Source organism: Apium graveolens, chromosome 11 (genome assembly GCF_009905375.1).
Source record: "Apium graveolens cultivar Ventura chromosome 11, ASM990537v1, whole genome shotgun sequence".
NCBI classification, from domain to species: Eukaryota; Viridiplantae; Streptophyta; class Magnoliopsida; order Apiales; family Apiaceae; genus Apium; species Apium graveolens.
The window spans coordinates 180,230,986-180,303,074 of record NC_133657.1 but is presented as its reverse complement, the minus strand read 5'-3'; the positions used below and the strand labels follow the sequence as shown (position 1 = coordinate 180,303,074).

The 72,089-nt window shown below is 33.6% G+C and overlaps 3 protein-coding genes across 3 annotated transcripts; 2 read left to right on the top strand and 1 right to left on the bottom strand.

Moving 5' to 3' along the window:
• Positions 1–53,260: 53,260 nt before the first annotated feature.
• On the bottom strand, positions 53,261–55,137 carry LOC141696209 (uncharacterized). Its single transcript, XM_074500384.1, has 6 exons — positions 54,809–55,137; positions 54,542–54,715; positions 53,820–53,927; positions 53,639–53,708; positions 53,455–53,553; positions 53,261–53,356 (listed from the first exon to the last, which is right to left on the bottom strand). The coding sequence occupies exons 1-6, from the start codon at positions 55,135–55,137 to the stop codon at positions 53,261–53,263; spliced, it is 876 nt and encodes a 291-aa protein (XP_074356485.1).
• Positions 55,138–56,118: 981 nt separating this feature from the next.
• On the top strand, positions 56,119–57,857 carry LOC141696208 (transcriptional activator hap3-like). The gene is made up of 2 exons (XM_074500383.1): positions 56,119–56,224; positions 57,544–57,857. Exons 1-2 carry the CDS (start codon positions 56,119–56,121, stop codon positions 57,855–57,857), a joined length of 420 nt encoding a protein of 139 aa, XP_074356484.1.
• A 25-nt stretch (positions 57,858–57,882) lies between these two features.
• Positions 57,883–70,179, top strand: LOC141696207 (transcriptional activator hap3-like). Its single transcript, XM_074500382.1, has 2 exons — positions 57,883–57,952; positions 69,866–70,179. Exons 1-2 carry the CDS (start codon positions 57,883–57,885, stop codon positions 70,177–70,179), a joined length of 384 nt encoding a protein of 127 aa, XP_074356483.1.
• Positions 70,180–72,089: the final 1,910 nt, after the last annotated feature.

Sequence of the window (72,089 nt, the reverse complement as noted above, 5' to 3'; positions counted from 1 at the left end):
AATTTATGCAATAACCCCCATATTTATATGTAAGATTTAAAACCATAAATAACATTAAGTTTCGTCTTAATTGGACTTCTTAGGGTATTTAGGTATATTACTATCCTAACCATAAATTAATATAAATATTAATCCTAAGATATATTAATTGGGTCTTAACTTAGGGTTTCTCTTCCAAGTTCACCTAAATTACAAAATCAATCTCAATAGTGATCAATCTTTGAGAAGCATTAAATACAAATCAATATAAATAACTAAAATCACCACAAAAACAGGGAAAAAAGAATACAAATTATATATTAACAAGAGAATTTATTAAAGGCCTAGAGAGAAAATTAGTTCATAATCTCAAAAGAAACCAATACACATAAACATAATGGAAAAGTAACGAGAAAATATGAAAACTGTAGATGCAGCAATTTCCTCTTCTTTAAGCTTTTTCCCTCTTGAGCGTAACCTCCTTTTTATTCTCTTGGAACTTAATCCCTAATAATAATATCTGATGTATCTATATGTGTCTAATTAATCTATTTTAATATTTTAAGGAAAATACAAATAAGTTTCCCCAACTGATTATGTTTTTCCCAGTAAAATTCGTAGTTCACTTTTTTTCAGAAATTCGGGCCCGCTCCAGATAGATATTGCTCTCTGGACCACCTTAGAATGATAGAGAATCTCGTTATCTTCACGTGGGCTGTTGAATCATCTAATTTGGGCTTCTGGAACTCAAGATATGCCCCAAACAGTGTAGCATGTGTGTGTAGTCATTGAGAAAGAATTTATCAACAAGGCCACATTAGTAATCTAAGCATCAAGATTAGGGATGACATTACATAAATGATAGACCAAAATCCGCCTTGATATCGATAGAGACACAAAGTTATATATATATTAAGGGTTTATAGATAAAATCCAAAAATAACACAGGCATGACTCGATTAAGTTGTCGTATGTCCCAAAGTGACTATTTATTATAAGTTTATAACGCATTAACGGAAAAAACACAATCTGAAACCCCGAAACTTAAATTTAAAAAAAAACTAGTGTGGGAGGGGGTAAAAGGGTTTGGTTACCTGAGTGAGCTTAGCGTTGAGGAGGCCTTGAGTATAAGCACTATCAGCAGGTGATTTACTCCTAATAACCAGGACCTGATCTTTATACCACAACAACAATATACTATCATCATTCTGTATAATCACTCTCCTCTCTCATTTAGGTAATGCAGCCAACGGAACCACCAGAATCCAATTCTTACCATCATCACTCACACTTGAACAACCCGAATCCTCACTCACAGACACATATCTTCGTGCAACAAAAATAAATACATAATCAGTACAATTACGAGTCACTTCACAAATAATTAAATTAAACTTATATTATAAAAGCACCTCATTGTAATTTAAAGTGTTGGTAATCGGAGCCTCATTGGGAGTAATATAATCTGGAGTGCTGCATTCGAGTAACAAACAACATCAATTCTACAATTGAAGCTCATACAATCAAATCAAACAATCAAAAGCACCTGGACTAATCAAACTTACCAGAACAAATCCTGGCTGGGAACAAAGACTCTCTCATTCTTCTTATTACCAACATCAAACTAAAATCTACACTCGACAACAAGGGACGATCCGATTCAGTTTTAATCAAATATTCACTAATCAGACCTTTTATGATTCAAACTATCTTTTTCACAAGAATGGACCGTATTCAGACTAGAACTCTAGTAATCCTGAATATTAAGTAAATTATCTGGATGAACCAACTCAAACTCTCAATCTAAAGTTAATAATCCCGCTAAAATGTATTCTTGTCAATCGACCTAATCCCAAAGCTAATCGAGTTAATTACCTGCAGATTGAGACTACCTTCAAAAACAAACTTGATGTTGTAATCGTACTTTCTTCCCATTTAAACTAGGATTTGAATTCAAACTATCTTCTCAACTCTTAAAATCCAGAACTAATTGAACTTGATATTGGTCTCGTATATTTGGTGATAGATCGATGTTCGTTCAAACTATGGTTCATGTCGAGGGAGGTGTGATGGAGGTAGAAAGGTGGAGAGAGGAAAAGGTCTGTGGGGTGAGAGAAGAGGAATAATAGATAATAGAAAAAGGGGGAGAAATATTTGGGGGAAGGGGGTGAAATTTTGTCAAGGGCAAAAGAGAGGAATTATTCCTAGCTTGTCTTTTTTATTTTATTTTTAAAAATTTAACATTGACAATGATTTCTTAATAGCCGATGTAAATAACTGAAATGAACATCTGTAAGAAAACAACTGATGTGAAAGTTAGTATTTTAACATCAGTTTAAACACAACTGATGCGAAAGTTATTTTTTATTTTTAAAAAAAAACTATAAGACAACGTTTATTTAAAAATAAGATGTAAAAATATATATTTAGCATCAGTTCGAAAATAACCGATATAAAAGCTATTTCTTACATCGGTTATATTTCCATCTGATGATAAAAGGGTGATGTCTATTGACCCTTTTCTAGTAATGTTTCGTGAATAATGTATAATGTAATATAATCATTTTAACCACATATTATAGATTAAACTAGAGGCATGTAATGTGTCTTCCTCATCATAATTTAATCCAGGTTTTCTTGATCAATAAGTAGACTATCACATCAAATCAATATTTGAGCGTGGTTACGCATTTTATAGTCTAGGTTACAGAAGAGGCCAATAATATCACTTCTAAAATTAGGAGGCTTAAATCATTTCTAGATCATTCATATTTCTCATACGATTCATAATATACCTGAAATACACTTCAATCATTACACGGTCAAACGTAATTTTAATATAATCAAAGTACATTAATTCTCATATAAAAATATAATGATTTCAAATCTATGGACCAGAGAAACTGTTCAGGAAGAAGCTATGAGGACTTAAGTTACCAGACAAGATTATTAATTTTCTTCAGCGTTCATGTCGTCGAGTTCTTTATACTGCTGACGCCTCAGAAAAAAATGTGTAAACAACAGTCCAATGTTTTCATGATTCCAGCTATATATGGAGGATGATATACATGTATTATTTGAAATTTTTTTTTAGGAACGTGTGGGCTAGGTTAGGGTTAGTACATACAGTGTAGGTATTACCAAATGATATTATACACCCTTTTAAAAAAGAGTGTTTTGGAGTGGCAGTGGGGTGCAAAATGACATGGTGGGTGTGGTGTGCTCGAACATAAGGAATAGACGAAATAACTAGATCTGTATTAATACTTGTAGCTTTGGAATTCAGTCAAGGTCGGCTAGTATGGTTGCAGAATGTAATCGGCTAAGGTCTACTAGTATGGTTGCAGAATGGAACGGGCTAGAGGAAATGGCTAAGCAATCTGCATAAAAGAAAGCATGTAGTAGAATGTGGTGTAAAATATGGTGCAAGCTACCTGATGGGTGGGTAAAAATTAATACTGATGTGGCGTGCCAAATGAGGACTGGACAGATGGGGTGGGTTTTATTATTCGGAACGGTTGGGATGCTTTATTCAATCTCGTAGCACGGTGATTTAGGATAGAGTGTAATCTAGAAAAGTTGAAATAATAGGTTTTGGTGTGGCAATATCATGGACTAAGATGTGGAGGACGAACAGTTACATATTGAGTGTGATGCAAAAGGATGGTGGATGTGATTAATGTAGAGGGAGGGAAGTCTTATTTTGATAGGGTCATTAATGATTGTAAATATATTTTACAACGCTTAAACAAAGTTTTAGTTGTGTTTGGTACTAAATGCCAATACTAGCACATTAGAGAAAGGTACTTATTGCATGTGGAGTGGTTAACTACTCTAGGTTCTATCATGCATAATGTGATGCAGTTTATATTAATGCAAGTATAATATTAAAAATGCATATTTCACGTTCATGTAAGATCTTCCCCTTGGTTTATCATATATTCGTGCAAATTTGTATACATTATATTTTATTCTAAATTTTTAGTTTTGTTAATATTGGAGAAAATAATGACGAACTTCACCAAACAATTGACCTCTTTTTTTTAAAAGAAAAAATTGAGCTCTTATTATTGTTATTGGCTTGTACTATTTAATATTTATCAAAGTATGTTAAAACTTGCTAAAACTTAGACTAAATTCTTTATGTTCATTTTACTTTGTATATCATATAAATATAATATTTTTGATTTCTAGAATGCCCACTAGACATTTAAAATGAAAAATTGACATGTCATCATTAATGATTAACAAAATAATGTACTAGTGACTGTGTTTATTTAATATTTTTGTTATTCAAATTTATGTTTTTATATCATATATTCAAAGAAAAATATTAATTCATTTTTATTTATTATGTGTACTTATACAAATAGTTGATTTTAACATATACGTGTGTGTGCCCCCCACTAGAATACCCCAAGAGTACTATTGATTCTAATAAACATATTTACAGTTAATTATATTTGACAAAACATAAAAAAAAAAATTGATTATAATGGTTAAAAATATTGTCTAAATTAATTATGTTTTTCCATAGAGTATTTTATTTAGTTACCATTTATTAATTTAGAATATAAGATATTTAATTTAAATATTTTTTTGTCTGTATAACACTTGTTCTTAAAATTGCACCTTATCATTAACCCCTTCACGTGTCAGTTTGCATGTACATGTGGTGTCAGTGTGCATGTACATGTGTGTGTCACATTATTATCAACGTGTCAAGCCTTTTCCAGGTTTATAAATAAAAGGCTAATTATTTCTCTTGAAAGAAATAAGGGGTTTTTTCCATTTTCTGAGTCTTGTGTCCAGAGTTGCCTTGAAATTCAGAGAGATGAAGAGAAAATTTCAAGAAAGAGATAGTTTTGATTATGGCGGGGAGATTAGTAGACAACAACCTAGAGATTCACGTCAATCATTTCTATCATCTCACTCTTTATCTAGCTAGATCATTTATTTATTTATCATTTTACAATTTTTGAGCTTGATGTGCTTTTATACAGTTAATATACTTTTATGTTATTTTTACCTATTGTGTACAACTATGTAAGCTAATATGAAAATTGGATCTTGTCAGGAAACTTGTTGCCGGCTGAATATGTGTTAAGCCAGATGAGCAGAATGGTGGCAAATGATCGAGGGATATCTGCTGGTGCAGTAATATCAATCCAGGAATGTGTGTCCAAATTTATCAGATTTATGACAACTCAAGCAAACACTAGGTGCATGGAGGAGAAGGGGACAACCATCACTGGTGAGGATGTGTTAATAGCAATGAACAATCATGGGTTCTACAGGTACATTGGCCCACTATTTCTCTATCTAAATCACTTTCGTGCATATGGAGGTAACGAGCATCCCCCGTTGAGGGGTGAGCTCCCTGAAATCTGAACCGGATTATGATATTCAAGGGGTGATGGCAGTGAGAGGTTTTGTAAGGGATGGTCACAGTGATGGACCTTCACGTAGTGCTGCTGGTTCGAATGGTAGTAGCCTACCATAAACAATTTTCCAAGTGCCAATAGGCTCAGGGCTTTGTTAAATCTAAAGAAGTTACATAATACATGTTTTCTTTATAAATTTTAAGTTTAAAAAGTAATAAACTATGTAACTATGACAATTAATTTCCTGTGTTGTCACATTTAACTACTTATTTTTCCTTCCTCAAACATAATACACTTGGTGCATGTAGAAAGTACACAGAGATGGAGAAAAAAGAATAAAAATGATTTTTTTGGTTGCAGCAAAAAATCTTGCAGCAATAAGTTCCTGCATTTGCAGCTGTTACTTGAATCAGATAATGACAAACAAGTTCCTAACACTGGTTACTTGGTGCATTTGCCGCTGTTACTTGAATGAGATTATAATAAAATGGTTGAAAAAACAAAACAAAAAAAAAGAACTCTGGGTTCTTTGGGAATATTATGATTAGAATGCTGGAAATGTTTTTAAAAATGTGTAGATCCTTAAGGACGAATTACAAGAGGTTTAACGAGACATGATGCTTGATTCTGAACTTCAAAAACAAGAAATCTCTACCTGCAAAGAGCTTGATGAAACCTTGATTATTGAGAAGTTGTTTGGGGCTCAGACTTCCAGAACTAGATGGCTCCATGAGGGAGATAGGAACACTTCTTTTTTCTTTAATCAATTTAAAGATCACTAGAACTCCTCCAAAATCTTTGCTATATATGAAAATAATGGTGACACGGTTACTGGTCATGATAGGTCAATTTCTTCCAAGAAAGCTTTGAAATGGAGTCTAATAATAATGATATTGAGTTATTGATCGTATTGATATTCACTTTGATTCCATTTTGGATCCCAGGAGTGTAACTCTCACTTCAGAAATGCAAAACAACTGTGGACTGGTTTGAAAGAAATGTGGAGGATTTTCTAGAGGAAAGCTCCTATTTGAATTCTTAGGGGTTCCAGTGATAGCTACCAGGTGACCTTCAAAAATTGTGCCCTTTTGATAGAAAATCAAGAAATTCTAAAACAGCATTTTATATGTGCTCATACTAAACAGCTATCTAAATGACTGAAATTCTAATCAAGAAATATAAGAAACAGACTAACTATTTCTTCGAGAGAAGGAACTACTTATTGGCTAGGTATACTATACTAGTTGTTGCAGGCTAAGTATACTAACTAAAAAAATAAGAAAATACATTCAGTCCGGGAGCACATAATAACATGGACTGCCAAGTTCATATCTTATGCGGGCCGAGGTCAGCTCATTGAAGCAGTAATTGTCTCCATTCTTAAATCTTTCTGGAATCAGCATTTTGTTCTTATCAGTCTCGGAAATAGTTATGGATAGATGGCATTTTCAAGTCGAACTGGGAAATGAAAACAACATTGGGTTGTAGCATGAACCATGGTATAATCACAAAATTAACTGGACCAACTTTTTGTGGCACAAACTTTGCATTCAAAGATATGTCTTCATTGAATAGATACCATGTCATGGAACTATGGAAGACTTCCCACTAAACTCGGACTCATTAAATTTAGATGTTTTGCATTGCTGGATGGGAAGGTAGTGATTATTTATTATGTTGCAATGCCCATAAGGTTGTTGTTTATGCTGGCTCCGTATATGAATATTCGTCTTAATAGCTGTAATCAACTGCTTTGTTATGTTGGACTGCATATTAAATCCGCATTCACAAGAGAATTACCTCTTCCGGCTCCTTAAGTGGTCATTTGTCAAATATGACATTGAAGAAATAGTAAGATCCATGATGGAGATTGCCTATCCACGGAAGCTCTGTTCAAGATCATCATGATTGATATCATTTGTAGGATAGCATTTTCATAATGGCTCAACAAATTATTATACGCGCAGTGATCACCTACAAACCACTTCTTAGCCTCCCATGACTTGCTACTGTAGTTTCATAGATATTTCATTATCATATAAATCTATTTTTTTCTCATATATCTTGATCACATGTTGTAATATCATTTAGTTCCTAATTTTCTTGAGGATTCTACATGTCATGTGCGTGCATATCAACATCTGTAAACTAGAGAAATGACTTTGATTGTAACATAGTCGACCTGTCGTTGGGACCTCTAGGGACAATGATGAGAATGGCACCTGATTTATGCACATAGCGGCATTGACGCAGTGAGACCTGCAGGGACACTTGTCCCTGCCAATTTAGAATAAATAGTTTGTTAGTGTGTTCCTACAAATTGCTTAGTACGTGAATGATAGTTCGAAAACTCTGTTGAATGATAAAGTATACAAGGCTGACATCCGACGCTATAAAAATTCAGATAAATGTGCTTTAATCTACACTTGTATCTGGGAAGAATGAGATAGTTATAAAAAGCAAATGAAGTGTTTCAAGGTCAATGTTGATTGCATCTATTGCCAAGGGAGATGGAGAGTGTAGTGTTGTTCAGTGTTAAGAGATAAAAATGCAATGAGTATTCAAGAACGATCCAAATATTTTCGCAGCTGGGACTTGAGTCTGTTGGTAGCAGAACTTAATGCCATTAAGAAGGCGCTTTTGATAATGGCTAGTGATCTTAAATCAGATTGTGCTAATGCTCTAGGCTTAACTAGTAAGTCTTACAACAGATGTAATGTCTATGATGGGTTAGTTCAAACTTTAGATTGTTGAACACTAATTTAGTACTTGTGAAATGGAGATATTTCGTAAATAATTATTTTTTCAATGAAATTCTTATTTTTCAAATTGAAAAAAAAATAGCACATGTACCAACAATTCAACACTTATCTAACAAAGACTACACCGGATTTTGTTTTAATCAAAAGCTTTATTTTTTGAATGTGTCTTAGGTTTGTATACTTGTATTATCCGAAGATTACAGGGTATAATAGGAAGTCATAACCATGATAAACCATAATTTTATTATTTAATTTGAAAATATAACTTGTAAAAAAAATTAAAAATTTAAACATCGATATCTGAGAATTAAAAAGAAACACTCCATCCTGTTCAACCTTACCTCCAAATTGAAAAATGTTTGGTATAGGGAATCCAATCCTCGCATTTATGCTCAATGTCACTCAAGCAATGACACTTAAACCAACTACCGGCACTCCGAGAATATCTTGATTCAAAATTTCTACTCGCCGGATGTAACAGTCCGCACTTACAGACTATTAATTATAAATCAAAATTAATACAAAATACAATTTATTAATTAAAAATCTATTATAAAGGCTACTATTACAAAGCGCAGCTAAAAGCGGAAATCCAAAATTCAATCTACTTCAATACTAAGGTCCTTCAACTCCAATACTATTCAACTCGAACTCTAGGGCGAAAGCTGAAGTTGTAAATAATGAGCTATACAACCCATCAAGAAACCAATCGATCCAACTAGTAGGCCAAGTAATACATCCACATATAACAAAATACAATAATATATAGGATACGATATACGAAACAAACTCTTTCGATACACTTTTTTATTCTTATTCTTATTCTTATTCTTATTTGATACACACAATAAACATATCACATAAACCACAATAATTCAAAATCAATAACCCATGTCACGACCACGACAACCCGGTGATAACAGTCCTAAATTTTCTGAAAACTGTCACTACAATCCGGTGACTGCGGTCCTAAGTTCTTATTCGATTTTTTTACAAATCATGGCACAAATCAGAGATCCAAAATTATTGTCGAGACTTACACAAATACAACAATACATATACAATAACACATAATACTTTCAACTATATCATCACTTAGCCCAAGTTTTGATAATTAAATATACACATATATCACATAATTTTGAAAACACTAGCAAGATCGATCGAAAACTTACCTCAAAACCTGACGAGATCTGAAATTAGTCTTTTTGACCCTCTATACGATGTTTTCTTGAAAAATACAAAATACGAAAGATGTAGAGAACGAAAAGATATTTCGAAAAGTCCAGAACCAATTAATTCTGACTAGCGATGAATTTTCTAAAAATTTTACAAGACTGCTGATTTTTGCTAAGAAGAGCCCTACGAATTTTATAAATAAAAATGAAGAATACAAATATGGTATATTTATAATGATAAAAACCCTATATCTTAACCCACAAGTTATACATATTAGAATCTGATCTAAATTTTGAATCATATTTTAATCAAATTTAATCCCTTTTGCCAATATCCTATTATTATTATTATTCTAAAAATTACGGGATATTACACTGAAAAAAGAGCTTCATGGCTTTGCAATATGTTAATATTTTTATTATTAATGTCGGAGATGTCATTTTGGATACTCGGGCTATAAAAGAATAGTAGCCAATCAATATAATTTAAAAATTATAAATTTTTACGCTTAGTATGGACCAATGAGTGTACTAGAAAAATCGATATTTAAATATGTCATTTTTATTTTTTCTTACTTACCGCCAACACATAATAGGCACCACGTATGTAGGTTAGCGGAGAGCATGGGTCGGTTCAGCTCGGTTTTCGTTTAAATCCGAAACCGTAACCATATATCACTGGTTTCTAAAATCGGAAACTGTAATCGCCGGTTCGGATTCGCTTTCGGTTTAAAAAGTCCCAATTCGATTATAATCGATTCGGTTTCAGTTACAAAACCGACAAATGTAAAAATAAAAATTAATATAAAAACAGGAAAATTGATGCGCGCAATCTTAAAATAATAATTAAGATTTTAATACAACGGTGAACTTAAATATGAAACTATGTTATTTAGGTGACAAGTAAAGCCACTTGTTAGGGCTCAATTCTTCTCAATCTTTAACAAGTTGATACTAGTTCCAAACCCAGGGGAAGGTCCCATAGAAGCCATGCATTGATAATGGATATGTCACGACAATGATGCTGATTTCACAGTATGAGGGTTTCATGGCTAAGTCAAAAGAAAGTATCATTGATGTGTTTGAAAGTTTTAATAAGCTAATAAATGACTTGCAGCTCCATGAAAAATACTATGAAGCTGAAGAAGTGAATCTGAAATTTTTTCTTACACTTCCTGATCATTTGGAACAGAAAATTTCAGCAATCAGAGAAGGAAGAGACTTGAGCAGAATAACTCTGGAAGTTCTGTATGGAATCTTAAAAACATATGAATTAGAAATGATTCAAAGAAAATCATTAAGAGCTGGTCAAGGGCATGTTGTAGATGGTTCAAGTGCTTTAATTGTCAATGAAAGCCAGACCTCTAATGATGAGTCAAGATCACAGACTCCAGTTGTCTCAACAAGTGAGCAAAGAACCAATTATTCACAGGAACAAGTCATTCTGGAATTGGAAGAAGATGAGTTCTACACCCTAGATGAACTTGATGAGCTTGATCAGTCAATGGCCTATTTGGCAAGAAAGTTCTCAAACATTAGAGTAAAGAACCCAAGATTCCTCAAGGGTAAAGGACAATCATCCAACAAAGACAGCAGCTGGAAAGATAAGGGAAGTACACATCTGATAGCAAAAATGGTTACAAAATTGGATTTATTGATAGATCAAAGATAAGGTTCTTCAATTTTGATGATCTAGGCCATTTTGCTACAGAATGTAGGAAACCCAAGAAAGCAAAGAAAGACAAAGCTTTTCTTGAACTAGAAGCAAAGTATGTAGCTCTTATGAAGAAACAACAAAGTAAAGCTTATATTGTAGAAGGAAAAATTTGGGATGATTCTGATAATGATGAAGATGAGGAACTTAGAAATTATGCACTAATGGCTTTGGAGCAAGGAGAGTCATCCTCATCAAAATTATAGGTACCAACTCTCACTACCATTTTTGAATTATTGTTGGTAGTGCCTGAAGTTGTAAATCTCTTCTTCAAGGTCACCATGAAGAAAAGTTGTCTTTACATCCATTTGATGGATGATAAGACCATGTACGAAAGCCAATGCAAGAAGCATTCTGATTGTTATCATTCGGGCAACAGGAGAGTGTGTATCAAAATAGTGAATGCGTTCTATTTTCCTAAATCCCTTAGAAAATAGCCAAGCCTTGTACTTATTTATTGAGCCATAAGAGTTTAGCTTCCTCTTAAAAATCCATTTACATCCAATAGTAGAACACCCAAGAGGGAGATCAACTAACTCTCATATTTCGTTAGAAACAGTTGAGTCAATTTTACTCTTCACAACGCCTTTCTAATGCCTTGACTCCGAATAATCCATGGCTTGACATAAAGTTAAAGGCTCATCCTCGACAATGTTAGTTACAAAATTACTTCCAAAGTTCTTGACTACCATTCCACGCTTCATCCTTCTAGTTTCCTCTACGTCATTACGAGTAGAGTTACTACCAGGATCCGCCCCCATATTTGCCATTTTTTTCACATGATCAGGAATAGAACTCGATATTTGAGTGGGATCATCCTCGGAATTACCCAAAGGTATACCAGTCTTCATATGGAACACTTCCGCCAATAAAGTTACATCACGAAACTCAACTATCGTACTTATTGTCGGTTTTACAACCTTAACGCAGGAGCACGTATCGCAACAAGTAGTATATAAATTTGTTCCTACAAAGACTATTAATAAGATGTTAAATACCAATTACTACTTTTCTTTCAATTCAAGTCAAATAAAAATTAAGTGAAGTTTACTAAATTATCACTAAATAATTAAACTAACACAAAAGCGAAGAATGAGAAAGAATTTATCAACAAAGCCACATTAGTAATCTAAGCATCAAGATTAGGGATGACATTACATAATTGATAGACCAAAATCCGCCTTGATATCGATAGAGATACAAAGTTATATATAGATTAAGGGTTTATAGATAAAACCCAAAAATAACACAGGCATGACTCGATTAAGTTGTCGTATGTCCCAAAGTGACTGTTTATTATAAGTTTATAACGCATTAACGGAAAAAACACAATCTGAAACCCCGAAACTTAAATTTAAAAAAAAACTAGTATGGGAGGGGGTAAAAGGGTTTGGTTACCTGAGTGAGCTTAGCGTTGAGGAGGCCTTGAGTATAAGCACTCTCAGCAGGTGATTTACTCCTAATAACCAGGACCTCATCTTTATACAACAACAACAATATACTCTCATCATTCTGTATAATCACTCTCCTCTCTCATTTAGGTAATGCAGCCAACGGAACCACCAGAATCCAATTCTTACCATCATCACTCACACTTGAACAACCTGAATCCTCACTCACAGACACATATCTTCCTGCAACAAAAATAAATACATAATCAGTACAATTACGAGTCATTTTACAAATAACTAAATTAAACTTATATTATAAAAGCACCTCATTGTAATTTAAAGTGTTGGTAATCGGAGCCTCATTAGGAGTAATATAATCCGGAGTGCTGCATTCGAGTAACAAACAACATCAATTCTACAATTGAAGCTCATACAATCAAATCAAACAATCAAAAGCACTTGGACTAATCAAACTTACCAGAACAAATCCTGGCTGGGAACAAAGACTCTCTCATTCTTCTTATTACCAACATCAAACTAAAATCCACACTCTGCAACAAGGGACGATCCGATTCAGTTTTAATCAAATATTCATTAATCAGACCTTTTATGATTCAAACTATCTTTTTCACAAGAATGGACCGTATTCAGACTAGAACTCTAGTAATCCTGAATATTAAGTAAATTATCTGGATGAACAAACTCAAACTCTCAATCTAAAGTTAATAATCCCGCTAAAATGTATTCTTGTCAATCGACCTAATCCCAAAGCTAATCGAGTTAATTACCTGCAGATTGATACTACCTTCAAAAACAAACTTGATGTTGTAATTGTACTTTCTTCCGATTCGAACTAGGATTTGAATTCAAACTATCTTCTCAACTCTTAAAATCCAGAACTAATTGAACTTGATATTGGTCTCGTATATTTGGTGATAGATCGATGTTCATTCAACCTATGGTTCATGTCGAGGGAGGTGTGATGGAGGTAGAAAGGTGGAGAGAGGAAAATGTTTGTGGGGTGAGAGAAGAGGAATAATAGATAATAGAAAAATAGGGAGAAATATTTGGGGGAAGGGGCTGAAATTTTGTCAAGGGCAAAAGAGGGGAATTATTCCCAGCTTGTCTTTTTTATTTTATTTTTAAAAATTTAACATTGACAATGATTTCTTAATAGCCGATGTAAATAACTGAAATGAACATCCGTAAGAAAACAACTGATGTGAAAGTTAGTATTTTAACATCAGTTTAAACACAACTGATGCAAAAGTTATTTTTTATTTTGAAAAAAGACTATAAGACAACGTTAATTTAAAAATAAGATGTAAAAATATATATTTAGCATCAGTTCGAAAATAACCGATATAAAAGCTATTTCTTACATCGGTTATATTTCCAACTGATGATAAAAGGGTGATGTCTATTGACCTTTTTCTAGTAATGTTTCGTGAATAATGTATAATGTAATATAATCATTTTAACCACATATTATAGATTAAACTAGAGGCATGTAATGTGTCATCATCATCATAATTTAATCCAGGTTTTCTTGATCAATAAGTAGACTATCACATCAAATCAATATTTGAGCGTGGTTACGCATTTTATAGTCTAGGTTACACAAGAGGCCAATAATATCACTTCTAAAATTAGGAGGCTTAAATCATTTCTAGATCATTCATATTTCTCATACGATTCATAATATACCCGAAATACACTTCTATCATTACTCAGTCAAAGGTAATTTTAATATAATCAAATTACATTAATTCTCGTATAAAAATATAATGATTTCAAATCTATGGACCAGAGAAACTATTCTAGAAGAAGCTATGAGGACTTAAGTTACCAGACAAGATTATTAATTTTCTTCAGCGTTCATGTCGTCGAGTTCTTTATACTGCTGACGCCCTGAGAAAAAAATGTGTAAACAACAGTCCAATGTTTTTATGATTCCAGCTATATATGGATGATGATATACATGTATTATTTGAATTTTTTTTTCCGAAAGTGTGGGCTAGGTTAGGATTAGTACATACGGTCCAGGTATTACCAAATAATTATGTGCACCGTATTAAAAAAGAGTGTTTTGGAGTGGCAGTGGGGTGCAAAATGGCATGGTGGGTATGGTGTGCTCAAACATAAGGAATAGACGAAATAACTAGATCTGTATTAATACTTGTAGCTTTGGAATTCAGTCAAGGTCGGCTAGTATGGTTGCAGAATGTAATCGGCTAAGGTCTACTAGTATGGTTGCAGAATGGAACGGGCTAGAGGAAATGGCTAAGCAATCTGCATAAAAGAAAGCATGTAGTAGAATGTGGTGTAAAATATGGTGCAAGCTACCTGATGGGTGGGTAAAAATTAATACTGATGTGGCATGCCAAATGAGGACTGGACAGATGGGGTGGGTTTTATTATTCGGAACGGTTGGGATGCTTTATTCAATCTCGTAGCACGGTGATTTAGGATAGAGTGTAATCTACAAAAGTTGAAATAATAGTTTTGGTGTGGCAATATCATGGACTAAGATGTGGAGGACCAAGAGTTACATATTGAGTGTGATGCAAAAGGATGGTGGATGTGATTAATGTAAAGGGAGGGAAGTCTTATTTTGATAGGGTCATTAATGATTGTAAATATATTTTACAACGCTTAAACAAAGTTTTAGTTGTGTTTGGTACTAAATGCCAATACTAGCACATTAGAGAAAGGTACTTATTGCATGTGGAGTGGTTAACTACTCTAGGTTCTATCATGCATAATGTGATGCAGTTTATATTAATGCAAGTATAATATTAAAAATGCATATTTCAAGTTCATGTAAGATCTTCCCCTTGGTTTATCATATATTCCTGCAAATTTGTATACATTATATTTTATTCAAAATTTTTAGTTTTGTTAATATTGGAGAAAATAATGACGAACTTCACCAAAAAATTGAGCTCTTTTTTTTAAAAGAAAAAATTGAGCTCTTATTATTGTTATTCGCTTGTACTATTTAATATTTATCAAAGTATGTTAAAACTTGCTAAAACTTAGACTAAATTCTTTATGTTCATTTTACTTTGTATATCATATAAATGTAATATTTTTGATTTCTAGAATGCCCACTAGACATTTAAAATGAAAAATTGACATGTCATCATTAATGATTAACAAAATAATGTACTAGTGACTGTGTTTATTTAATATTTTTGTTATTCAAATTTATGTTTTTATATCATATATTCAAAGAAAAATATTAATTCATTTTTATTTATTATGTGTACTTATACAAATAGTTGATTTTAACATATACGTGTGTGTGCCGCCCACTAGAATACCCCAAGAGTACTATTGATTCTAATAAACATATTTACAGTTAATTATATTTGACAAAACATAAAAAAAATTTGATTATAATGGTTAAAAATATTGTCTAAATTAATTATGTTTTTCCATAGAGTATTTTATTTAGTTACCATTTATTAATTTAGAATATAAGATATTTAATTTAAATATTTTTTGTCTGTATAACACTTGTTCTTAAAATTGCACCGTATCATTAACCCCTTCACGTGTCAGTTTGCATGTACATGTGGTGTCAGTGTGCATGTACATGTGTGTGTCACATTATTCTCAACGTGTCAAGCCTTTTCCAGGTTTATAAATAAAAGGCTAATTATTTCTCTTGAAAGAAATAAGGGGTTTTTTCCATTTTCTGAGTCTTGTGTCCAGAGTTGCCTTGAAATTCAGAGAGATGAAGAGAAAATTTCAAGAAAGAGATAGTTTTGATTATGGCGGGGAGATTAGTTGACAACAACCTAGAGATTCACGTCAATCATTTCTATCATCTCACTCTTTATCTAGCTAGATCATTTATTTATTTATCATTTTACAATTTTTGAGCTTGATGTGCTTTTATACAGTTAATATACTTTTATGTTATTTTTACCTATTGTGTACAACTATGTAAGCTAATATGAAAATTGGATCTTGTCAGGAAACTTGTTGCCGGCTGAATATGTGTTAAGCCAGATGAGCAGAATGGTGGCAAATGATCGAGGGATATCTGCTGGTGCAGTAATATCAATCCAGGAATGTGTGTCCAAATTTATCAGATTTATGACAACTCAAGCAAACACTAGGTGCATGGAGGAGAAGCGGACAACTATCACTGGTGAGGATGTGTTAATAGCAATGAACAATCATGGGTTCTACAGGTACATTGGCCCACTATTTCTCTATCTAAATCACTTTCGTGCATATGGAGGTGACGAGCATCCCCCGTTGAGGGGTGAGCTCCCTGAAATCTGAACCGGATTATGATATTCAAGGGGCGATGGCAGTGAGAGGTTTTGTAAGGGATGGTCACAGTGATGGTTCGAATGGTAGTAGCCTACCATAAACAATTTTCCAACTGCCAATAGGCTCAGGGCTTTGTTAAATCTAAAGAAGTTACATAATACATGGTTTCTTTATAAATTTTAAGTTTAAAAAGTAATAAACTATGTAACTATGACAATTAATTTCCTGTGTTTTCACATTTAACTACTTATTTTTCCTTCCTCAAACATAATACACTTGGTGCATGTAGAAAGTACACAGAGATGGAGAAAAAAGAATAAAAATGATTTTTTTGGTTGCAGCAAAAAATCTTGCAGTAATAATTTCCTGCATTTGCAGCTGTTACTTGAATCAGATAATGACAAACAAGTTCCTAACACTGGTTACTTGGTGCATTTGCCGCTGTTACTTGAATCAGATTATAATAAAATGGTTGAAAAAACAAAACAAAAAAAAAAGAACTCTGTGTTCTTTGGGAATATTATGATTAGAATGCTGGAAATGTTTTTAAAAATGTGTAGATCCTTAAGGACGAATTACAAGAGGTTCAACCAGACATGATGCTTGATTCTGAACTTCAAAAACAAGAAATCTCTACCTGCAAAGAGCTTGATGAAACCTTGATTATTGAGAAGTTGTTTGGGGCTCAGACTTCCAGAACTAGATGGCTCCATGAGGGAGATAGGAACACTTCTTTTTTCTTTAATCAATTTAAAGATCACTAGAACTCCTCCAAAATCTTTGCTATATATGAAAATAATGGTGACACGGTTACTGGTCATGATAGGTCAATTTCTTCCAAGAAAGCTTTGAAATGGAGTCTAATAATAATGATATTGAGTTATTGATCGTATTGATATTCACTTTGATTCCATTTTGGATCCCAGGAGTGTAACTCTCACTTCAGAAATGCAAAACAACTGTGGACTGGTTTGAAAGAAATGTGGAGGATTTTCTAGAGGAAAGCTCCTAGTTGAATTCTTAGGGGTTCCAGTGATAGCTACCAGGTGACCTTCAAAAATTGTGCCCTTTTGATAGAAAATCAAGAAATTCTAAAACAGCATTTTATATGTGCTCATACTAAACAGCTATCTAAATGACTGAAATTCTAATCAAGAAAGATAAGAAACAGACTAACTATTTCTTGGAGAGAAGGAACTACTTATTGGCTAGGTATACTATACTAGTTGTTGCAGGCTAAGTATACTAACTAAAAAAATAAAAAAATACATTCAGTCCGGGAGCAAATAATAACATGGACTACCAAGTTCATATCTTATGCGGGCCGAGGTCAGCTCATTGAAGCAGTAATTGTCTCCATTCATAAATCTTTCTGGAATCAGCATTTTGTTCTTATCAGTCTCGGAAAGAGTTATGGATAGATGGCATTTTCAAGTCAAACTGGGAAATGAAAACAACATTGGGTTGTAGCATGAATCATGGTATAATCACAAAATTATTTCTGATCAACTCGCTTCCTCTTCCATGGTCAGTTTGAGTATTGAAATTATCGCATGGAAAATGCCTCAAATGGATCCCGAACTACAACAATACTATGCCATTCCAAATGCACAAGGGGGGATGTGTATGTATGGGATTTGACTGAAATCAAAATGATTACAAAAACCAAGATTAGTTAGGAGAGCATACGATCAACTGGACCAACTTTTTGTGGCACAAACTTTGCATTCAAAGATATGTCTTCATTGAATAGATACCATGTCATGGAACTATGGAAGACTTCCCACTAAACTCGGACTCATTAAATTTAGATGTTCTGCATTGCTGGATGGGAAGGTAGTGATTATTTTTTATGTTGCAATGCCCATAAGGTTGTTGTTTATGCTGGCTCCGTATATGAATATTCGTCTTAATAGCTGTAATCAACTGCTTTGTTATGTTGGACTGCATATTAAATCAGCATCCACAAGAGAATTACCTCTTCCGGCTCCTTAAGTGGTCATTTGTCAAATATGACATTGAAGAAATAGTAAGATCCATGATGGAGATTGCCTATCCACGGAAGCTCTGTTCAAGATCATCATGATTGATATCATTTGTAGGATAGCATTTTCAAAATGGCTCAACAAATTATTATACGCGCAGTGATCACCTACAAACCACTTCTTAGCCTCCCATGACTTGCTACTGTAGTTTCGTAGATATTTCATTATCATATAAATCTATTTTTTTCTCATATATCTTGATCACATGTTGTAATATCATTTAGTTCCTAATTTTCTTGAGGATTCTACATGTCATGTGCGTGCATATCAACATCTGTAAACTAGAGAAATGACTTTGATTGTAACATAGTAGACCTGTCGTTGGGACCTCTAGGGACAATGATGAGAATGGCACCTGATTTATGCACATAGCGGCATTGACGCAGTGAGACCTGCAGGGACACTTGTCCCTGCCAATTTAGAATAAATAGTTTGTTAGTGTGTTCCTACAAATTGCTTAGTACGTGAATGATAGTTCGAAAACTCTGTTGAATGATAAAGTATACAAGGCTGACATCCGACGCTATAAAAATTCAGATAAATGTGCTTTAATCTACACTTGTATCTGGGAAGAATAAGATAGTTATAAAAAGCAAATGAAGTGTTTCAAGGTCAATGTTGATTGCATCTATTGCCAAGGGAGATGGAGAGTGCAGTGTTGTTCAGTGTTAAGAGATAAAAATGCAATGAGTATTCAAGAACGATCCAAATATTTTCGCAGCTGGGACTTGAGTCTGTTGGTAGCAGAACTTAATGCCATTAAGAAGGCACTTTTGATAATGGCTAGTGATCTTAAATCAGATTGTGCTAATGCTCTAGGCTTAACTAGTAAGTCTTACAACAGATGTAATGTCTATGATGGATTAGTTCAAACTTTAGATTGTTGAACACTTATTTAGTACTTGTGAAATGGAGATATTTCGTAAATAATTATTTTTTGAATGAAATTCTTATTTTTCAAATTGAAAAAAAAAATAGCACACGTACCAACAATTCAACACTTATCTAACAAAAACTATATCGGATTTTGTTTTAATCAAAAGCTTTATTTATTGAATGTGTCTTAGGTTTGTATACTTGTATTATCCGAAGATTAGAGGGTATAATAGGAAGTCATAACCATGATAAACCATAATTTTATTATTTAATTTGAAAATATAACTTGTAAAAAATTAAAAATTTAAACATCGATATCTGAGAATTAAAAAAAAAAACACTCTTTCCTGTTCAACCTTACCTCCAAATTGAAAAATGTTTGGTATAGGGAATCCAATCCTCGCATTTATGCTCAATGTCACTCAAGCAATGACACTTAAACCAACTACCGGCACTCTGAGAATATCTTGATTCAAAATTTCTACTCGCCGGATGTAACAGTCCGCACTTACAGACTATTAATTCTAAATCAAAATTAATACAAAATACAAATTATTAATTAAAAATCTATTATAAAGGCTACTATTACAAAGCGCAGCTAAAAGCGGAAATTCAAAATTCAATCTACTTCAATACTAAGGTCCTTCAACTCCAATACTATTCAACTCGAACTCTAGGGTGAAAGCTGAAGTTGTAAATAATGAGCTATACAACCCATCAAGAAACCAATCGATCCAACTAGTAGGCCAAGTAATACATCCACATATAACAAAATACAATAATATATAGGATACGATATACGAAACAAACTCTTTCGATACACTTTTTTATTCTTATTCTTATTCTTATTCTTATTCTTATTTGATACACACAATAAACATATCACATAAACCACAATAATTCAAAATCAATAACCCATGTCATGACCACGACAACCCGGTGATAACGGTCCTAAATTTTCTGAAAACTGTCACTACAATCCGGTGACTGCGGTCCTAAGTTCTTATTCGATTTTTTTACAAATCATGGCACAAATCAGAGATCCAAAATTATTATCGAGACTTACACAAATACAACAATACATATACAATAACACATAATACTTTCAAGTATATCATCACTTAGCCCAAGTTTTGATAATTAAATATACACATATATCACATAATTTTGAAAACACTAGCAAGATCGATCGAAAACTTACCTCAAAACCTGACGAGATCTGAAATTAGTCTTTTTGACCCTCTATACGATGTTTTCTTGAAAAATACAAAATACGAAAGATGTAGAGAACGAAAAGATATTTCGAAAAGTCCAGAACCAATTAATTCTGACTAGCGATGAATTTTCTAAAAATTTTACAAGACTGCTGATTTTTGCTAAGAAGAGCCCTACGAATTTTATAAATAAAAATGAAGAATACAAATATGATATATTTATAATGATAAAAACCCTATATCTTAACCCACAAGTTATACATATTAGAATCTGATCTAAATTTTGAATCATATTTTAATCAAATTTAATCCCTTTTTTCAATATCCTATTATTATTATTATTCTAAAAATTACGGAATATTACACTGAAAAAAGAGCTTCATGGCTTTGCAATATGTTAATATTTTTATTATTAATGTCGGAGATGTCATTTTGGATACTCGGGCTATAAAAGAATAGTAGCCAATCAATATAATTTAAAAATTATAAATTTTTACGCTTAGTATGGACCAATGAGTGTACTAGAAAAATCGATATTTAAATATGTCATTTTTATTTTTTCTTACTTACCGCCAACACATAATAGGCACCACGTATGTAGGTTAGCGGAGAGCATGGGTCGGTTCAGCTCGGTTTTCGTTTAAATCCGGAACCGTAACCATATATCACTGGTTTCTAAAATCGGAAACTGTAATCGCCGGTTCGGATTCGCTTTCGGTTTAAAAAGTCCCAATTCGATTATAATCGATTCGGTTTTAGTTACAAAACCGACAAATGTAAAAATAAAAATTAATATAAAAACAGGAAAATTGATGCGCGCAATCTTAAAATAATAATTAAGATTTTAATACAACGGTGAACTTAAATATGAAACTCTGTTATTTAGGTGCCAAGTAAAGCCACTTGTTAGGGCTCAATTCTTCTCAATCTTCAACAAGTTGATACTAGTTCCAAACCCAGGGGAAGGTCCCATAGAAGCCATGCATTGATAATGGATATGTCACGATAATGATGTTGATTTCACAGTATGAGGGTTTCATGGCTATGTCAAAAGAAAGTATCATTGATGTGTTTGAAAGTTTTAATAAGCTAATAAATGACTTGCAGCTCCATGAAAAATACTATGAAGCTGAAGAAGTGAATCTGAAATTTTTTCTTACACTTCCTGATCATTTGGAACAGAAAATTTCAGCAATCAGAGAAGGAAGAGACTTGAGCAGAATAACTCTGGAAGTTCTGTATGGAATCTTAAAAACATATGAATTAGAAATGATTCAAAGAAAATCATTAAGAGCTGGTCAAGGGCATGTTGTAGATGGTTCAAGGGCTTTAATTGTCAATGAAAGCCAGACCTCTAATGATGAGTCAAGATCACAGACTCCAGTTGTCTCAACAAGTGAGCAAAGAACCAATTATTCACAGGAACAAGTCATTCTGGAATTGGAAGAAGATGAGTTCTACACCCTAGATGAACTTGATGAGCTTGATCAATCAATGGCCTATTTGCCAAGAAAGTTCTCGAACATTAGAGTAAAGAACCCAAGATTCCTCAAGGGTAAAGGACAATCATCCAACAAAGACAGCAGCTAGAAAGATAAGGGAAGTACACATCTGATAGCAAAAATGGTTACAAAATTGGATTTATTGATAGATCAAAGATAAGGTTCTTCAATTTTGATGATCTAGGCCATTTTGCTACAGAATGTAGGAAACCCAAGAAAGCAAAGAAAGACAAAGCTTATCTTGAACTAGACGCAAAGTATGAAGCTCTTCTGAAGAAACAACAAAGTAAAGCTTATATTGTAGAAGGAAAAATTTGGGATGATTCTGATAATGATGAAGATGAGGAACTTAGAAATTATGCACTAATGACTTTGGAGCAAGGAGAGTCATCCTCATCAAAATCATAGGTACCAACTCTCACTACCATTTTTGAATTATTGTTGGTAGAGCCTGAAGTTGTAAATCTCTTCTTCAAGGTCACCATGAAGAAAAGTTGTCTTTACATCCATTTGATGGATGATAAGACCATGTACGAAAGCCAATGCAAGAAGCATTCTGATTGTTATCATTCGGGCAACAGGAGAGTGTGTATCAAAATAGTGAATGCGTTCTATTTGCCTAAATCCCTTAGAAAATAGCCAAGCCTTGTACTTATTTATTGAGCCATAAGAGTTTAGCTTCCTCTTAAAGATCCATTTACATCCAATAGTAGAAAACCCAAGAGGGAGATCAACTAACTCTCATATTTCGTTAGAAACAGTTGAGTCAATTTTACTCTTCACAACGCCTTTCTAATGCCTTGACTCTGAAAAATCCATGGCTTGACATAAAGTTAAAGGCTCATCCTCGACAATGTTAGTTACAAAATTACTTCCAAAGTTCTTGACTACCATTCCACGCTTCCTCCTTCTAGTTTCCTCTACTTCATTACGAGTAGAGTTACTACCAGGATCCGCCCCCATATTTGCCATTTTTTTCACATGATCAGGAATAGAACTCGATGTTTGAGTGGGATCATCCTCGGAATTACCCAAAGGTATACCAGTCTTCATATGGAACACTTCCTCCAATAAAGTTACATCACAAAACTCAACTATCGTACTTATTGTCGGTTTTACAACCTTAACGCAGGAGCACGTATCGCAACAAGTAGTATATAAATTTGTTCCTACAAAGACTATTAATAAGATGTTAAATACCAATTACTACTTTTCTTTCAATTCAAGTCAAATAAAAATTAAGTGAAGTTTACTAAATTATCACTAAATAATTAAACTAACACAAAAGCGAAGAATGAGAAAGAATTTATCAACAAAGCCACATTAGTAATCTAAGCATCAAGATTAGGGATGACATTACATAATTGATAGACCAAAATCCGCCTTGATATCGATAGAGATACAAAGTTATATATAGATTAAGGGTTTATAGATAAAACCCAAAAATAACACAGGCATGACTCGATTAAGTTGTCGTATGTCCCAAAGTGACTGTTTATTATAAGTTTATAACGCATTAACGGAAAAAACACAATCTGAAACCCCGAAACTTAAATTTAAAAGAAAAACTAGTATGGGAGGGGGTAAAAGGGTTTGGTTACCTGAGTGAGCTTAGCGTTGAGGAGGCCTTGAGTATAAGCACTCTCAGCAGGTGATTTACTCATAATAACCAGGACCTCATCTTTATACAACAACAACAATATACTCTCATCATTCTGTATAATCACTCTCCTCTCTCATTTAGGTAATGCAGCCAACGGACTCACCAGAATCCAATTCTTACCATCATCGCTCACACTTGAACAACCTGAATCCTCACTCACAGACACATATCTTCCTGCAACAAAAATAAATACATAATCAGTACAATTACGAGTCATTTTACAAATAACTAAATTAAACTTATATTATAAAAGCACCTCATTGTAATTTAAAGTGTTGGTAATCGGAGCCTCATTGGGAGTAATATAATCCGGAGTGCTGCATTCGAGTAACAAATAATATCAATTCTATAATTGAAGCTCATACAATCAAATCAAACAATCAAAAGCACTTGGACTAATCAAACTTACCAGAACAAATCCTGGCTGGGAACAAAGACTCTCTCATTCTTCTTATTACCAACATCAAACTAAAATCCACACTCGGCAACAAGGGACGATCCGATTCAGTTTTAATCAAATATTTATTAATCAGACCTTTTATGATTCAAACTATCTTTTTCACAAGAATGGACCGTATTCAGACTAGAACTCTAGTAATCCTGAATATTAAGTAAATTATCTGGATGAACAAACTCAAACTCTCAATCTAAAGTTAATAATCCCGCTAAAATGTATTCTTGTCAATCGACCTAATCCCAAAGCTAATCGAGTTAATTACCTGCAGATTGATACTACCTTCAAAAACAAACTTGATGTTGTAATTGTACTTTCTTCCGATTCGAACTAGGATTTGAATTCAAACTATCTTCTCAACTCTTAAAATCCAGAACTAATTGAACTTGATATTGGTCTCGTATATTTGGTGATAGATCGATGTTCATTCAAACTATGGTTCATGTCGAGGGAGGTGTGATGGAGGTAGAAAGGTGGAGAGAGGAAAAGGTATGTGGGGTGAGAGAAGAGGAATAATAGATAATAGAAAAATAGGGAGAAATATTTGGGGGAAGGGGCTGAAATTTTGTCAAGGGCAAAAGAGGGGAATTATTCCCAGCTTGTCTTTTTTATTTTATTTTTAAAAATTTAACATTGACAATGATTTCTTAATAGCCGATGTAAATAACTGAAATGAACATCCGTAAGAAAACAACTGATGTGAAAGTTAGTATTTTAACATCAGTTTAAACACAACTGATGCAAAAGTTATTTTTTATTTTGAAAAAAAGACTATAAGACAACGTTTATTTAAAAATAAGATGTAAAAATATATATTTAGCATCAGTTCGAAAATAACCGATATAAAAGCTATTTCTTACATCGGTTATATTTCCAAATGATGATAAAAGGGTGATGTCTATTGACCCTTTTCTAGTAATGTTTCATGAATAATGTATAATGTAATATAATCATTTTAACCACATATTATAGATTAAACTAGAGGCATGTAATGTGTCATCCTCATCATAATTTAATCCAGGTTTTCTTGATCAATAAGTAGACTATCACATCAAATTAATATTTGAGCGTGGTTACGCATTTTATAGTCTAGGTTACACAAGAGTCCAATAATATCACTTCTAAAATTAGGAGGCTTAAATCATTTCTAGATCATTCATATTTCTCATACGATTCATAATATACCCGAAATACACTTTTATCATTACTCGGTCAAAGGTAATTTTAATATAATCAAATTACATTAATTCTCGTATAAAAATATAATGATTTCAAATCTATGGACCAGAGAAACTATTCTGGAAGAAGCTATGATGACTTAAGTTACCAGACAAGATTATTAATTTTCTTCAGCGTTCATGTCGTCGAGTTCTTTATACTGCTGACGCCCTGAGAAAAAAATGTGTAAACAACAGTCCAATGTTTTCATGATTCCAGCTATATATGGAGGATGATATACATGTATTATTTGAATTTTTTTTTCCGAAAGTGTGGGCTAGGTTAGGGTTAGTACATACGGTCCAAGTATTACCAAATAATTTTGTGCACCCTATTAAAAAAGAGTGTTTTGGAGTGGCACTGGGGTGCAAAATGGCATGGTGGGTATGGTGAGCTCAAACATAAGGAATAGACGAAATAACTAGATCTGGAAATGTATTAATACTTGTAGCTTTGGAATTCAGTCAAGGTCGGCTAGTATGTTTGCAGAATGTAATCGGCTAAGGTCTACTAGTATGGTTGTAGAATGGAACTGGGCTAGAGGAAATGGCTAAGCAATCTGCATAAAAGAAAGCATGTAGTAGAATGTGGTGTAAAATATGGTACAAGCTACCTGATGGGTGGGTAAAAATTAATACTGATGCGGCATGTCAAATGAGGACTGGATAGATGGGGTGGGTTTTATTATTCGGAACGGTTGGGATGCTTTATTCGATCTCGTAGCACGGTGATTTAGGATAGAGTGTAATCTAGAAAAGTTGAAATAATAGGTTTTGGTGTGGCAATATCATGGACTAAGATGTGGAGGACGAACAGTTACAAATTGAGTGTGATGCAAAAGGATGGTGGATGTGATTAATGTAGAGGGAGGGAAGTCTTATTTTGATAGGGTCATTAATGATTGTAAAGATATTTTACAACACTTAAACAAAGTTTTAGTTGTGTTTGGTACTAAATGCCAATACTAGCACATTAGAGAAAGGTACTTATTGCATGTGGAGTGGTTAACTACTCTAGGTTCTATCATGCATATTTCAACTTCACGTAAGATCTTCCCCTTGGTTTATCATATATTCCTGCAAATTTGTATACATTGTATTTTATTCTAAATTTTTAGTTTTGTTAATATTGGAGAAAATAATGACGAACTTCACAAAAAATTGAGCTCTTTTTTTTAAAAGAAAAATTTGAGCTCTTATTATTGTTATTGGCTTGTACTATTTAATATTTATCAAAGTATGTTAAAACTTGCTAAAACTTAGACTAAATTCTTTATGTTCATTTTACTTTGTATATCATATACATGTAATATTTTTTATTTCTAGAATGCGCACTAGACATTTAAAATGAAAAATTGACATGTCATCATTAATGATTAACAAAATAATGTACTAGTGACTGTGTTTATTTAATATTTTTGTTATTCAAATTTATGTTTTTATATCATATATTCAAAGAAAAATATTAATTCATTTTTATTTATTATGTGTACTTATACAAATAGTTGATTTTAACATATATGTGTGTGTGCAGCCCACTAGAATACCCCAAGAGTACCATTGATTCTAATAAACATATTTAAAGTTAATTATATTTGACAAAACATAAAAAAAATTGATTATAATGGTTAAAAATATTGTCTAAATTAATTCTGTTTTTCCATAGAGTATTTGTTATTTAGTTACCATTTATTAATTTAGAATATAAGATATTTAATTTAAATATTTTTTTGTGTATAACACTTGTTCTTAAAATTTCACCTTATCATTATCATGTGCATATACATATCACCCGTTCACGTGTCAGTTTGCATGTACATGTGGTGTCAGTGTGCATGTACATGTGTGTGTCACATTATTATCAACGTGTCAAGCCTTTTCCAGGTTTATAAATAAAAGGCTAATTATTTCTCTTGAAAGAAATAAGGGGTTTTTTCCATTTTCTGAGTCTTGTGTCCAGAGTTGCCTTGAAATTCAGAGAGATGAACAGAAAATTTCAAGAAAGAGATAGTTTTGATTATGGCGGGGAGATTAGTAGACAATATGTGGCGCCCTCCAATTATAACCTGCTTATAATTTGGGGTCCACACACACACCTTAATTATAACCTGCTTATAATAATAATAAAGATAATAATAATTATATGCAGTGACCCTACTTATCCACCACCACGGACCGCGACAGGTTAAAGTATGCACACAAGCCAACACACTAATATATTACAAACCGTTCAAATCCCAACTATTTCAACTCACACTGAGTATCAAACATTATTACAAACTTTTACAAACATAAATTATCCCAAAAGAAGTCTACTAGTTCAGCTTTCTCAACCTGAACCCCTAGCTCTCGCGCTGGACTGGGGATCCTCTTTACCAACTGGTTCCTTTTTAACTGGAAATAATATAAACAACATCGCACAAATGAGCTAACTAGCTCAGCAAGTCACAATAACAAAACTGAGAATAATGATCATCAGGTGAATATATTTATGATATCAAGTGAACAATGGATTATGATTTAGAATTGGATAATATACTTTTAATTTGAAAACCAAGGTTAGGCTGCTGATCAGTCACGCACTAACCCCGAGCAAGGCACACAACATTGCTCTAACTATTGGATCCAAGGCACACATTCGCCTAACTTGACCATTATATGGTCTGACCACGAATCTGGTCCATAATTTTATAAAAAAAACAATCCAATTCTAACATAATAACAGAATATGCAATAATAAACAATAACCAGAATCATTAACAACAATGACTGTTTAACAATGAAAGGGTTTCAATCTTTGTAAGGATCAATAAAGTAGTTTACAAGCTTGAATGCTGGGAACTGAAAGAATTGGATAACAAAAGAATCAATATTTCAGGGTTTCAAAGATTTGAGCTCTCAAAACATAGGATACAATGGTTGAATGTATAAGTAATTCAGTTCAGTGTTTGGGATTTTGTTTGCATGTATTTATGGAATAGTATCGTATACTTGAGGTTCAAGTTTGGGTTTATAATAATCAATGGCTTAGAAAGAATATGGTTCATAGCTCAAGAACAATAACTGAAATCAGGGTTTAGGTTTCTGTGCTTCAAAGCACTTGCAATGTCAACAAGACTATCAAGAATTTCAATATCTCGAGAAAGTTCAGAACACTTGCCTGGAATTAGCTTACTACTCTGTACTCGCTTCCAATCACAATCGTCTTACTCCTCAACTATCTGTTTCTCTTTTCTACGCCTTGCCTCTTCTGCTCACATATCATAAGCATCTATCAATCATCAACTCACAAGATTCTATTCAACGCACTCTTTTATCTACCCTTCGTTTTACCCAAATCCGATTAACGGATTGAAATCTACGCAATAACGAAGTATACACCGCCTATATAGACCGATAGTCAAACCACATGTCACATATAACACATAATACATCACGTAATCAAGGACATATCATTTATAAAGAAGTCTTAGGTCATAAATGTGCTTTCGGGTATTTAAAATAATTTTTAAAACATTTTTCGGAATTAAAACGGGTCGTTGGATCAAATTTCAAGTTAATAAACAGGGTTCGGCTGACCAATTCTGGCTCCGAAACAATTTTAGAATAATTATCGAGCCTTGAAAATAATTTAGAATAATATTTTAAAGCTCTAAACTATTTTTCAGAATTTTTAAATCATTTTTAATAATTAAATCTAATTAAATAATTAATTAAAAATCAATTAATAATTAATTAAATCAATTAATCAATTAATTTTCGAATTAATTGACTAATTAATCAATTAAAAATTAACTGAAATTAATTAAATAATTAATTCAGATTTATTTGTGAATTAAAAATAATTTTCGGAATTAAAATAATAATTTTTAGAATTTTCAGAAATTAAAAACGAATTTTTATAATAAAAATAAATGGGAAATATGATTTTTAAACATTTTTAAAACAGGAATCCTATTTTTGCAAAGTCTGAAAACTACAGGGACCAAACTGCATCATCCCCAAAACTTCAGGGACCAAACTGCAATTTTTACAGTCCAGTCGTCGGAAAACACAGGGGTGACCGGAGAACACGATTCCGGCCTCCTCACCTTGCCACAAGCTCCAGATCACTTCTACACAACACCAGGAACACAACCATGCAATCAAAACAACCTAACAATCCCTGATTTGGCCGGAATTTGGCCGTGAAATTTCCCAGTTTCCGGCGAACATCGGAAAACTTCAAAACACAACTCCCTTCTCTACAGACTTCGTTGGTTCATGAAACTTATACGACTGGATTGCTAATTTCACAGAGAACACAATCCACTATATCACAACATCAATCTATCACAGAATAAGAAACCCCCAAATTTCAATTAAGAACATTCATACGGGTTATAAACCCTAATTTTAAAATTCGAAAATCAAACTCAAATTTGAACATGTTATTGAACTCCAAATCAGACGTATGACATATGAAAATCATCAGGAAAACAAGCTCTACAACATATAATCATCAAATCATACAAACAATCATCCGAACAAAAATTCATATTTTTAATAAAATAAATTCGAAAATAATTAAATTTTTAGAAATTCAACCTTTGATTCTGCAGGTGTATGGATTACAGATTCTGATAGAGCTTCTCAAGACCTTCAAATCCAGTACTCGAGCTTTTCAAACAAAGATCACTAACACCTTCAAAAGTTGGTTTGATTATCAGAAAGGTTTATGAATATATGATTTTTCTCTGTAAAATTATATATTTATCTGTCTGCAAATGATTTTGATACGAAATAAAATACGGTAAAAGGCTATTTATAATTACGGAAAATTAGTATCCCGTTGGATCATTCCGGATATAAAATGGTACGTTTATTTATAAAAACTGATCCAAACGGTATCGGTTTTCGGGATAGTTATCCCAATCAGTACAATTTGTACTGCGGTCTTGGTCTCAGCACCCAGACATCATTTTATACAATTTGTATAGTTATCCCGTCTATCGAAAATACGGGTTTTATTAATTTACCGAAACGAATATTGTATCGAAAATGTTGTGCCGGGACCCGCGCAGGACAAACCGTACGCCGGATCGAAAAAGTCGAAACATGGAAAATGCTCGGAATATTACAATTAGGTTAGGAAGGAGTTCTCGGTAGAGTTTTGGGTTCCAAAAACGTAACAACGGTTGACGTTGGTTGGTTCCCGTTTTTATAAAATAGATTTTAATTACCCGGAAAAAGATTTTAAAAATTTCATATGATTCTTATAAATCTATAAATCAACACAAAAATAATTAGGAAGATATAACAATTATCTATATTTTATTTGGGACATATAAAAATAAAATACTCAATTAATATTATTTTTGAATATTCCAGTACATATATCACTTAACAATTAACTCACAGAATAGATACTGAACACACATATTAATTATTTAACAGTAAAAATAATTACACGTTATATCCCGGATATTACATCCTTCCCCCCTTAAAAGGATTCTGTCCTCAGAATCTCGTAAGAAAACAAATGAGGGTACTTTTCTCTCATATCACTTTCTAACTCCCAGGTTGACTCTTCAACCTTTGGGTTTCTCCACAATACTCTTACTAACTTTATCACTTTATTTCTCAATATTTTCTCTCTTTCCTCTAAAATCTCTATTGGATTCTCTACATATGATAAGTCTTCCTGAAGCTCTATTGGCTCATATTCTATTACATGCCTGGAGTCTGGATTATATTTCTTGAGCATCGATACATGAAAAACATTGTGAATGTGCTCCATGTGAGGAGGTAATGCCAATTCGTAAGCGACTTTGCCAACGCTCTTTAGGATCTCAAAAGGTCCGACATATCTTGGGCTTAGCTTCCCTTTCTTCCCAAACCTCGTTAGTCCTTTCCACGGTGATACTTTCAATAATACCAAGCTCCCTTCTTCAAATTCCATGTCTTTCCTTGACTGGTCTGCATATTTCCTCTGACGATTTTGTGCGGCTATTAATCTTTTCTGGATAAGTTCAACAACTTCCTTTGTCTGCTGCACCAATTCAGGTCCGAGTATTTTACGTTCTCCTACTTCATCCCAATATAATGGAGATCTACATTTGCGTCCATAAAGGGCTTCATAAGGTGGCATCCCAATGCTGGCGTGATAACTGTTGTTATAAGCAAATTCTACCAGGGGTAAATGCTCGTCCCAACTTCCTTTGAAATCAATAGCACAAACACGTAGCATGTCCTCGATTGTCTGGATTGTTCTTTCACTTTGGTCGTCCGTCTGCGGGTGATAGGCCGTACTCATCTTCAATTTTGTTCCCAAACATTCTTGAAAACTCTTCCAAAATCTTGAATTAAACCTTGGATCTCGATCAGATACGATAGACACTGGAACTCCATGACGAACTACAATTTCTTTTAGGTACATATGAACTAGCTTGTCGAGCGAAAATCTTTCATTTATAGGCAGAAAATGAGCTGACTTGGTAAGTCTATCCACTATAATCCAAATGGCATCATGATTAGCCCTTGTCTTTGGTAATCCAACTATGAAATCCATGGTAATATGTTCCCACTTCCATTCTGGAATCTCCAATGGCTGTAGCAATCCGCTTGGTCTCTGATGCTCCGCTTTAACTCTCTGACAGGTATAACATTTGCTAACCCATTCCGCAATTTCCCTCTTCATATTTGGCCACCAATAATTCTTCTTCAGATCTCTGTACATTTTGGTACTCCCTGGATGGATGGAATATCTTGAACTATGTGCCTCTTGTAAAATTTCATTCTTTAACTCCGTCACTGGTGGAATCCAAACTCTTGAAGAAAACCTAAGAATACCTTGATCATCTTGTTGCGTGCATAATTCCTCACCTACCAAACTATTTATATCTTGATCCATTACCTCTTTCTGGCATTTCTTTATTTTCTCCAGTAACTCCGGGTGGAAAATCATACTGTATACTTTTGCTTCTTCAGGCTTGCAAATTTTAACCTTCAATTCTAATTTCTGAAATTCTTTATATATTTCTTCAGGTACAGATAACACATTTAACCTTTCCTTCCGACTTAACGCATCTGTTATAACGTTCGCCTTACCGGGATGATAATTAATCGAGCAATCATAATCCTTGATCAACTCTAACCATATCCTTTGCCTCATATTAAGTTCCTTCTGGGTAAATATATATTTCAAACTTTTGTGATCCGTGAAAATCTCACACTTTTCTCCATATAAATAATGTCTCCAAATTTTCAAAGCAAAAACTATAGCTGCTAGCTCCAAGTCATGAGTAGGGTATTTCTGTTCGTGTGGTTTTAATTGTCTTGACGCATAAGCAATCACCTTGTCATGCTGCATAAGAACACATCCTAGTCCCTTATGAGAAGCATCGCTATAAATTACGAAATTCCCTTGATCGTCCGGAAGTGATAAAACAGGTGCCGTGATTAATCTCTGCTTCAATTCTTGAAAACTTCCTTCGCACTTGTCGTTCCATATAAACTTTTCATTCTTTCGTGTAAGCTTTGTTAATGATGTGGCAATCCTTGAGAAATTCTGAACAAATCGACGATAATATCCTGCTAATCCTAGGAAACTTCTTACCTCAGTGGGTGTTCTCGGTCTCTCCCAATTCGTAATTGCTTCGATCTTTGTCGGGTCCACTTTGATCCCTTCATTACTGACTATGTGTCCTAAGAACTGAACTTCCTGTAACCAAAACTCACACTTCGACAGTTTAGCATATAACTTCTTCTTCCTTAAAATCTCCAAAGCCGTTCTCACATGTTCCGCATGATCTTCTTTCGTCTTGGAATAGATTAAAATATCGTCTATAAACACAATAACAAACTTATCCAAATACTCTTTGAAAATTCTATTCATCAGATCCATAAACGCTGCTGGGGCGTTGGTCAATCCAAAAGACATCACTAGAAATTCATAATGTCCATACCTTGTTCTGAAAGCTGTCTTTGGTATATCTTGTGGCTTGATCTTTAGTTGATGATATCCCGATCTTAAATCAATTTTGGAGAAATACTTGGCTCCCTTCAATTGGTCAAACAAATCATCGATTCTGGGTAATGGATACTTGTTCTTGATTGTCAGCTTATTGAGCTCCCTATAGTCAATGCACAGTCTCATGCTTCCATCTTTCTTCTTGACAAATAATACCGGGGCTCCCCACGGGGATACGCTAGGTCTAATTACTCCTTTCTCTAACAATTCTTGCAATTGCCTTGCTAGCTCCTTCATCTCAACAGGCGCCATTCTGTATGGGGCTTTGGACACCGGTTCTGTTCCAGGTTCTAAGTCGATCGCAAATTCAATTTCTCTATCTGGAGGAAGTCCTGGTAATTCGTCGGGAAATACGTCTGGAAATTCATTCACTACTGGAATATCTTCAAGTTTTGCTGGCTCTTGACTCCTGTCGATTACATATGCTACGAAATGCTCACATCCTTGCCGTAATAATTTCTTGGCTTGAATCATTGTTAAGAACTTCTTTATTTGTTTCTGACCTTTGAACGTTACTATTCTTTCGTCTGGCGTTTTCACCATTACTTTCTTATTCCGACAATCTATCTGAGCATCATGCTTAGATAACCAATCCATCCCTAATATTACATCAAATTCTCCTAACTTAAATGGTATCAAATCTACACAAAACTTACTACCAGAAATCTCAACCTCACAATTTCCACAAACTTGGTTCACAGTTACACGTTCTTGATTTGCTAATTCCACAGTCATTATTTCATTTAAGCATTCCACTGGACAATTTAATTTACTAACAAAGTCTTGTGAAACAAATGATCGAGTTGCTCCCGAATCTATTAACACTTTGGCACATAAAGAATTCACATTAAGCGTACCTGCCACGACATCCGTATCCTGGATCGCATCTTTCACCGACATGTCAAAAACTCTAGCCCTTGGAGTCTCATTAACTGTTGGGGTAGATCCCATAATCCTCAATGCATTACTGACTGGGGCTGGTGTCTTGCAATCCCTGGCCATATGTCCTGGCTTTCCACATTTAAAGCATGTAAATCCAATGACTGGAACCTTCACTGCTGGATTTCGGATAGGCTGATCCTTATTTGCTGGCTGATTTCGGCACTCCCTTGAATAGTGCCCTTTCTGGTTGCATTTAAAACATACCACATTCAACTTGTTACAAACTCCTCCATGCTTCTTTCCACAAACTTGACAATCTGGAAAAGTTAATCTCAACTGATTCGGCTGATTTACATTAGCTGGACGATTGCCTTGTCCTCCGTCTCCTGCATTTTGTCTTCTGAAATTAAAATTTCTCCCTGGCTGAAACTTGCCCTTCTTAAAATTTGGAAACTTCCCTGTTTGTGACTTCCCTCAACTTTCCTTTTCTTGCTTTCCTTATCTTTCTGGAACATCTCACTCTCTGTCTCTGCGATCATAGCCTTCTGTACTACTCCTGCATAAGTCTCTAATTCAAAAATAGCTACCTTTCCCCTGATCCATGGTTTCAAGCCTTGCTGGAATCTCTTAGCTTTCTTTCTATCAGTATCAATATACGACGGTACATACCTTGACAATTCCTCAAACTTCCCCTCATAATCTGTTACCGACATATTCCCTTGCTTTAGCTCTAAAAACTTCAACTCCATTTGATCCTGAACAAACTGAGGAAAATACTTTTCTAGAAAAAATTCCTTGAACCTTTCCCAAGTAATAACATCTGTACCTTCCAATGTCTTCACCATCTCCCACCAATAGGTGGCTTCATTCTTCAGATAGTAACTTGCAAACTCAACCTTCTGTTCCTCCTTCACTTTCACTAAGGCAAATGCCTTCTCTATTTCCTTTAACCAAACATTTGCTTCAATTGGCTCTAAGGAACCCTTGAATTCTGGTGGGTTTATTGCCTGAAAAGTTTTGAAGGTTACCTGGGGATTGGTCTGTCTTTGTTGTTGTTGTGCTAGGTGAACTGTTTGTTGAGCCAAGATTTGAAGAATCTGGGCTATTGCTGGGTCCATAGGTCCTGGGTTCACATTCGGGTTTGTATCATCTTGATTGTTGTTGTTGGTTTCTTCATTTCGGGTGTTGGTGCGGGTATTTCTTTTAGGAGGCATTTTCTGTAAAGAATCAATCAATTTATTTAGCTTTTGAATCAAATATTTGCATAAAAGAAAAGTTTTGTAAAACAGGAATATCTCTTTTGAAAACAGTTGTAACTAAGTAAATTGCATGCTTCTTTACAGAATATAAATAGTTATGGAAAACGGGGTACATGGTATCACAGGGTATGACTGGTGCAACAAAATAAATGACAGTGCTGGAAAGGAAAAAGGTACTGATATATATAGATCAAAAGTTTTAGGGTAGTACAAGCGTTAAGACGCTTCAAAAGTAAAAGCAAAAAGGGTACAACAACCTATTCACTAGTCAGCATAGCTAGTCTATAAATACAACTCAAAAGTCTACTGATACACACTACACACTACTGTACATACTACATAACCATAACAACACTTCTCAGCATCTCCATCTCTGAATCTCTGACTCATGGCAAATCTGGACCTCCTATCTCCTCAAGCTCCTCTAGAACCCACTTAGCCCACTCGACTAGGAAATCAGGGGTGATGTCCGCATGTGTAGCCTCAGCAATCCTCACAGCAGCTGTTTTACGAAATGCCTGGAGCCTCTCTCTAAGTCGCCTCTCACCACTCCCCATCTCTCTGGTACGCATGATATGCAATAACTCCTGGATCTGACCCTGTAGAAATCGCTGCTCCATAAGGCAAGCCTCAAACTGATGATATGGGACAGGATAGGAAGAGAACTGGAAAGGTACTCCCGTGACTGAATGACTAGTAAAGCCTGAATCCGCAGGTGGGGGTCCTCTGATAGGTGGCCTCACACCTGGAGGTGGAATAGCCTGCAGTGGTACGGGCTGCAACACCGGTGGAGGTAGAATAGCCAATGTTGATGGAACAACAGGATGTGGATCCGAAAATGGCACTCCAACTGAAGGCTCTGAATGATCAGCTGATACAGGAATAAAAGAGTCGGCCATCTCTGCTATCTGAAATCATATCGTAATATAAGAATCTCGTTCCATAACGCAAACTTATACTAATACCTGATATACCGAAGCACTCAACCTCTCAACGTTCTCTCATCCTATGCCTTACTTCTAATCTTAACCCTCTACCCATTCCCGTTAACCTAGGCTTGTGTCAGTGACTTATAACCTGTAGCTCTGATACCAACCTGTGGCGCCCTCCAAACCCGGGTCAGAAGTTTGGGGTCCACACACACACCTTAATTATAACCTGCTTATAACAATAATAAAGATAATAATAATTATATGCAGTGACCCTACTTATCCACCACCATGGACCGCGACAGGTTAAAGTATGCACACAAGCCAACACACTAATATATTACAAACCGTTCAAATCCCAACTATTTCAACTCACACTGAGTATCAAACATTATTACAAACTTTTACAAACATAAATAATCCCAAAAGAAGTCTACTAGTTCAGCTTTCTCAACCTGAACCCCTAGCTCTCGCGCTAGACTGGGGATCCTCTTTACCAACTGGTTCCTTTTTAACTGGAAAGAATATAAACAACATTGCACAAATGAGCTAACTAGCTCAGCAAGTCACAATAACAAAACTGAGAATAATGATCATCAGGTGAATATATTTATGATATCAAGTGAACAATGGATTATGATTTAGAATTGGATAATATACTTTTAATTTGAAAACCAAGGTTAGGCTGCTGATCAGTCACGCACTAACCCCGAGCAAGGCACACAACATTGCTCTAACTATTGGATCCAAGGCACACATTCGCCTAACTTGACCATTATATGGTCTGACCACGAATCTGGTCCACAATTTTATAAAAAAAACAATCCAATTCTAACATAATAACAGAATATGCAATAATAAACAATAACCAGAATCATTAACAACAATGATTGTTTAACAATGAAAGGGTTTCAATCTTTGTAAGGATCAATAAAGTAGTTTACAAGCTTGAATGCTGGGAACTGAAAGAATTGGATAACAAAAGAATCAATATTTCAGGGTTTCAAAGATTTGAGCTCCCAAAACATAGGATACAATGGTTGAATGTATAAGTAATTCAGTTCAGTGTTTGGGATTTTGTTTGCATGTATTTATGGAATAGTATCGTATACTTGAGGTTCAAGTTTGGGTTTATAATAATCAATGGCTAAGAAAGAATATGGTTCATAGCTCAAGAACAATAACTGAAATCAGGGTTTAGGTTTCTGTGCTTCAAAGCACTTGCAATGTCAACAAGACTATCAAGAATTTCAATATCTCGAGAAAGTTCAGAACACATGCCTGGAATTAGCTTACTACTCTGTACTCGCTTCCAATCACAATCGTCTTACTCCTCAACTATTTGTTTCCCTTTTCTACGCCTTGCCTCTTCTGCTCACATATCATAAGCATCTATCAATCATCAACTCACAAGATTCTATTCAACGCACTCTTTTATCTACCCTTCGTTTTACCCAAATCTGATTAACGGATTGAAATCTAAGCAATAACGAAGTATACACCGCCTATATAGACCGATAGTCAAACCACATGTCACATATAACACATAATACATCACGTAATCAAGGACATATCATTTATAAAGAAGTCTTAGGTCATAAATGTGCTTTCGGGTATTTAAAATAATTTTTAAAACATTTTTCGGAATTAAAACGGGTCGTTGGATCAAATTTCAAGTTAATAAATAGGGTTCGGCTGACCAATTCTGGCTCCGAAACAATTTTAGAATAATTATCGAGCCTTGAAAATAATTTAGAATAATATTTTAAAGCTCTAAACTATTTTTCAGAATTTTTAAATCATTTTTAATAATTAAATCTAATTAAATAATTAATTAAAAATCAATTAATAATTAATTAAATCAATTAATCAATTAATTTTCGAATTAATTGACTAATTAATCAATTAAAAATTAACTGAAATTAATTAAATAATTAATTCAAATTTATTTGTGAATTAAAAATAATTTTCGGAATTAAAATAATAATTTTTAGAATTTTCAGAAATTAAAAACGAAATTTTATAATAAAAATAAATGGGAAATATGATTTTTAAACATTTTTAAAACAGGAATCCTATTTTTGCAAAGTCTGAAAACTACAGGGACCAAACTGCATCGTCCCCAAAACTTCAGGGACCAAACTGCAATTTTTACAGTCCAGTCGCCGGAAAACACAGGGGTGACCGGAGAACACGATTCCGGCCTCCTCACTTTGCCACAAGCTCCAGATCACTTCTACACAACACCAGGAACACAACCATGCAATCAAAACAACCTAACAATCCCTGATTTGGCCGGAATTTGGCCGTGAAATTTCCCAGTTTCCGGCGAACATCGGAAAACTTCAAAACACAACTCCCTTCTCTACAGACTTCGTTGGTTCATGAAACTTATACGACTGGATTGCTAATTTCACAGAGAACACAATCCACTATATCACAACATCAATCTATCACAGAATAAGAAACCCCCAAATTTCAATTAAGAACATTCATACGGGTTATAAACCCTAATTTTAAAATTCGAAAATCAAACTCAAATTTGAACATGTTATTGAACTCCAAATCAGACGTATGACATATGAAAATCATCAGGAAAACAAGCTCTACAACATACAATCATCAAATCATACAAACAATCATCCGAACAAAAATTCATATTTTTAATAAAATAAATTCGAAAATAATTAAATTTTTAGAAATTCAACCTTTGATTCTGCAGGTGTATGGATTACAGATTCTGATAGATCTTCTCAAGACCTTCAAATCCAGTACTCGAGCTTTTCAAACAAAGATCACTAACACCTTCAAAAGTTGGTTTGATTCTCAGAAAGGTTTATGAATATATGATTTTTCTCTGTAAAATTATATATTTATCTGTCTGCAAATGATTTTGATACGAAATAAAATACGGTAAAAGGCTATTTATAATTACGGAAAATTAGTATCCCGTTGGATCATTCCGGATATAAAATGGTACGTTTATTTATAAAAACTGATCCAAACGGTATCGGTTTTCGGGATAGTTATCCCAATCAGTACAATTTGTACTGCGGTCTTGGTCTCAGCACCCAGTTACACGTACTACGAAGTGATAATTGGGATAGTTTAATAAAAAGCTCCCGTTTATCGAAAATACGGGTTTTATTAATTTACCGAAACGAATATTGTATCGAAAATGTTGTGCCGGGACCCGCGCAGGACAAACCGTACGCCGGATCGAAAAAGTCGAAACGTGGAAAATGCTCGGAATATTACAATTAGGTTAGGAAGGAGTTCTCGGTAGAGTTTTGGGTTCCAAAAATGTAACAACGGTTGACGTTGGTTGGTTCCCGTTTTTATAAAATAGATTTTAATTACCCGGAAAAAGATTTTAAAAATTTCATATGATTCTTATAAATCTATAAATCAACACAAAAATAATTAGGAAGATATAACAATTATCTATATTTTATTTGGGACATATAAAAATAAAATACTCAATTAATATTATTTTTGAATATTCCAGTACATATATCACTTAACAATTAACTCACAGAATAGATACTGAACACACATATTAATTATTTAATAGTAAAAATAATTACACGTTATATCCCGGATATTACACAACAACCTAGAGATTCAGGTCAATCATTTCTATCATCTCACTCTTTATCTAGCTAGATCATTTATTTATTTATCATTTTAGAATTTTTGAGCTTGATGTGCTTTTATACAGTTAATATACTTTTATGTTATTTTTACCTATTGTGTACAACTATGTAAGCTAATATGAAAATTGGATCTTGTCAGGAAACTTGTTGCCGGCTGAATATGTGTTAAGCCAGATGAGCAGAATGGTGGCAAATGATCGAGGGATATCTGCTGGTGCAGTAATATCAATCCAGGAATGTGTGTCCAAATTTATCAGATTTATGACAACTCAAGCAAACACTAGGTGCAAGGAGGAGAAGCGGACAACCATCACTGGTGAGGATGTGTTAATAGCAATGAACAATCATGGGTTCTACAGGTACATTGGCCCACTATTTCTCTATCTAAATCACTTTCGTGCATATGGAGGTGACGAGCATCCCCCGTTGAGGGGTGAGCTCCCTGAAATCTGAACCGGATTATGATATTCAAGGGGTGATGGCAGTGAGAGGTTTTGTAAGGGATGGTCACAGTGATGGACCTTCACGTAGTGCTGCTGGTTCGAATGGTAGTAGCCTACCATAAACAATTTTCCAAGTGCCAATAGGCTCAGGGCTTTGTTAAATCTAAAGAAGTTACATAATACATGTTTTCTTTATAAATTTTAAGTTTAAAAAGTAATAAATTATGTAACTATGACAATTAATTTCCTGTGTTGTCACATTTAACTATTTATTTTTTCTTCCTCAAACATAATACACTTGGTGCATGTAGAAAGTACACAGAGATGGAGAAAAAAGAATAAAAATGATTTTTTTGGTTGCAGCAAAAAATCTTGCAGCAATAAGTTCCTGCATTTGCAGCTGTTACTTGAATCAGATAATGACAAACAAGTTCCTAACACTGGTTACTTGGTGCATTTGCCGCTGTTACTTGAATCAGATTATAATAAAATGGTTGAAAAAACAAAACAAAAAAAAAGAACTCTGGGTTCTTTGGGAATATTATGATTAGAATGCTGGAAATGTTTTTAAAAATGTGTAGATCCTTAAGGACGAATTACAAGAGGTTCAACCAGACATGATGCTTGATTCTGAACTTCAAAAACAAGAAATCTCTACCTGCAAAGAGCTTGATGAAACCTTGATTATTGAGAAGTTGTTTGGGGCTCAGACTTCCAGAACTAGATGGCTCCATGAGGGAGATAGGAACACTTCTTTTTTCTTTAATCAATTTGAAGATCACTAGAACTCCTCCAAAATCTTTGCTATATATGAAAATAATGGTGACACGGTTACTGGTCATGATAGGTCAATTTCTTCCAAGAAAGCTTTGAAATGGAGTCTAATAATAATGATATTGAGTTATTGATCGTATTGATATTCACTTTGATTCCATTTTGGATCCCAGGAGTGTAACTCTCACTTCAGAAATGCAAAACAACTGTGGACTGGTTTGAAAGAAATGTGGAGGATTTTCTAGAGGAAAGCTCCTAGTTGAATTCTTAGGGGTTCCAGTGATAGCTACCAGGTGACCTTCAAAAATTGTGCCCTTTTGATAGAAAATCAAGAAATTCTAAAACAACATTTTATATGTGCTCATACTAAACAGCTATCTAAATGACTGAAATTCTAATCAAGAAAGATAAGAAACAGACTAACTATTTCTTCGAGAGAAGGAACTACTTATTGGCTAGGTATACTATACTAGTTGTTGCAGGCTAAGTATACTAACTAAAAAAATAAGAAAATACATTCAGTCCGGGAGCAAATAATAACATGGACTACCAAGTTCATATCTTATGCGGGCCGAGGTCAGCTCATTGAAGCAGTAATTGTCTCCATTCATAAATCTTTCTGGAATCAGCATTTTGTTCTTATCAGTCTCGGAAAGAGTTATGGATAGATGGCATTTTCAAGTCAAACTGGGAAATGAAAACAACATTGGGTTGTAGCATGAACCATGGTATAATCACAAAATTATTTCTGATCAACTCGCTTCCTCTTCCATGGTCAGTTTGAGTATTGAAATTATCGCATGGAAAATGCCTCAAATGGATCCCGAACTACAACAATACTATGCCATTCCAAATGCACAAGGGGGGATGTGTATGTATGGGATTTAACTGAAATCAAAATGATTACAAAAACCAAGATTAGTTAGGAGAGCATAAGATCAACTGGACCAACTTTTTGTGGCACAAACTTTGCATTCAAAGATATGTCTTCATTGAATAGATACCATGTCATGGAACTATGGAAGACTTCCCACTAAACTCGGACTCATTAAATTTAGATGTTCTGCATTGCTGGATGGGAAGGTAGTGATTATTTATTATGTTGCAATGCCCATCAGGTTGTTGTTTATGCTGGCTCCGTATATGAATATTCGTCTTAATAGCTGTAATCAACTGCTTTGTTATGTTGGACTGCATATTAAATCCGCATCCACAAGAGAATTACCTCTTCCGGCTCCTTAAGTGGTCATTTATCAAATATGACATTGAAGAAATAGTAAGATCCATGATGGAGATTGCCTATCCACGGAAGCTCTGTTCAAGATCATCATGATTGATATCATTTGTAGGATAGCATTTTCAAAATGGTTCAACAAATTATTCTACGCGCAGTGATCACCTACAAACCACTTCTTAGCCTCCCATGACTTGCTACTGTAGTTTCGTAGATATTTCATTATCATATAAATCTATTTTTTTCTCATATATCTTGATCACATGTTGTAATATCATTTAGTTCCTAATTTTCTCGAGGATTCTACATGTCATGTGCGTGCATATCAACATCTGTAAACTAGAGAAATGACTTTGATTGTAACATAGTCGACCTATCGTTGGGACCTCTAGGGACAATGATGAGAATGGCACCTGATTTATGCACATAGCGGCATTGACGCAGTGAGACCTGCAGGGACACTTGTCCCTGCCAATTTAGAATAAATAGTTTGTTAGTGTGTTCCTACAAATTGCTTAGTACGTGAAAGATAGTTCGAAAACTCTGTTGAATGATAAAGTATACAAGGCTGACATCCGACGCTATAAAAATTCAGATAAATGTACTTTAATCTACACTTGTATCTGGGAAGAATAAGATAGTTATAAAAAGCAAATGAAGTGTTTCAAGGTCAATGTTGATTGCATCTATTGCCAAGGGAGATGGAGAGTGCAGTGTTGTTCAGTGTTAAGAGATAAAAATGCAATGAGTATTCAAGAACAATCCAAATATTTTCGGAGCTGGGACTTGAGTCTGTTGGTAGCAGAACTTAATGCCATTAAGAAGGCACTTTTGATAATGGCTAGTGATCTTAAATCAGATTGTGCTAATGCTCTAGGCTTAACTAGTAAGTCTTACAACAGATGTAATGTCTATGATGGATTAGTTCAAACTTTAGATTGTTGAACACTTATTTAGTACTTGTGAAATGGAGATATTTCGTAAATAATTATTTTTTGAATGAAATTCTTATTTTTCAAATTGAAAAAAAAAATAGCACACGTACCAACAATTCAACACTTATCTAACAAAAACTATATCGGATTTTGTTTTAATAAAAAGCTTTATTTATTGAATGTGTCTTAGGTTTGTATACTTGTATTATCCGAAGATTAGATGGTATAATAGGAAGTCATAACCATGATAAACCATAGTTTTATTATTTAATTTGAAAATATAACTTGTAAAAAATTAAAAATTTAAACATCGATATCTGAGAATTAAAAAAAAACACTCTTTCATGTTCAACCTTACCTCCAAATTGAAAAATGTTTGGTATAGGGAATCCAATCCTCGCATTTATGCTCAATGTCACTCGAGCAATGACACTTAAACCAACTACCGGCACTCTGAGAATATCTTGATTCAAAATTTCTACTCACCGGTTGTAACAGTCCGCACTTACAGACTATTAATTCTAAATAAAAATTAATACAAAATACAATTTATTAATTAAAAATCTATTATAAAGGCTACTATTACAAAGCGCAGCTAAAAGCGGAAATCCAAAATTCAATCTACTTCAATACTAAGGTCCTTCAACTCCAATACTATTCAACTCGAACTCTAGGGCGAAAGCTGAAGTTGTAAATAATGAGTTATACAACCCATCAAGAAACCAATCGATCCAACTAGTAGGCCAAGTAATACATCCACATATAACAAAATACAATAATATATAGGATACGATATACGAAACAAACTCTTTCGATACACTTTTTTATTTTTATTCTTATTCTTATTCTTATTTGATACACATAATAAACATATCTCATAAACCACAATAATTCAAAATCAATAACCCATGTCACGACCACGACAACCCGGTGATAACGGTCCTAAATTTTCTGAAAACTGTCACTATAATCCGGTGACTGCGGTCCTAAGTTCTTATTCGATTTTTTTATAAATCATGGCACAAATCAGAGATCCAAAATTATTGTCGAGACTTACACAAATACAACAATACATATACAATAACACATAATACTTTCAAGTATATCATCACTTAGCCCAAGTTTTGATAATTAAATATACACATATATCACATAATTTTGAAAACACTAGCAAGATCGATCGAAAACTTACCTCAAAACCTGACGAGATCTGAAATTAGTCTTTTTGACCCTCTATACGATGTTTTCTTGAAAAATACAAAATACGAAAGATGTAGAGAACCAAAAGATATTTCGAAAAGTCCAGAACCAATTAATTCTGACTAGCGATGAATTTTCTAAATATTTTACAAGACTGCTGATTTTTGCTAAGAAGAGCCCTGCGAATTTTATAAATAAAAACGAAGAATACAAATATGGTATATTTATAATGATAAAAACCCTATATCTTAACGCACAAGTTATACATATTAGAATCTGATCTAAATTTTGAATCATATTTTAATCAAATTTTAATCCCTTTTTTCAATATCCTATTATTATTATTATTCTAAAAATTACGGGATATTACACTGAAAAAAGAGCTTATGCTGGTACATTGCTTTGCAATATGTTAATATTTTTATTATTAATGTCGGAGATGTCATTTTGGATACTCGGGCTATAAAAGAATAGTAGCCAATCAATATAATTTAAAAATTATAAATTTTTACGCTTAGTATGGACCAATGAGTGTACTAGAAAAATCGATATTTAAATATGTCATTTTTATTTTTTCGTTTAAATCCGGAACCGTAACCATATATCACCGGTTTCTAAAATCGGAAACCGTAATTGCCGGTTCGGATTCGCTTTCGGTTTAAAAAGTCCCAATTCGATTATAATCGATTTGGTTTCAGTTACAAAACCGACAAATGTAAAACTAAAAATTAATATAAAAACAGGAAAATTGATGCGCGCAATCTTAAAATAATAATTAAGATTTTAATACAACGGTGAACTTAAATATGAAACTCTGTTATTTAGGTGCCAAGTAAAGCCACTTGTTAGGGCTCAATTCTTCTCAATCTTCAACAAGTTGATACTAGTTCCAAACCCAGAGGAAGGTCCCATAGAAGCCATGCATTGATAATGGATATGTCACGACAATGATGCATGAGGAATTAGAAAATATTACTCAAGTCTTGCTAGCTGATGATCAAAAATGATGGGATGAGGATATCTTGAATGACATATTCAATGAACGGGATAAAAATTTAATACAACAAATTTCTGTTCCTGTTGTGCAAGACATGCCTGCACTTTAACAAGACTAGGTCAAATTGACAACCCTAAGTAAGTTTTATTGAAATCTTAGTTTATATTTTGTATTGTAACATTTTAAGTCTGTAAAAATGATCAAGGTCAGACTGGAGTCTTTTTCTGTAAACAGTATCAAGCCTAAAAATTCTATCTGGAAGAAGATCAAGAAGATCATGCCTCAGAAGAATTATGAAGAAGCTTGGAGTTGAATAAATCTGTTTTGAGAAAAAATTTCTAAGTCAAGATCTCTACAAGTCACAGATTTAGTGTTATAGAGAAGTCATTTGAGAACTTCAGAATGACTTATAGAGAACTCAGGAAAGCTACTAGAGAACTCAGAGATATCGACAAGCCAAATTGAAGACATGAAGATTGGAGATATCGACAAGTCATTTCTTCACTAGAGAACTCAGAGTTATCGACAAGTCAAAATTCATTAAAGAACTCTGAGTTATCGATAAGTCAAATTTCACTAGAGATCTCAGAGATATCGACAAGTCAAAATTCACAAGAGAACTCTGAGTTATCGACAAGTCAAATTTGACTAGAGAACTATGAGTTATCGATAAGTCAATAAGTCACTAGAGAACTCAGAGATATCGATAAACCAAAGTGAAGATATGAAGATAAGAGATCTCGATAAGCTAAATTCTCTTATAGAGAACTCAGAGACCTCCAAAAGTCAAATCAACTATGGAGTATTAGAGATCTCGATAAGTCAATATACTTATCAAAATGTCAAGATCTCTATATGCCTAACTGGAGATCTCGAGGTAAAATCTCAAAGTACAAATTACAGACCAGTTCAATATCCAAGATTAACAATCAACAAACAATTCAACCAGTTGGATTGACAAGTCTACAAAAAGGAGCTTGAAGAGTGTGCAAGATCAAGGGTGAAGATTAACTGACAAAGGAAGATCAAAGTTAACACAATATGCAAAGATATGCTAAGCCGGAAGTGGAAGATATACTTTTCCTAAAATGGAATGATAAGTGACAGTTTACTAAAGTGAATAGCATCTCTTATTGTACACTATGTAAATCAGTAGATAACTATCATATAAAGTTAACACTGGTCTTTTGTTAGAAGTAACAATCTAGATAAGAAAATCTTGTATTCTCTCAAGTAAGCAGCTAAGCTCTTTATCAACAAAGAGCTTAAAAATTTTATAGCAAAACATTCTTAATTTTTATATAAAATTAAGTGAGTTTTGAAAGATCTGTGTTCACTGTTAATGCTTCTTTAATTTCAATATTAACACATTTCACTGCAAGTTTTAATTTACTTTGTTCACATCCATAAATACTTCAAGAAAAGCATAAAAATACTAAATCACATTCAACCCCCCCCTGTGTGTAATTCATTACCTAACAAGTGGTATCATAGAAAAATCTGAAAGTAAACAGATTCAAGATCTTGGACGAATGAATACACAGAAAATCAGTAGCATCAAAATTCCTACCTTTCATAAAACTAACTACGCCTTGTGGAAGAAGAAAATGTTGCTTTTTATCAGGATGGCCAATCCACTCTACATTCAGATTCTCAAAAATGGGCCCTTCACTCCTATGGTTAGAGTTGAGGAATCTACAGATGGTGATATAGTCATTCCAGCTCATTATGCTCCAAAAGATCCTTTTGAGTACACTGAGCCTGAGAAAGAGAAAGTTTCCCTAGATAGTGGCTTACAGCTGATATTGATAGAGTTACTTGACAATGTAATGTACAATAACATTGTCAAATGTGACACTGCTAAGCAGATCTGGGAAAAGATTGAAATACTCTATGAAGGAACTGAAGAAGTTAGATCTAATCAAAGAAGGATACTGATTTCACAGTATGAGGGTTTCATGGCTAAGTCAAAAGAAAGTATCATTGATGTGTTTGAAAGGTTTAATAAGCTAATAAATGACTTGCAGCTCCATGAAAAATACTATGAAGCTGAAGAAGTGAATCTGAAATTTTTTCTTACACTTCCTGATCATTTGGAACAGAAAATTTTAGCAATCAGAGAAGGAAGAGACTTGAGCAGAATAACTCAGGAAGTTCTGTATGGAATCTTAAAAACATATGAATTAGAAATGATTCAAAGAAAATTATTAAGAGCTGGTCAAGGGCATGTTGTAGATGGTTCAAGTGCTTTAATTGTCACTGAAAGCCAGACCTCTAATGATGAGTCAAGATCACAGACTCCAGTAGTCTCAACAAGTGAGCAAAGAACCAATTATTCACAGGAACAAGTCATTCTGGAATTGGAAGAAGATGAGTTCTACACCCTAGATGAACTTGATGAGCTTGATCAGTCAATGGCCTATTTGGCAAGAAAGTTCTCGAACATTAGAGTAAAGAACCCAAGATTCCTCAAGGGTAAAGGACAATCATCCAACAAAGACAGCAACTGGAAAGATAAGGGAAGTATACATCTGATAGCAAAAATGGTTACAAAACTGGATTTGTTGATAGATCAAAGATAAGGTTCTTCAATTGTGATGATCTAGGCCATTTTGCTACAGAATTTAGGAAACCCAAGAAAGCAAAGAAAGACAAAGCTTATCTTGAACTAGAAGCAAAGTATGAAGCTCTTCTGAAGAAACAACAAAGCAAAGCTTATATTGTTCAAGGAAAAAGTTGGGATGATTCTGATAATGATGAAGATGAGGAACTTAGAAATTATGCACTAATGGCTTTGGAGCAAGGAGAGTCATCCTCATCAAAATCACAGGTAACAACTCTCACTACCATTTTTGAATTGTTGTTGGTAGAGCTTGAAGTTGAAAATCTCTTCTTCAAGGTCACCATGAAGAAAAGTTGTCTTTACATCCATTTGATGGATGATAAGACCATGTACGAAAGCCAATGCAAGAAGCATTCTGATTGTTATCATTCGGGCAACAAGAGAGTATGTATCAAAATAGTCAATGCCTTCTATTTTCCTAAATCCCTTAGAAAATAGCCTAGCCTTGTACTTATTTATTGAGCCATAAGAGTTTAGCTTCCTCTTAAAGATCCATTTACATCCAATAGTAGAACACCCAAGAGGGAGATCAACTAACTCCCATATTTCGTTAGAAACAATTGAGTCAATTTCACTCTTCACAACGCCTTTCTAATGCCTTGACTCCGAATAATCCATGGCTTGACATAAAGTTAAAGGCTCATCCTCGACAATGTAAGTTACAAAATTACTTCCAAAGTTCTTGACTAGCTTTCCACGCTTCCTCCTTCTAGTTTCCTCTACTTCATTAGGAGTAGAGTTACTACCAGGATCCGCCCCCATATTTGCCATTTTTTTCACATGATCAGAAATAGAACTTGATGTTTGAGTGGAATCATCCTCGGAATTACCCAAAGGTATATTAGTCTTCATATGGAACACTTCCTCCAATAAAGTTACATCACGAAACTCAACTATCGTACTTATTGTCGGTTTTACAACCTTAACGCAAGAGCACGTATCGCAACAAGTAGTATATAAATTCGTTCCTATAAAGACTATTAATAAGATGTTAAATACCAATTACTACTTTTCTTTCAATTCAAGTCAAATAAAAATTAAGTCAAGTTTACTAAATTATCACTAAATAATTAAACTAACACAAAAGCGAATATGAAATTCCAAGAGAATGAAAACTAGGTCTTTAATTTCATCTAATGTTCTTCAATAAGTTTCTCCTTTAGCATCTATTCTCGTGGTATAATTATTAGTCCAAGACAATCATGTATTCATAAGGACCTTCTGAATCTCAAGTGACTCTAATTTATGCAATAACCCCCATTTTTATATGTAAGATTTAAAACCATAAATAACATTAAGTTTCGTCTTAATTGGACTTCTTAGGGTATTTAGGTATATTACTATCCTAACCACAAATTAATATAAATATTAATTCTAAGATATATTTATTGGATCTTAACTTAGGGTTTCTCTTCTAAGTTCACCTAAATTATGAAATCAATCTCAATGGTGATCAATCTTTGAGAAGCATTAAACACAAATTAATATAAACAACTAAAATCACCACAAAAACAGGGAAAAAAGAATACAACTTATATATTAACAAGAGAATCCATTAAAGGTCTATTTTAATATTTTAAGGAAAATACAAATAAGTTTCCCCAACTGATTATGTTTTTCCCAGTAAAATTCGTAGTTCACTTTTTTTTATAAATTCGGGCCCGCTCCACATAGATATATCTCTCTGGACCACCTTAGAATGATAGAGAATCTCGTTATCTTCACGTGGGCTGTTGAATCATCTAATTTGGGCTTCTGGAACTCAAGATATGCCCCAAACAGTGTAGCATGTGTGTGTAGTCATTGAGAAAGAATTTATCAACAAGGCCACATTAGTAATCTAAGCATCAAGATTAGGGATGACATTACATAAATGATAGACCAAAATCTGCCTTGATATCGATAGAGACACAAAGTTATATATATATATTAAGGGTTTATAGATAAAACCCAAAAATAACACAGGCATGACTCGATTAAGTTGTCGTATGTCCCAAAGTGACTGTTTATTATAAGTTTATAACGCATTAACGGAAAAAACACAATCTGAAACCCCTAAACTTAAATTTAAAAAAAAAACTAGTATGGGAGAGGGTAAAAGGGTTTGGTTACCTGAGTGAGCTTAGCGTTGAGGAGGCCTTGAGTATAAGCACTCTCAGCAGGTGATTTACTCCTAATAACCAGGACCTCATCTTTATACCACAACAACAATATACTCTCATCATTCTGTATAATCACTCTCCTCTCTCATTTAGGTAATGCAGCCAACGGAACCACTAGAATCCAATTCTTACCATCATCGCTCACACTTGAACAACCTAAATCCTCACTCACAGACACATATCTTCCTGCAACAAAAATAAATACATAATCAGTACAATTACGAGTCACTTCACAAATAACTAAATTAAACTTATATTATAATAGCACCTCATTGTAATTTAAAGTGTTGGTAATCGGAGCCTCATTGGGAGTAATATAATTCAGAGTGCTGCATTCGAGTAACAAACAACATCAATTCTACAATTGAAGCTCATACAATTAAATCAAACAATCAAAAGCACTTGGACTAATCAAACTTACCAGAACAAATCCTGGCTGGGAACAAAGACTCTCTCATTCTTCTTATTACCAACATCAAACTAAATTCCACACTCGACAAACTATCTTCACTAATCAGACCTTTTCCGATTCAAACTATCTTTTTCACAAGAATGGACCGTATTCAGACTAGAACTCTAGTAATCCTGAATATTAAGTAAATTATCTGGATGAACAAACTCAAACTCTCAATCTAAAGTTAATAATCCCGCTAAAATGTATTCTTGTCAATCGACCTAATCCCAAATCTAATCGAGTTAATTACCTGCAGATTGAGACTACCTTCAAAAACAAACTTGATGTTGTAATCGTACTTTCTTCCCATTCGAACTAGGATTTGAATTCAAACTATCTTCTCAACTCTTAAAATCCAGAGCTAATTGAACTTGATATTGGTCTCGTATATTTGGTGATAGATCGATGTTCATTCAAACTATGGTTCATGTCGAGGGAGGTGTGATGGAGGTAGAAAGGTGGAGAGAGGAAAAGGTCTGTGGGGTGAGAGAAGAGGAATAATAGATTATAGAAAAGGGGGAGAAATATTTGGGGGAAGGGGCTGAAATTTTGTCAAGGGCAAAAGAGGGGAATTATTCCCAGCTTGTCTTTTTTATTTTATTTTTAAAATTTTAACATTGACAATGATTTCTTAATAGCCGATGTAAATAACTGAAATGAACATCCGTAAGAAAACAACTGATGTGAAAGTTAGTATTTTAACATCAGTTTAAACACAACTGATGTGAAAGTTACTTTTTATTTTTAAAAAAAGACTATAAGACAACGTTTATTTAAAAATAAGATGTAAAAATATATATTTAGGATCAGATTGAAAATAACCGATATAAAAGCTATTTCTTACATCGGATATATTTCCAACTGATGATAAAAGGGTGATGTCTATTGACCCTTTTCTAGTAATGTTTCGTGAATAATGTATAATGTAATATAATCATTTTAACCACATATTATAGATTAAACTAGAGGCATGTAATGTATCATCCTCATCATAATTTAATCCAGGTTTTCTTGATCAATAAGTAGACTATCACATCAAATCACACTACAACATTTGCAATCATACAACTGTTTTTTTTCGTTGTCTGAAAGGTAGTTTTTCCGTTGTCTATCCAACACTCGTGTGATCGAAGGTTGGACAACGGTTGTTAATACAGTTGTAATAAGGGAGATTCAACAACAGTGTTTAACACTGGTTACAATCTGGATGACACAACGGTTGTTTTAGAAAAACTATTGTTGGAACATTTTTAACATGACAGTTTTCTTAGTAATAAACAACGGTTTATTTACGTCAAGAGAAAGTTCTAAATTTTCTTTCCAATTTTAAATATCTTTTCCAAACAACAGTTATTTTATCCATCTATTATTTATATAATAGAACAACAACAGTTATTTTCAGAGGTAGTAATATAAGTATCTTTTAGACAATAGTTTTAGGGTGGTGTTATAATGCAAAAGAGATAACGGATTACTTTTCGGGAACCATTGAAGAAACATTTGTAACACAACAGTTTACTAAGTAATAGACAACAGTTTAAAAAACCATTATCTTATTAGGTATATGCATTTTGCATATCAATTTCATATTTAATTAAAACTAGCTGCATAAAAAACCACAAAAAATAGTCCCCTGCCAAAATAAAAATACCATAATCCATACCATAATCCAAAACAAAATCATACCATAATCTAGGCCCCCGCCAAAACAAAACCAATTCACTACCATACCATAATCCATACCATACCATAATCCATCCGTTCAACAATCCAAAATAACCACATCTACCTACCAAACTACCAGCAATCCACCGAACACAAAATACATTATCGCAAGTCTACTTATCACCAACTACATACATAAAACATCCACTTTACGATAAGTTCAAACGAGTCTACTTGTCAACATACGATAAGTTCAAACGAGTCTACTTGTCAACATACGATAAGTTCAAACGAGTCTACTTATCACCAACTACATACATAAAACATCCAGTTTACGATAAGTTCAAAAGAAAAGAAAGGCGAGGACCTAGCTTGCACAATGTTTCATAAAATATTTTGCAAACTCAACCCTGATCTCGTTGATGTCATCCTCAGTGTAAACCAGGTTTGATCTACGCAGCCACTGAAATATCATCCAAAATTTTGTATAAGTAACATGTTCTGCCCTTATAAGAGTAAATACAAAGTGGATGAAAAGGCCCACAGATAGTCAATTGTCACCTTATTAGCAAAGTCCAGCTCCTTATCATGAATGATTTCCATCATGTATCGCATCAGAAACAGGCCACAATCCTTGCTCCCGGTCTGCACTGGAACTCCCTAAAATATCAAACAAAAAATCATTTAAAATATCCAGTCTCTTTAATAACATAATTAATATATGATCACAAAAATAAATAAATACCGCCATGTTCTCCCACAATACTTTCTTCTTCGGAACCTTTTTCAAATCCTCCTTGTACATTTTAATGGCACTGCAACCAAAACGAGATATATCAAAACACAAAATAACCACTACAAAATATGGTCGGACAAGATTTATAAGTCAAGACTTAATAATCAAATTTTATAACGTGAACTCTTACTTGTCGACAACATCCACCCATTCTCCATTTGCAATTCGGCATTTATGAGGGTCCATATAGTAGACTACCTCTGCGTCTGGATTGACAACTGTCAGGGTCCAGTGGTTGCTATGAAAAATAAACAGAGGTGCTTGTTAGTAAAGCCTAAATTTGATGCTTTTTTGTCACTCAAACAACTTAAATATCATAAAAAAAATTACATTTCTATTGAATTAAAATCAACCTAAAAATTATTTAAACTCACTATTTATGAAAAATAATCCAAAATGTGATACTAGTAGAGTGTAATTTACTGTAATAAACATGATCAGGTATAACATCAAAAATTGAAGGCTCATACTGATAAAATTTAAATTCCAGTAAATAAATCAACTTTAAAACTGAACCTATACAATTATCATCAAATTTGAACTTCAAATATTATCAGGTTGAACTATACAATTTCCCCCGTCTTAGAAACAAACCTAACATCTAGTAACAAAATCAATTAAATACTGTAAGCCATTTGATTACTTTTATATTAACTTCAAAACTGTCAAGGCATTTGATTACGTTTATACTGAACCAATGCAATTAATATAAATTTCAACAACAAATATTATCGAGTTTAACTATACAATTGAACCCATTCCTTAAAAATAAAAGTTAAATTCTTGAAAAAAATTAATAAAAAACTGGCAAGGCTTAACAGCTTAATAGCTTGGGATAGTAAAAATACTTACACATCATTGTACGGCAGGAGAAAATGCTGCCCTTTCCTAGAATTCTTAAATCTTGTACACAATTCATGCGACCTCTGCACTGCACTGCCACATCCAATGGCACCGATTGTGCCCGGATCTACAAAGCTAATCATGTTGACCATCTTATGCTTCTTCACATATTCATTCAAGAATCTACAAATTAAATTAAGCAGTCCTTAGTAAAGATTGTCATATTTATTCCAAGGCTATATACTCCGAAAAAAAAACTTTGAATGAAAAGCTTACTGAATAAAAAGGCAAATGACAGAGCCGGCCATTTCACCTCCAGAGCACACTGCATGTATATCAGATAAGAACATGATTTGCTTCTTTGTAAAGCCAAATGCTTCTTTGCTTAGCTCAAAATAAATTGTTCGGCCACCACTCAAGGCTTCCTTTGCCCATGTCCACAAACGTTTCATTGCAGAAGGATAATTCGGACCAATTTGAACAACAAGCTCTGGTTCAACATCTTCAATTACTTTATATGTCTTCTTCATTTTCAACTGTTGTCTTTCAACCGTTGTCTGATTGCATTTTTCTTGTAGTGTCGATATTTGAGCGTGATTACGCATTTTATAGTCTAGGTTACACAAGAGGCCAATAATATCACTTCTAAAATTAGGAGGCTTAAATCATTTCTAGATCATTCATATTTCTCATACGATTCATAATATATCCGAAATACACTTTTATCATTACTCGGTCAAAGGTAATTTTAATATGATCAAAGTATATTAATTCTCGTATAAAAATATAATGATTTCAAATCTATGGACCAGAGAAACTGTTCTGGAAGAAGCTATGAAGACTTAAGTTACCAGACAAGATTATTAATTTTCTTCAGCGTTCATGTCGTCGAGTTCTTTATACTGCTGACGCCCTGAGAAAAAAAATGTGTAAACAACAGTCCAATGTTTTCATGATTCCAGCTATATATGGAGGATGATATACATGTATTATTTGAATTTTTTTTTACGAAAGTGTGGGCTAGGTTAGGGTTAGTACATACGGTCCAGGTATTACCAAATGATATTGTGCACCCTATTAAAAAAGAGTGTTTTGGAAGTGGCAGTGGGGTGCAAAATGGCATGGTGGGTATGGTGTGCTCGAACATAAGGAATAGACGAAATAACTAGATCTGGAACTGTATTAATACTTGTAGCTTTGGAATTCAGTCAAGGTCGGCTAGTATGGTTGCAGAATGTAATCGGCTAAGGTCTACTAGTATGGTTGCAGAATGGAACCGGGCTAGAGGAAATGGCTAAGCAATCTGCATAAAAGAAAGCATGTAGTAGAATGTGGTATAAAATATGGTGCAAGCTACGTGATGGGTGGGTAAAAATTACTACTGATGCGGCATGCCAAATGAGGACTGGATAGATGGGGTGGGTTTTATTATTCGGAACGGTTGGGATGCTTTATTCGATCTCGTAGCACGGTGATTTAGGATAAAGTGTAATCTAGAAAAGTTGAAATAATAGGTTTTGGTGTGACAATATCATGGACTAAGATATCGAGGACGAATAGTTACAAATCGAGTGTAATGCAAAAGGATGGTGGATGTGATTAATGTAGACGGAGGGAAGTCTTATTTTGATAGGGACATTAATGATTGTAAAGATATTTTACAACACTTAAACAAAGTTTTAGTTGTGTTTGGTACTAAATGCCAATACTAGCACATTAGAGAAAGGTACTTATTGCATGTGGAGTGGTTAACTACTCTAGGTTCTATATGCATAATGTGATGCAGTTTATATTAATGCAAGTATAATATTAAAAAAATGCATATTTCAACTTCACTTAAGATCTTCCCCTTCGTTTATCATATATTCCTGCAAATTTGTATACATTATATTTTATTCTAAATTTTTAGTTTTGTTAATATTGGAGAAAATAATGACGAACTTCTCCAAAAAATTGACCTCTTTTTTTTAAAAGAAAAAAATTGAGCTCTTATTATTGTTATTGGCTTGTACTATTTAATATTTATCAAAGTATGTTAAAACTTGCTAAAACTTAGACTAAATTCTTTATATTCATTTTACTTTGTATATCATATACATATAATATTTTTTATTTCTAGAATGCGCACTAGACATTTAAAATGAAAAATTGACATGTCATCATTAATGATTAACAAAATAAAGTACTAGTGACTGTGTTTATTTAATATTTTTGTTATTCAAATTTATGTTTTTATATCATATATTCAAAGAAAAATATTAATTCATTTTTATTTATTATGTGTACTTATACAAATAGTTGATTTTAACATATATGTGTGTGTGCCGCCCACTAGAATACCCCAAGAGTACCATTGGTTCTAATAAACATATTTAAAGTTAATTATATTTGACAAAACATAAAAAAAAATTGATTATAATGGTTAAAAATATTGTGTAAATTAATTATGTTTTTCGATAGAGTATTTGTTATTTAGTTACCATTTATTAATTTAGAATATAAGATATTTAATTTAAATATTTTTTTGTCTCTTTAACACTTGTTCTTAAAATTTCACCTTATCATTATCATGTGCATATACATATCACACTCACGTGTCAGTTTGCATGTACATGTGGTGTCAGTGTGCATGTACATGTGCGTGTCACATTATTATCAATGTGTCAAGCCTTTTTCAGGTTTATAAATAAAAGGCTAATTATTTCTCTTGAAAGAAATAAGGGGTTTTTTCCATTTTCTGAGTCTTGTGTCCAGAGTTGCCTTGAAATTCAGAGAGATGAAGAGAAAATTTCAAGAAAGAGATAGTTTTGATTATGGTGGGGAGATTAGTAGACAACAACTTAGGTCAATCATTTCTATCATCTCACTCTTTATCTAGCTAGATCATTTATTTATTTATCATTTTACAATTTTTGAGCTTGATGTGCTTTTATACAGTTAATATACTTTTATGTTATTTTTACCTATTGTGTACAACTATGTAAGCTAATATGAAAATTGGATCTTGTCAGGAAACTTGTTGCCGGCTGAATATGTGTTAAGCCAGATGAGCAGAATGGTGGCAAATGATCGAGGGATATCTGCTGGTGCAGTAATATCAATCCAGGAATGTGTGTCCAAATTTATCAGATTTATGACAACTCAAGCAAACACTAGGTGCAAGGAGGAGAAGCGAACAACCATCACTGGTGAGGATGTGTTAATAGCAATGAACAATCATGGGTTCTACAGGTACATTGGCCCACTATTTCTCTATCTAAATCACTTTCGTGCATATGGAGGTGACGAGCATCCCCCGTTGAGGGGTGAGCTCCCTGAAATCTGAACCGGATTATGATATTCAAGGGGTGATGGCAGTGAGAGGTTTTGTAAGGGATGGTCACAGTGATGGACCTTCAGGTAGTGCTGCTGGTTCGAATGGTAATAGCCTACCATAAACAATTTTCCAAGTGCCAATAGGCTCAGGGCTTTGTTAAATCTAAAGAAGTTACATAATACATGTTTTCTTTATAAATTTTAAGTTTAAAAAATAATAAGCTATGTAACTATGACAATTAATTTCCTGTGTTGTTCTTCCTCCCTGTGAGAAATTCATGCAACTGGTTATATATTTGTTTCTTGGTGGCTAATTCATTTGTACTAGCGAGGAGTGTTAAAAAACTTTTAGCGAGGAGTGTTAAAAAACTTTCCAAATCTTCTTATGACACAATATATAATTTTCAAATATTATCATTTGACACATCTTTACACTATTGTCACATTTAACTACTTATTTTTCCTTCCTCAAACATAATACACTTGGTGCATGTAGAAAGTACACAGAGATGGAGAAAAAAGAATAAAAAAGATTTTTTTGGTTGCAGCAAAAAATCTTGCAGCAATAAGTTCCTGCATTTGCAGCTGTTACTTGAATCAGATAATGACAAACAAGTTCCTAACACTGGTTACTTGGTGCATTTGCCGCTGTTACTTGAATCAGATTATAATAAAATGGTTGAAAAACAAAACAAAAAAAAAACTCTGGGTTCTTTGGGAATATTATGATTAGAATGCTGGAAATGTTTTTAAAAATGTGTAGATCCTTAAGGACGAATTACAAGAGGTTCAACCAGATATGATGCTTGACTCTCAACTTCAAAAACAAGAAATCTCTACCTGCAAAGTGCTTGATGAAACCTTGATTATTGAGAAGTTGTTTTGGGCTCAGACTTCCAGAACTAGATGGCTCAATGAGGGAGATATGAACACTTCTTTTTTCTTTAATCAATTTAAAGATCACTAGAACTCCTCCAAAATCTTTGCTATAAATAAAATAATGGTGACACGGTTACTGGTCATGATAGGTCAATTTCTTCCAAGAAATCTTTGAAATGGAGTCTAATAATAATGATATTGAGTTATTGATCGTATTGATATTCACTTTGATTCCATTTTGGATCCCAGGAGTCTCACTTCAGAAATGCAAAACAACTGTGGACAGGTTTGAAAGAAATGTGGGGGATTTTCTAGAGGAAGGCTCCTAGTTGAATTCTTAGGGGTTCCAATGATAGCTACCAGGTGACCTTCAAAAATCGTGCCCGTTTGATCGAAAGCCTAATTAAAAGAATTCTCAACTGACTGTTAGTTTTATAATGAAAAGCGCTTATGATTTGTTGCTGAAATAATACGGAGAAAACAGGTATGAAACAATAGGAGTTCTTATATTTATCGGTCAGTAAAACAGCATTTTATATGTGCTCATAATAAACAGCTATCTAAATCACTCAAATTATAATGAAGAAAGATAAGAAACAGACTAGCTATTTCTTCGAGAGAAGGAACTACTTATTGGCTAGGTATACTATACTAGTTGTTGCAGGCTAAGTATATTAACTAAAAAATAAGAAAATAAATTCAGTCCTGGAGCAAATAATAACATGGACTACCAAGTTCATATCTTATGCGGGCCGAGGTCCGCACATTGAAGCAATAATTATTTCCATTCATAAATCTTTCAGGAATCAGCATTTTGTTCTTATCAGTCTCGGAAAGAGTTATGGATCGATGGGATTTTCAAGTCAAACTGGGAAATGAAAACAACATTGGGTTGTAGCATGAACCATGGTATAATCACAAAATTATTTCTGATCAACTCGCTTCCTCTTCCATGGTCAGTTTGAGTATTGAAATTATCTCATGGAAAATGCCTCAAATGGATCCCGAACTACAACAATACTATGCCATTCCAAATGCACAAGGGGGGATGCGTATGTATGGGATTTGACTGAACTCAAAATGATTACAAACCAAGATTAGTAAGGAGAGCATAAGATCAACTGGACCAACTTTTTGTGGCACAAACATTGCTTCAAAGATATGTCTTCATTGAATAGATACCATGTCATGGAACTATGGAAGACTTCCCACTAAACTCGGACTCTTTAAATTTAGATGTTCTGCATTGCCGGATGGGAATGTAGTAATTATTTATTATGTTGTAATGCCCATAAGGTTGTTATTTATGCTGGCTCTAAACATGAATATTCATCTTAATAGCTGGAATCAACTGCATTGTTATGTCGGAGTGCATATTAAATTCGCATCCACAAGAGAATTACCTCTTCCAGCTCCTTAAGTGGTCATTTGTCAAATATGACATTGATGAAATAGTAAGATCCATGATGGAGATTGCCTATCCGCGGAAGCTCTGTTCAAGATTACTATACGTGATTGATATCATTTGTAGGACAGCATTTTCAAAATGGCTCAACAAATTACTATACGTGCTGCCTGGTCAGTGATCACCTACAAACCACTTCTGAGCCTCCAAATCCAATGACTTGCTACTGTAGTTTCGTAGATATTTCATTATCACATGTTATAATATCATTTAGTTCCTAATTTTCTTGAGGATTCTATCATATATGCATCCGAAGAGAAAATGTTGTTCATTTATTTAGATCAAATACAAATTAATTAGCAAAAAAACATAACCTATGCACATCATTACTGCTCTGAACAATGAATTTGGCTGACTATTCGATTCATTGGTTTATATATAGAGAGTTTCTTCTTGCTCAGTTCACTACGAAAAAACCGCTAAATTTGACGAATTGCAAATGAATGCATTTTGAAATGATGGATTGCAATGAAATGCATTATAAAGTAATAAAATTGTCATTTCTCATTGTTATGGGTTCCTATTATACCTTGCAATCTTCCAATAAAATACATCTACAATATAAGATGTTTCTTATTGTTGCAATCTTTCAATAAAATACATTTACAATATAAGATGCATAAAAAAATACACATCAGCATCTCTACATGTTATGTGCGTGCATATCGACATCTATAAATATGAGCTGGGAATGAGACTCTGAAAAAAAAAACTTTTTGTGTTCATGAAACTAGAGAAATAACTTTGATTGTAACATAGTAGACCTGTAGTTGAGACTATTGGATAAAATTAGCTTACGCGTAATAATGGGACAGTTATATATTACAAATTAATAAGAACATGCAAATTAAACAAAATAACGAAATAAAACCCGATGGCAAATAACAAGAAAAATCAGTAACTGAATTTACAAAGAGTGGATAAAATACTTAGCTCTAAGAGAAGTTTTAATAAATCTGAAAGAACTATGAACAGCAGAGGCGCCTAACTTTCGAGAAGTCTAGACTGTTCTTGAAGAGATTATTGGCCCCACTTATGCTGTGTTGGGTTGCAATATCGCTTCCAGGATACAACATCACAGAGCAATTCGTACAGAGTTACGCAAAGCTCAACAGCGAACAAACCTCAGTTTGCCCACAAACCTCTATGTTAATCTGTATGTTATGGAGGAGAGAGAGAGAGAGATAGCAGCTAGGGTTTCACGCGTATGTGATCGAAGTATATCTTTTCCCAATCTTTTAGTTCTATATATAATACAAAACCAAAACGTAACTGAAGATATTACATTCTCAGCAAATCTTGATCCAGCCTCAGTAAATCATGATCCAGCCAAGAGTTAGGATTTCACAGTCTCAGCAGATCCTGATGCACCCATGCATCAGGATCTGTCAGCTTAAGCAAATATTGATTAGTGTTTATTCCAGCAATTAGAATTAGTAATTCCTGATCAGCAAATACTGATTTTCTTATTATATAGATTCAATATTCATATTAAAATAATATAATAAATCAGTAAATATTTTAATTAAACAAGCAGTAAAATTCATCGACCAGGTCGCCCCGCGTATGCGTGACACCGAGACATTCGAGTGTGTGCGCGCGAGCCATACAATAACACCATGCACACTCACATACCTTAGTAGTTGGTATACTACTCTTGCACATTGTACTATATAAAGCACTACACCCCTCTTTACTTAATCAAGGTGGGATAAAACCCACAAACTCATTTCAAGCTACTAACTTCACCTCAATTTCTATATGGATTACACTAAGAAAATGACTTAGATCCAAACATGAAAGTTTAAGTACTCATTACAAGGAACAACCTCCAACAATTAGTTTTAGGAAATTACATCAAAAATGGGTCTTAAACATGTCTCAAACTTTCCATTTTCTAACAATCCCCTACAAATCCATACAGAAATGTATATCAGATTTTACCATGACTTGATTTTCAGAGTCGGTACCCTTCTGGATTTGAACCCTACTAAGTCCCCTACTTCGATGGCTACTAGATTTAGATGGAATGTTTGACCTTGAATCTCTATCCATTTGGTGTAACCACACTCCATAGACGACGACAAGTCAAAAGGTTATGGTGCAAATCTACGGATTTGAGATGTTATGGTCGTGTCTCTTTTATGTACAGATCTATCAGATACAAGACCCCTTATAGACTTGTTAAAGGCTCATCCTCGATACTGTAAGTTACAAAATTACTTCCAAAGTTCTTGACTACCTTTCCACGCTTCATCCTTCTAGTTTCCTCTACTTCATAAGTAGTAGAGTTACAACCAGGATCCGCCCCCATATTTGCCATTTTTTTCACATGATCAGGAATAGAACTCGACGTGTGAGTGGGATCATCCTCAGAATTACCCAAAGGTATACCAGTCTTCATATGGAACACTTCCTCCAAGAAAGTTACATCACGAAACTCAACCGTCGTACTTTTTATCGGTTTTACAACCTTAACACAAGAGCACGTATCGCAACAAGTAGTATATAAATTCGTTCCTATGAAGACTATTAATAAGATGTTAAATACCAATTACTACTTTTCTTTTAATTCAAGTCAAATAAAAATTAAGTGAAGTTTACTAAATTATCACTAAATAATTAAACTAACACAAAAGGGAATAAGAAATTCCAAGAGAATGAAAACTAGGCCTTTAATTTCATCTAATATTCTTCAATAGGTTTCTCCTTTAGCATCTATTCTCGTGGTATAATTATTAGTCCAAGATAATCATGTATTCATAAGGACCTTTTGAATCTCAAGTGACTCTAATTTATGCAATAACCCCCATATTTATATGTAAGATTTAAAACCATAAATAACATTAAGTTTCGTCTTAATTGGACTTCTTAGGTTATTTAGGTATATTACTATCCTAACCATAAATTAATATAAATATTAATCCTAAGATATATTAATTGGGTCTTAACTTAGGGTTTCTCTTCCAAGTTCACGTAAATTACAAAATCAATCTCAATGGTGATCAATCTTTGAGAAGCATTAAATACAAATCAATATAAACAACTAAAATCACCATAAAAACAGGGAGAAAAGAATACAACTTATATACTAACAAGAGAATTTATTAAAGGCCTAGAGAGAAAATTAGTTCATAATCTCAAAAGAAACCAATACACATAAACATAATGGAAAAGTAAGGAGAAAAGATGAAAACTGTAGATGCGGCAATCTCCTCTTCTTTAAGCTTTTCCCCTCTTGAGCGTAGCCTCCTTTTTATTCTCTAGGAACTTAATCCCTAATAATAATATCTGATGTATCTATATCAAAGATAAGGTGCTTCAATTGTGATGATCTAGGCCATTTTGCTACAGAATGTAGGAAATCCAAGACAGCAAAGAAAGACAAAGCTTATCTTGAACTAGAAGCAAAGTATGAAGCTCTTCTGAAGAAACAACAAAGCAAAGCTTATATTGTAGAAGGAAAAAGTTGGGATGATTCTGATAATGATGAAGATGAGGAACTTAGAAATTATGCACTAATGGCTTTGGAGCAAGGAGATTCATCCTCATCAATATCACAGGTACCAACTCTCACTACCATTTTTGAATTGTTGTTGGTAGAGCTTGAAGTTGTAAATCTCTTCTTCAAGGTCACCATGAAGAAAAGTTGTCTTTACATCCATTTGATGGATGATAAGACCATGTACAAAAGCCAATACAAGAAGCATTCTGATTGTTATCATTCGGGCAACAGGAGAGTATGTATCAAAATAGTCAATGCCTTCTATTTTCCTAAATCCCTTAGAAAATAGCCTAGCCTTGTACTTATTTATTGAGCCATAAGAGTGTAGCTTCCTCTTAAAGATCCATTTACATCCAATAGTAGAACACCCAAGAGGGAGATCAACTAACTCCCATATTCCGTTAGAAACAGTTGAGTCAATTTCACTCTTCACAACGCCTTTCTAATGCCTTGACTCCGAATAATCCATGGCTTGATATAAAGTTAAAGGTTCATCCTCGACACTGTAAGTTACAAAATTACTTCCAAAGTTCTTGACTACCTTTCCATACTTCCTCCTTCTAATTTCCTCTACTTCATTAGGAGTAGAGTTAGTACCAGGATCTGCCCCCATATTTGCCATTTTTTTCATATGATCAGGAATAGAACTCGATGTTTGAGTGGGATCATCCTCGGAATTACCCAAAGATATACCAGTCTTCATATGGAACACTTCCTCCAACAAAGTTACATCACGAAACTCAACTATCGTACTTATTGTCGGTTTTACAACCTTAACGCAAGAGCACGTATCCCAACAAGTAGTATATAAATTCGTTCCTACAAAGACTATTAATAAGATGTTAAATACCAATTACTACTTTTCTTTCAATTCAAGTCAAATAAAAATTAAGTGAAGTTTACTAAATTATCACTAAATAATTAAACTAACACAAAAGCGAATAAGAAATTCCAAGAGAATGAAAACTAGGCCTTTAATTTCATCTAATGTTCTTTAATAAGTTTCTCCTTTAGCATCTATTCTCGTGGTATAATTATTAGTCCAAGAAAATCATGTATTCACAAGGACCTTCTGAATCTCAAGTGACTCTAATTTATGCAATAACCCCCATATTCCTATGTAAGATTTAAAACCATAAATAACATTAAGTTTCATCTTAATTGAACTTCTTAGGGTATATAGGTATATTACTATCCTAACCATAAATTAATATAAATATTAATCCTAAGATATATTAATTGGGTCTTAACTTAGGGTTTCTCTTCCAAGTTCACCTAAATTACAAAATCAATCTCAATCGTGATCAATCTTTGAGAAGCATTAAATACAAATCAATATAAACAACTAAAATCACCACAAAAACTGGGAAAAAAGAATACAACTTATATTTTAACAAGAGAATTTATTAAAGGCCTAGAGAGAAAATTAGTTCATAATTTCAAAAGAAACCAATACACATAAACATAATGGAAAAGTAAGGAGAAAAGATGAAAACTGTAGATGCAGCAATCTCCTCTTCTTTAAGCTTTTTCCCTCTTGAGCGTAACCTCCTTTTTATTCTCTAGTAACTTAATCCCAAATAATAATATCTGATGTATCTATATGTATCTAATTAATCTATTTTAATATTTTAAGGAAAATATAAATAAGTTTCCCCAACTGATTATGTTTTTCCCAGTAAAATTCGTAGTTCACTTTTTTCAGAAATTCGGGCCCGCTCCAGATAGATATTGCTCTCTGGAACACCTTAGAATGATAGAGAATCTCGTTATCTTCACGTGGGCTGTTGAATCATCTAATTTGGGCTTCTGGAACTCAAGATATGCCCCAAACAGTGTAGCATGTGTGTGTAGTCATTGAGAAAGAATTTATCAACAAGGCCACATTAGTAATCTAAGCATCAAGATTAGGGATGACATTACATAAATGATAGACCAAAATCCGCCTTGATATCGATAGAGACACAAAGTTATATATATTAAGGGTTTATAGATAAAACCCAAAAATAACACAGGCATGACTCGATTAAGTTGTCGTATGTCCCAAAGTGACTGTTTATTATAAGTTTATAACGCATTAGCGGAAAAAACACAATCTGAAACCCCGAAATTTAATTTAAAAAAAAACTAGTATGGGAGGGGGTAAAAGGATTTGGTTACCAGAGTGAGTTTAGCGTTGAGGAGGCCTTGAGTATAAGCACTATCAGCAGGTGATTTACTCCTAATAACCAGGACCTGATCTTTATACCACAACAACAATATACTGTCATCATTCTGTATAATTACTCTCCTCTCTCATCTAGGTTATGCAGCCAACGGAACCACCAGAATCCAATTCTTACCATCATCTCTCACACTTGAACAACCCGAATCCTCACTCACAGACACATATCTTCCTGCAACAAAAATAAATACATAATCAGTACAATTACGAGTCACTTCACAAATAACTAAATTAAACTTATATTATAAAAGCACTTCATTGTAATTTAAAGTGTTGGTAATCGGAGCCTCATTGGGAGTAATATAATCCGGAGTGCTGCATTCGAGTAACAAACAACATCAATTCTACAATTGAAGCTCATACAATCAAATCAAACAATCAAAAGCACTTGGAATAATCAAACTTACCAGAACAAATCCTGGCTGGGAACAAAGACTCTCTCATTCTTCTTATTACCAACATCAAACTAAAATCCACACTCGACAACAAGGGACGATCCGATTCAGTTTTAATCAAATATTCACTAATCAGACCTTTTATGATTCAAACTATCTTTTTCACAAGAATGGACCGTATTCAGACTAGAACTCTAGTAATCCTGAATATTAAGTAAATTATCTGGATGAACAAACTCAAACTCTCAATCTAAAGTTAATAATCCCGCTAAAATGTATTCTTGTCAATCGACCTAATCCCAAAGCTAATCGAGTTAATTACCTGCAGATTGAGACTACATTCAAAAACAAACTTGATGTTGTAATCGTACTTTCTTCCCATTCGAACTAGGATTTGAATTCAAACTATCTTCTCAACTCTTAAAATTCAGAGCTAATTGAACTTGATATTGGTCTCGTATATTTGGTGATAGATCGATGTTCATTAAAACCATGGTTCATGTCGAGGGAGGTGTGATGGAGGTAGAAAGTGGAGAGAGGAAAAGGTTTGTGAGGTGAGAGAAGAGGAATAATAGATAATAGAAAAAGGGGGAGAAATATTTGGGGGAAGGGGCTGAAATTTTGTTAAGGGCAAAAGAGGGGAATTATTCCCAGCTTGTCTTTTTTATTTTATTTTTAAAAATTTAACATTGACAATGATTTCTTAATAGCCGATGTAAATAACTGAAATGAACATCCGTAAGAAAACAACTGATGTGAAAGTTAGTATTTTAACATCAGTTTAAACACAACTGATGCGAAAGTTACTTTTTATTTTTTAAAAAAAGACTATAAGACAACGTTTATTTAAAAATAAGATTTAAAAATATATATTTAGGATCAGTTTGAAAATAACCGATATAAAAGCTATTTCTTACATCGGTTATATTTCCAACTGATGATAAAATGGTGATGTCTATTGACCCTTTTCTAGTAATGTTTCGTGAATAATGTATAATGTAATATAATCATTTTAACCACATATTATAGATTAAACTAGAGATATGTAATGTGTCATCCTCATCATAATTTAATCCAGGTTTTCTTGATCAATAAGTAGACTATCACATCAAATCAATATTTGAGCGTGGTTACGCATTTTATAGTCTAGGTTACACAAGAGGCCAATAATATCACTTCTAAAATTAGGAGGCTTAAATCATTTCTAGATCATTCATATTTCTCATATGATTCATAATATACCTGAAATACACTTCTATCATTACTCGGTCAAAGGTAATTTTAATATAATCAAAGTACATTAATTCTCATATAAAAATATAATGATTTCAAATCTATGGACCAGAGAAACTGTTCTGGAAGAAGCTATGAGGACTTAAGTTACCAGACAAGATTATTAATTTTCTTCAGCGTTCATGTCGTTGAGTTCTTTATACTGCTGACGCCCTGAGAAAAAAATGTGTAAACAACAGGCCAATATTTTCATGATTCCAGCTATATATGGAGGATGATATACATGTATTATTTGAATTTTTTTTTACGAAAGTGTGGGCTAGGTTAGGGTTAGTACATACGGTCCAGGTATTACCAAATGGTATTGTGCACCCTACTAAAAAAGTGTGTTTTGGAGTGGCAGTGGGGTGCATAATGACATGGTGGGTATGGTGTGCTCGAACATAAGGAATAGACGAAATAACTAGATCTGGAACTATTTTAATACTTGTAGCTTTGGAATTTAGTCAAGGTCGGCTAGTATGGTTGCAGAATGTAATCGGCTAAGGTCTACTAGTATGGTTGCAGAATGGAACCGGGCTAGAGGAAATGGCTAAGCAATCTGCATAAAAGAAAGCATGTAGTAGAATATGGTGTAAAATATGGTGCAAGCTACGTGATGGGTGGGTAAAAATTAATACTGATGCGGCATGCCAAATGAGGACTGGACAGATGGGGTGGGTTTTATTATTCGGAACGGTTGGGATGTTTTATTCGATCTAGTAGCACGGTGATTTAGGATAGAGTGTAATCTAGAAAAGTTGAAATTATAGGTTTTGGTGTGGCAATATCATGGACTAAGATGTGGAGGACGAACAGTTACATATTGAGTGTGATGCAAAAGGATGGTAGATGTGATTAATGCAGAGGGAGGGAAGTCTTATTTTCATAGGGTCATTAATGATTGTAAAGATATTTTACAACAGTTAAACAAAGTTTTAGTTGTGTTTGGTACTAAATGCCAATACTAGCACATTAGAGAAAGGTACTTATTGCATGTGGAGTGGTTAACTACTCTAGGTTCTATCATGCATAATGTGATGCAATTTATATTAATGCAAGTATAATATTAAAAAAATGCATATTTCAAGTTCACGTAAGATCTTCCCCTTGATTTATCATATATTCCTGCAAATTTGTATACATTATATTTTATTCTAAATTTTTAGTTTTGTTAATATTGGAGAAAATAATGACGAACTTCACCAAAAAATTGAGCTCTTTTTTTTAAAAGAAAAAATTGAGCTCTTATTATTGTTATTGGCTTGTACTATTTAATATTTATCAAAGTATATTAAAACTTGCTAAAACTTAGACTAAATTCTTTATGTTCATTTTACTTTGTATATCATATACATGTAATATTTTTTATTTCTAGAATGCGCACTAGACATTTAAAATTAAAAATTGACATGTCATCATTAATGATTAACAAAATAATGTACTAGTGACTGTGTTTATTTAATATTTTTTTATTCAAATTTATGTTTTTATATCATATATTCAAAGAAAAATATTAATTTATTTTTATTTATTATGTGTACTTATACATATAGTTGATTTTAACATATATGTGTGTGCGGCCCACTAGAATACCCCAAGAGTACCATTGATTCTAATAAACATATTTAAAGTTAATTATATTTGACAAAACATAAAAAGAAATTGATTATAATGGTTAAAAATATTGTCTAAATTAATTATGTTTTTCCATAGAGTATTTGTTATTTAGTTACTAATTATTAATTTAGAATATAAGATATTTAATTTAAATATTTTTTTGTCTGTATAACACTTGTTCTTAAAATGTCACATTATCATTATCATGTGCATATACATATCACCCGTTCACGTGTCAGTTTGCATGTACATGTGGTGTCAGTGTGCATGTACATGTGCGTGTCACATTATTATCAACGTGTCAAGCCTTTTCCAGGTTTATAAATAAAAGGCTAATTATTTCTCTTGAAAGAAATAAGGGATTTTTTCCATTTTCTGAGTCTTGTGTCCAGAGTTGCCTTGAAATTCAGAGAGATGAAGAGAAAATTTCAAGAAAGAGATAGTTTTGATTATGGCGGGGAGATTAGTAGACAACAACCTAGAGATTCAGGTCAAATCATTTCTATCATCTCACTCTTTATCTAGCTAGATCATTTATTTATTTGTCATTTTATAATTTTTGAGCTTGATGTGCTTTTATACAGTTAATATACTTTTATGTTATTTTTACCTATTGTGTACAACTATGTAAGCTAATATGAAAATTGGATCTTGTCAGGAAACTTGTTGCCGGCTGAATATGTGTTAAGCCAGATGAGCAGAATGGTGGCAAATGATCGAGGGATATCTGCTGGTGCAGTAATATCAATCCAGGAATGTGTGTCCAAATTTATCAGATTTATGACAACTCAAGCAAACACTAGGTGCAAGGAGGAGAAGCGGACAACCATCACTGGTGAGGATGTGTTAATAGCAATGAACAATCATGGGTTCTACAGGTACATTGGCCCACTATTTCTCTATCTAAATCACTTTCGTGCATATGGAGGTGACGAGCATCCCCGGTTGAGGGGTGAGCTCCCTGAAATCTGAACCGGATTATGATATTCAAGGGGTGATGGCAGTGAGAGGTTTTGTAAGGGATGGTCACAGTGATGGACCTTCACGTAGTACTACTAGTTCGAATGGTAGTAGCCTACCATAAACAATTTTCCAAGTGCCAATAGGCTCAGGGCTTTGTTAAATCTAAAGAAGTTACATAATACATGTTTTCTTTATAAATTTTAAGTTTAAAAAGTAATAAACTATGTAACTATGACAATTAATTTCGTGTGTTGTTCTTCCTCCCTGTGAGAAATTCATGCAACTGGATATATATTTGTTTCATGGTGGCTAATTCATTTGTACTAGCGGAGTAGTGTTAAAAAACTTTTAGCGAGAAGTGTTAAAAAACTTTCCAAATCTTCTTATGACACAATATATAATTTTCAAATATTATCATTTGACACATCTTTACACTATTGTCACATTTAACTACTTATTTTTCCTTCCTCAAACATAATACACTTGGTGCATGTAGAAAGTACACAGAGATGGAGAAAAAAGAATAAAAAAGATTTTTTTGGTTGCAGCAAAAAATCTTGCAGCAATAAGTTCCTGCATTTGCAGCTGTTACTTGAATCAGATAATGACAAACAAGTTCCTAACACTGGTTACTTGGTGCATTTGCCGCTGTTACTTGAATCAGATTATAATAAAATGGTTGAAAAAACAAAACAAAAAAAAGAACTCTGGGTTCTTTGGGAATATTATGATTAGAATGCTGGAAATATTTTTAAAAATGTGTAGATCCTTAAGGACGAATTACAAGAGGTTCAACCAGACATGATGCTTGACTCTGAACTTCAAAAACAAGAAATCTCTACCTGAAAGAGCTTGATGAAACCTTGATTATTGAGAAGTTGTTTTGGGCTCAGACTTCCAGAACTAGATGGCTCAATAAGGGAGATAGGAACACTTCTTTTTTCTTTAATCAATTTAAAGATCACTAGAACTCCTCCAAAATCTTTGCTATAAATGAAAATAACGGTGACACGGTTACTGGTCATGATAGGTCAATTTCTTCCAAGAAATCTTTGAATTTGAGTCTAATAATAATGATATTGAGTTATTGATCGTATTGATATTCACTTTGATTCCATTTTGGCTCCCAGGAGTCTCACTTCAGAAATGCAAAACAACTGTGGACTGGTTTGAAAGAAATGTGGGGGATTTTCTAGAGGAAGGCTCCTAGTTGAATTCTTAGGGGTTCCAATGATAGCTACCAGGTGACCTTCAAAAATTGTCCTTGTTTGATCGAAAGCCTAATTAAAAGAATTCTCAATTGGACTCTTAGTTTTATAATGAAAAGCGCATATGATTTGTTGCTCAAATAATACGGAAAAAACATGTATGAAACAATAGGAGTTCTTATATTTATCGGTCAGTAAAACAGCATTTTATATGTGCTCATACTAAACAGCTATCTAAATGACTCAAATTTTAATCAAGAAAGATAAGAAATAGACTAGCTATTTCTTCGAGAGAAGGAACTACTTATTGGCTAGGTATACTATACTAGTTGTTGCAGGCTAAGTATATTAACTAAAAAAATAAGAAAATAAATTTAGTCCTGGAGCAAATAATAACATGGACTACCAAGTTCATATCTTATGCGGGCCGTGGTCAGCTCATTAAAGCAGTAATTGTTTCCATTCATAAATCTTTCTGGAATCAGCAATTTGTTCTTATCAGTCTCGGAAAGAGTTATGGATCGATGGCATTTTCAAGTCAAAGTGGGAAATGAAAACAACATTGGGTTGTAGCATGAACCATGGTATAATCACAAAATTAATTCTGATCAACTCGCTTCCTCTTCCATGGTCAGTTTGAGTATTGAAATTATCTCATGGAAAATGCCTCAAATCGATCCCGAACTACAACAATACTATGCCATTCCAAAT

What these genes read in the sequence shown, in the direction of transcription:
- LOC141696209 (XM_074500384.1), bottom strand. Translation starts at nt 55,137, where the DNA reads ATGCGTAATCACGCTCAAATATCGACACTACAAGAAAAATGCAATCAG. An exon ending in GTCATTTGCCTTTTTATTCA is followed by an intron (nt 54,716 to 54,808) that starts GTAAGCTTTTCA and finishes TTTAATTTGTAG; the next exon opens with ATTCTTGAATGAATATGTGA. An exon ending in TATTGTGGGAGAACATGGCG is followed by an intron (nt 53,554 to 53,638) that starts GTATTTATTTAT and finishes TTGATATTTTAG; the next exon opens with GGAGTTCCAGTGCAGACCGG.
- LOC141696208 (XM_074500383.1), top strand. Translation starts at nt 56,119, where the DNA reads ATGGTGGATGTGATTAATGTAGACGGAGGGAAGTCTTATTTTGATAGG. An exon ending in CAAAGTTTTAGTTGTGTTTG is followed by an intron (nt 56,225 to 57,543) that starts GTACTAAATGCC and finishes GGATCTTGTCAG; the next exon opens with GAAACTTGTTGCCGGCTGAA.
- LOC141696207 (XM_074500382.1), top strand. Translation starts at nt 57,883, where the DNA reads ATGGCAGTGAGAGGTTTTGTAAGGGATGGTCACAGTGATGGACCTTCA. An exon ending in TAGTGCTGCTGGTTCGAATG is followed by an intron (nt 57,953 to 69,865) that starts GTAATAGCCTAC and finishes GGATCTTGTCAG; the next exon opens with GAAACTTGTTGCCGGCTGAA.